At 34.6% G+C, this 72,089-nt stretch overlaps 2 protein-coding genes across 6 annotated transcripts; both read right to left on the bottom strand.

The window, feature by feature from the left end:
* Positions 1-29,114: 29,114 nt before the first annotated feature.
* On the bottom strand, positions 29,115-39,345 carry LOC141716999 (putative metal-nicotianamine transporter YSL6). 5 transcript variants are annotated; one of them, XM_074519129.1, is made up of 6 exons: positions 38,929-39,345; positions 38,641-38,737; positions 37,735-37,895; positions 37,415-37,542; positions 36,641-36,696; positions 29,115-29,427 (listed from the first exon to the last, which is right to left on the bottom strand). In XM_074519129.1, exons 2-4 carry the CDS (start codon positions 38,701-38,703, stop codon positions 37,524-37,526), a joined length of 243 nt encoding a protein of 80 aa, XP_074375230.1. In that variant the 5' UTR covers positions 38,704-38,737; positions 38,929-39,345; the 3' UTR covers positions 29,115-29,427; positions 36,641-36,696; positions 37,415-37,523. The 5 variants fall into 5 exon arrangements, with proteins under 5 accessions (XP_074375230.1, XP_074375232.1, XP_074375231.1 ...); XM_074519131.1 differs by having other exon boundaries at positions 29,115-29,420; XM_074519130.1 differs by lacking the exon at positions 29,115-29,427 and adding an exon at positions 35,890-36,244.
* A 7,655-nt stretch (positions 39,346-47,000) lies between these two features.
* On the bottom strand, positions 47,001-55,704 carry LOC141720526 (pleiotropic drug resistance protein 2-like). The gene is made up of 19 exons (XM_074522983.1): positions 55,320-55,704; positions 55,044-55,164; positions 54,332-54,420; positions 53,450-53,825; positions 53,255-53,345; positions 51,808-52,708; positions 51,546-51,706; positions 51,228-51,331; positions 50,918-51,083; positions 50,757-50,831; positions 50,077-50,225; positions 49,522-49,854; positions 49,085-49,375; positions 48,928-49,011; positions 48,683-48,816; positions 48,350-48,577; positions 47,916-48,087; positions 47,495-47,749; positions 47,001-47,400 (listed from the first exon to the last, which is right to left on the bottom strand). Exons 1-19 carry the CDS (start codon positions 55,673-55,675, stop codon positions 47,131-47,133), a joined length of 4,356 nt encoding a protein of 1,451 aa, XP_074379084.1. The 5' UTR covers positions 55,676-55,704; the 3' UTR covers positions 47,001-47,130.
* Between the last annotated feature and the right edge of the window lie 16,385 nt (positions 55,705-72,089).

Genomic DNA, 72,089 nt, shown 5'->3' with positions numbered 1-72,089 from the left:
TCTTTTTCCCTGCACACAACAAAATCAATCAAGTTGATTTTGGTACCCAAGTTTCCTTGGGTCGAGCCTTGTTAGTCTTTTTCCTAGACTTCATTCCTCCTGCATATTTTGACTTAGGTAACTTTGGGTCAACCTTGGTCTCAGATGTGGTTGGTTGAAGTGTAGGGTTAGTCACAGAATCATTTAGCACATTTGATTGAATTTGATAAGGCATAGATTGTGCAAACATATTATTCCACATAGGCATATTGTATGGCATTTGAGGCATACTAAATGCAGTAAAATAAGGATTATTAATATATGGCATGTTTGCAAAATGTGCATGGGGATTCTGATGAGACATAACAGGCATAGCATGCAGAGGTGGCATAGACATGTTAGGCATGGAGGGATATGAAGGCATGGGAGCATTCTTGACAGATTTGCAGTTATCCGATAGATGATTAACACTTTTACAATGCACACAGCTTTTTCTAGGAGCATACCTATCAGGTGTGTAATTGTTATGTTTATTAATCCCTACCTTCCCATTTCTTTTAGATTTTCTTTTAGTTTCCTTTTTATCCTCAACCAACTTAAGCCTATTTTTCAGCTGATCCAAAGTCATGTGTCCTATATTCACCTTACTGACATCTTTGGATGTGCTAGCTCCTTCTTTGACAAAGTTCTTGAAAGTTGAACCATCCTTCTTATTGAGATTTTTATTTTTGAAATTACTTGCCTGTTTTAATTGATGAGCCTTCAACGGATGCTCTTTTTCTTCCTTCAACGGATAACTTTCATCATCCATTGATTCCACATCCTTTGACAATCCATCAATTAATTCTAACTCCTTTTTGTTTTTCTTCCAGGCATCCTCACAGAATGATTCAATTCCCTGAACCTTGGCAATCTGAACACTAACATCCCTAGATGTTTTCCAGGCTGTGATTACCTCTTGCTCACTTTTTAACTGTTTAGAAATAATTTCTACTTTCTTAACAGCTTCTTCTAGTTCACTCTCAATAGTCAAGCATTTAAGTTTAATCTTTTCAAGCTCAATTACCTGATCCTCTAACACAGCATTCCTATCACTTAAAAACACATTATTCTCTTTGATCCTAGCGTTTTCTTTAGCTAGTGATTTAAGGGAAACACACAAATGATATAATTCATTGGACATATCATTTATGGCTTCATTACATTCATTTTTAGAAAGCTGAGAGAGATCAGTAGTAATTACCTGGTTGCTTGATGAACTAGTTTCATTTTTATCAGAATTAGCCATCAGGGCTAGGTTGACATATTCCATATCATCATCTTCATTGACTCCATCTGCTGCCCAATCATCTTGAGTGAGAAAAGCTCTTTCCTTTTGTTTAAGCAAATCAAAATACTTCTTTTTGTAATCAACTTGCTCAAATTTCTTCTTATCAGAGGTTGGCTTCCTACACTCACTTGCAAAGTGTCCACTAATGCCACAGTTATAACATTTGAATTTGGATTTGTCCACCATGTTTTTGTTTGGCTTAGTGAATTTTGTATTTTTCTTAAACTTCATCTTTGCAAACCTCCTGGACAGAAAAGCCAGATGTTCATCAGCATCATCAGAGTCATCCTGACTGGAATTGTCTTCATTCTCAGCTACTTACTCTTTACCCTTGCTTGATTCTGATTTGCTTGTGCCAATTTTGAGACTTGGCATTGTCTTCTCCTCATTCCTGGCTTCAATCTTCTCACTGTCAGCTACAAGTACAACTGTTCCTCCTTTTCTCTTTCCCTTTTCCAGCAGCTTATCCTGCTCCATTTCAAGTTCATAAGTCTTCAAGATTCCATATAATCTTTCAAGTGTGAAGTTCTTATAATCTTGAGAATTTCTTAGAGAGACAGTCATAGGCTTCCATTCCTTTGGTTGAGACCTCAGAAATTTTAGGTTGGAGTCCTTGACTTGGTACACTCTACCATACAGCTTCAATCCATTTAACAGTTTCTGAAATCTGTTGAAAGTATCATTTAATGATTCTCCTTCTTCAAAGTGAAAATATTCATACTGTTGAATAAGAAGCTGCATCTTGTTCTCTCTAACCTGCTCAGTACCTTCACAGATGATTTGTACAGTATCCCAAACTTCCTTTACAGTTTGGCTATTGATGATATTGTCAAACATATCTTGATCTAAGCCATTAAACAAAATGTTCATGGCTTTCTTGTCCTTGCGGATTTCTTCCATGTCTTCAATAGTCCATTCTGCTTTTGGCTTGGGAATGGACTGTCCAACAATAACTATTGCAGTAGCAGCTGTGGCCACTTTGTGAGGGATGTGAGGACCATTTTCAATACAGTTAATGTAGCTTTCATCTTGAGAAAGAAGATGTAAATGCATCTTCACTTTCCAGTGATGATAATTATCTTTTTCCAGGACTGGAATCTTTATACCAATATCCTTCCTACTCATGTTGATAGCAGGAGGATTCTTCTGTGCACTCATGATGTTAGCAGAATAGATCTTTAAACTCTTTGTATGTTAAGAGCTTGCTCTGATACCAATTGTTATTCCCAGTGGACTAACAATGAGATTTACAGAAGGGGGGTTGAATGTAAATCTCAAAACTTTTTCAAGTTTTGAGCAGTTTCTAAGGCTAAGTATTTTAGTGAGCAAATGTGTGTGAATGGCTTGAAGCTGATACAGACAGATATATATTCAAACACAAATGTAAAGAACACAAAGAACTTAAAAACTTTTCTGGTGGATTTGTTGTTCCACCAGAGATGTGTTATTTAGAAAATCTGTGATTCAAAGAATTAAATCACAGCTGCTTCCTAGTACAAACTAGATGATTTTCTCTCTGGATTTTTCTAAACAGCTCTTGAAAAATTCACATCTAATTACTAGCTGCTACTTGGTTTATATATCACCAAGTTTACAAGTGAAGACAAAACTGTAAAATACAATTAAAAAGGCTCTTCACATGTTTCTTCTTCATTTCTCTATCCAATGCAATTTAGGTTTAGCTGTTAATCTTTGAATACTCCCTTATTTGCACCAGAATGGAAATGCTGCATTTTCTTGATTCCTACTAGAGGCTGCCACATTCCAGTTTGTCTCTGTCAACCCATGTGCCTCTGTCAACTTATGAATTGTCACTATCAACTGCTAATGAACTAAGCATTCGTTGAAGCTTTCATCCGTTGATGCCTTATCCATTGAGGCTTTATCCGTTGAAGCTTTATCCGTTGATGCATTAGCAGTTGAAGCCTTATCCGTTGAAGCACTTATCCGTTGATGGATATTATCCGTTGAAGCTTTAGAGACATTCGTTGGAGCTTTGTTTCTTATCCGTTGAAGGTCTTCAATATCAGTTGATACTTCTTCACTTATACAAAATTACAAGGCATGAAATATTTACAATCAGCCCTCCTATTTGCATATCCACTAGTAGTCAACATGACTGATAATTTCCTACAACATCTAAGAATTATAACTTGAATCCAAAGAATGAAATGTGCTACAATACTAAACTTATTTCTAAGTAAAGCTACTCCTTCAACGGATAGCCAAGATGGTCTTATCCGTTGAGGCTACAAACACTAGATTTCTACTTAAGTGTTTTGTTTAACTTATCATCAAACTAATACACATATTCCTAACAGGTTTTTATATGCACCATTTGATCCAACATCTTATTTTCTTTTGTAAATCTTTGAATAACTTCTTCAAGATTTTCATTTTCTTTCTTTAAGGCAACAATCTTGTTGTTAAGGATTATTTCTTGATCCTTAACTTGAGCTATGAGTTTATAATTTTCTTCTTTAAACCTTAGAGCTTCATCTTTAAGCTCATTGGTTTTTAATCGCTCATTTTCTTTATCAAGATTGTCTTTATAAGATGTTTCTTTATCTTGAACATTTGATTCATTTAGAATCTTTAAGTTCAATAGATCAACGTGAAGTTTACAAATATTATCATTCAATTATATCTTCTCACGTTCCATCTCTTCGTCTTTGAGAATTAATGATATATTCTCCATTTCAAGATTGAGTATATTTTCTTGAAGTTTATTTACCTCTATCTTGATGAGATGGTTTTGACCTTTTAGAGATGTAATCTCTTTTTCATCTTGGACTCTTGAGTCCATCATCCGAGTATACTCTTTATTTTGAGTATGATGTATTTCTTCTATTTTCATTTTCTCGGACCATACTAAGTGAAGCCTTTGATCAACATCTTTGTATTTACTTTTATATTCTACCACAAGTCCAACTAAATGCTTATTCATGTCCATAAGTGATAAATTAGATTCATCCAATAATGATTTAATTGAGACATAGTTAGATGTTACCTCTTCATTTGTAGAGGAGACTTCCCTAGATGTAGTTTCTTCTCCGAGAGCCATCAAGTATAGATTCGCCACTTCTTCACTAGCTTCCGGAGCTTCTTCATCTTCACTTAGATCCCAACTATTTTCGGCCACGAGACTTCGTCCCTTTGAAAGTTTAGGATATTCTCTTTTATAATGACCGGGTTGTTTACACTCGAAACACACATCTTGTGTTTCCTCCGGAGATGGATCTTTAGGTTTTGGAGGAGTGTAAACTGGATGGTTTGTGGAGGCATTGGCATTGCTATAGGTATTTATATTTTGATTGCCTTTACCTTTATTGTAGCTCGTTGATGGATAATTACTCTTATAGTTGGAAGAATAATTTTGAGAGTAATTTGGTCTTCCGTTAGAGTTAAAAACTCTTTGTTGATTATTTGACTTTACACTACGCCATAGATCGGATTCTGCAACCCCAAGAAACCGTAACTGAAGGTAAAAAAGCATTTATAAAGGCCAAAAAAAGGCTATGGTGACTCTTTTTCGAGGTTGCAATTTTAGGCGTTGCAATAGAGTTTTTTGCAACCCCGATGACACCCTATTGCAACCTTGGTTATCCATTACAGAAACGTGCTATTGCAACACCAATAGGGGTGCAATAGGTCTTAAAAAGTGTTATAGTAGGGTTTGGGCTATCAGTACAATATTTGTGGGCCCCACAATGGGGCCCACATGTGGGGTATCGATGCAACCTTTTTGCAACGCTATTTAGTGTTTTTTGTAATGCTTTTTAGTGTTTTTAGCAACGTTTTTAGTGATATTAGCAACACTATAAAGACCTATTGCAACGTTTTTTACAAAAAAAAATGCTAGGAACTGTTTGTAAATTAGCACGCCCATAAATAAGACCATTGTCTTAAAACCAACACAATCCACAAACCATAAACATCAGTCCATAAACCATAACATCAGTTTCCCCATACTACCACTACCTTCACCATCCCCATACTACCATCCTTATACCACTAATTGTCTACCAACCATAAAACAAAAGCGGAAGTTTAAACAAATTGAAGTTACAATTCAAAATCTAAACATAGTAGTACTGAGAAAAACAAAGTAGAACGAGAATGCTGGTAGAATGCTTCTGACTAGGTAGAACCACCTCCAGTAATAGGAGTGACCATTATAACAGGTGTGCCATCATCAGGAGTGCCATCATCATGGTCACTTGAAATTATGGCAAATAGCTCTACAATATTGACATTGAGGCTAGGGTTTGCTTCACCTAGTTTTCTCAGCACCCAATTGAAGTTCTCCTGCATCTTGTTCAAGATGTCATCAAGGACACTATGTCAGTAAGCATTGTTAATGTACATGATAGATGCAACAAAATACAAGACATAGATAATCAGAAGCCTTTTCTACCACATCACTATCGACTGTCAGTCCAAGCTTTTGTATAAAAAAGAATTTCAATAATGTTTATATTTTGAGCAATGTTACTATAACGCCCCCATATCCGGGGTCAGAGGATTTGGTCGTCACTATGAAACCTCAATCCAAATTAACCTGTTAAATCAATAAATAAATGCCAGCAGAAGATATTTAACATAAATGACCCCAACTAATCCAAGATCTTTTAAGGTTACAGTTCTGGAAACAAGAATTCCAAATTCCATAAATAAATTTTCACTTTCATTTAAAACTCTTTTCGATAAATTCCAACTCAAAACTAAACCCACTAGAATAACTTCGAAATGAAGTATACTAGGCCCAAATAAAATATACAACTATAATATAAACAAATTTACACAATAAACTTACACTAGTTCGCAAACCCTGGACCAACCACCTTCTAAAAGCTTCTTCTTTGCTTCCTCGAATTACGCAGCTAAACGGCGTAAGTTAATCCTCACTGGAGGTTAAATTTGAAAACAGGCAAGTATGAGCGAAAGAAATGCTCAGCAAGTTCATTATAGCATATATATGATCGTTTTGATATAAAACCAACATCTGCATTAGAGCAGAACATATAAAATCATAATTGCTGAATCATAAAATTTTAGTTAAGGAACCCCCAGAATTGATTCCTTAATTGTATTTAAAACCATTTTGATATTTTTGAGCGAAATGCTTCAACAATACTTTGAATCTTGACGAGAATAAAACTCATAAAATAGTGTTTACAGAAATATCGTAAACCACAATAACATGAAACAATGATTATGGATTGAATCATAAACTTTACTCAAAACTGAACTTTTGAAATTAATACTTATTTTGTTGTCATATCAAATTAGATATCAATACGAACTTTGATGCTCACAACATACCATACTGAAGTCAACATCAATCATCTATACTAATACCATCTTTGATATTTAACAACAACGTAAGTATCAGCATAAATCAGAATCTGAATCAAAACAGCATTTTACCATTATTCCAAAACGAAAACAGTTGATAAATAATTTATTCTATGATTATCCAAAACAATAAAGAAATTTAAATATCAATTTAGATTGGAACCAATTATATTTCATGTTGTTTTCGATGATCATTCGCGAAACAACACCGGTATCCCGCAGCCATACCGTAAGTATAGGTACTACCCGTATCCCGTAACCATACGGTACCTATAGGGCGCCAGAAAAGGCATAACAAGCCTTAAAATATATTACAGCTGGACCGATATCTCGATCACCTACGCTGTAACCAGTAACCATTCCAATCTTAAAAACCTTTTTTTATTGAAGAAGGAGCCAAATCAATCGACATCCTAAATAATTTTATTCCCCCATTCACTTGGGCAGGAATACTCGCAACAAAATCATCTTTCTCAAAATCAAAAACATTTATAAATCCAGTAATTTGATAAGTAAAATCACTTAGCTATTCTGAACATAGAATAGCAGAAGAATACTTGCATAAACAAAATCATTTAATTCCGTGATATGTAAAACATTTATTTATTCCGAACTGAGAATAGGGAAAGCAATACTTGCATAAGAATATTTAAAATAAATATCACTTGAACGATAAGTGATGATAGGGATACTTGCCTTTGAGATTTAGCAATTCGTAACACTCGCAATGACGCATCTATTCTGACATTCTGTCTCGAAACATCACCGTCCTTTTTTCAACACTTCACTACTATGCCGCTCCTGCGATTGCTGGAAGCCAGATATCCTATACCATTCCACCCCATTCTTTATCCAATACCTTGTCCTGATCAACTCTAACGATCCGTATCTATAATTAAAAGATATAGCTTTAATTGTCTAAACGATAATAACTCGACGAACTGCGCGTCAAAACCCTAATGTCTACCCATACGATAGCCCACACGTAAAAGAAACAGTCAAACACAAAACTTTTGACCCACGTACGCACATAATTCACATAGCATGTAAGCACATAACTCATGTATCACATAATTCATATCACACACGCCTCGGTTCGTCAAAAGGTTCGACTCGATATGTTTAAAACTGAAATCGGGTCAAAAATATGATTTATCGATCAAAAATTGACTCAGAATAATTTAGAAATCAAACAGTCTTTCAATACAAAAGAAATTAGGTCTCAAAAGTACTTTTATTGAAATCGGAGTATTTTTCTGAGTCTAGAGGCGTTCGTTTCGTATTAAACGGACGAACGGTTTATTTTTCTCGAATAAAATAAGAATTAAATATAAATAAATCAATTAATAATAATATTAATTGATTTTTTTAAATACCAAAATATGATTTTTAAAAACTTGAAAAATAATTTTTAGGAATTATTTGAATTAATTATGAATAACTATACTTTATTTAACTATTTCTAAATAAAATTAATTGATTAAATGAATTAATCAATTAATTATATCCATAAATAATCAATTAAAATAAATTATAAATAATTAAATCAAATAGGATTTTTTGAAAATAATAAAAGAAAATAAAATTTTAGAATTTAAAAATAATTCAGTTAATTATTAAATAATTAACCAAATTAAATTTTGAAATTAAAAATGATTTTTAGGATTTAAAACTGAATTTTGATTTAAAAAAGATAAAAAAACACAGAAACAAGTTCTGGTTTTCGGTCATCTTCTTCCCTGGATTGAATGGCGGCATAGACGGTGACAGGTGGCCCGGACCTGAAGAACATGTCGCCGGATTCTGGGTTTCCCCAGAAAACGGCCGGCCTGTTCCTGTCCAGCGAGCCTCTATCCCGCCCCAAAACCGTCCAATCGAACCATTTCTTCACACCAAACTGCTCCTTATCACTCATGCGACTCTGAACCAACAAAATCAACCGCAGAACATCGACCAAACTCAGAACCCGATCAAATTTCGGCCTCGAACTCATATTTTTCGGCGAAACACAGAAAAACCACATTTCTTAACCAAATTCAACGTACTATACCAAATTAAAACTTGAACAATATACAATCTATCTACATGATCAAAATAATCAGATCCAATACCTATTAACCGGAAAAATGAAAATAAAAACCAATGAAAATCGAAAACTCGGTTCGCACAAACATATAATCAAACCATCAATATTTTGACATAATTCGATCCTAATTAACACTTAGAAGCTAGTTGAAGCATCATAAACATCAAACAAACATCCAGAATCAAAAACCCAATTCGTGTTCATAATTGAAAAAACAAAAAATTGCAATACCCCATATTATGCAGTGATGTTGGTTTCAAAATAAAGGGCTCTTCAAGGGCTTCTTTCGGTTATTCATACATCAAAAACGGATTACTGAGGCTCTTGGAATCATCAATCAATGATCAGGAACAAAATTTCACCCCCAATTTTTTACTTGAATTTTTGTTTTTAATGAAAAAAAAAAATAAAATACAAGAAAATGGGCTATTTATATTATTACAAAAATAGATACCCCAAAATCAAATAAGAGTGTTTTTATCCCTTAATTAAAATAATTAAGCCCCCAAAATTATAATTACGGGGAATAATTTTAAAAACAGTAAAGTATAAGATTCATCTCAAAATTTCCCCAAAATTTGCGAATAATTCAAAAATGCAGAAATATTGGGTATTTAAAATACGAATAATTTTATAAAAATAAAAACATGAATTTTGTGGGCTTTGACGTCCCGGTGGGGTCCCGGTCCGTTTATTTTTGAAAAACAGAAACGCTTCCGAAATAAACAGTGTTAGGTCACACACATTGTAGAAGGGGGTTGAATACAGTGTTTAGCACAATCAAATCGAATATAAGAACTCAAGTAACAGAAAACAGATTTTATTCAACACAATAAACTTTGTTACAATATGGAACTGTCCTCTCTCAGTGATGAACAAATTATTACGAGAGCTGCTAGAGTTACAAAGAATAATAACTTCGATAATCGTAACACTTATAGTGTAAACTCTATGCCTGTGTTTATATACTACACAGTTACAAGATGATCTTCTAATTGATATGGAATATAATTCTGCTTCCTAAAATATATCAACTAGTTATCTTTTCTTCCAAGTTTTCTATTCTTCATAGAATTCTTTCTTCATGCACAATTCTTTCTGTCTTAGTCTCGATCTTCTTTTCTTTCAATCAGTCGCTTGCCTTATCTGAAAGTCATCTTAAGTCCTGATATTATCTCCTGATAAATATCTTCTGAACCTTAAGTTCTGATAACTTAAGTTCTGATATCTTAAGTTCTGTCTTCAGTATAAGTGCCGGTTTCTAGTTAAGTATTGATCTGTCCTGTTATGTAAGATCTGAAAACTAAACACAAATCATATTACACATGACATTATTAAATATATCTAACAATCTCCCCCAACTTGTAAATTAGCATAATATACAAGTTCAACAGATATTTGATGATGTCAAAAACATTAACTACAAATGCATGAGAATTTGACTGGATAACTACAACTTACAGTCCTTTTAGCTTTACCAACTTTAACTTTTGATAACCGCTTCAGTCTGTATAAACTTCAGAATTTAAGTAGTTGTAGATCTTTGACTTGGCTTCAACTTTCAATTTCTTCTGATCTCTTTGATATCAGGAGTTGTCCTGAGATAGTTCTTCAACAAACATCTCTCTGCATATTCAAGTTCATTAACCATCCTCCTTTTAGCATTTATCAATTCAGCTGTATCTTCTCCAGTTTGAAAAATAGCTGTTCTGAGATCATTTATCTTAGCCTTTCTTATCTCCTGATCTAGTCTAATCAGATATGCCTTGTCAGACTCTAGATTGAATTCCACAGCCTTATAACCCAGAAAAGTAGTTATAATCCTAGCAGAGTTAGGCTTCATATCGACAATATCACCCTTGTGATCTCTGTACTTGGGATAGTATGAGACTTTACAGAATAAAGCTTCTTCTGTCTTTAAATATGAGACTTTAAATACCCTGCAGCACTGTCTGTTAATCTATCTTTCACTTGAAGTAGGAATAGAACATGTTCCAGTTCTTCAAAATACTTTAGTGGTATAATATTTTTCTTAATCTGTTATACCCTTCCATCTGTCATAAAATATAACAAGATATGTTCTTTCAAGAAGGTATGATAAACCATTTGTACAGATTCAAGTCGATTCAATCTTTCAGGAGTTGCTCCAACACCTGGTTCACTTAAGGAAGTTGGATCATTGGTAGTGTTATGTACTCTTCTTTCATCAGAACTACCCAACCCAGATTTATCTCTTGCTTCCTTTCTTGTAACAACTCTTGCTTTAAAACCCCTTGTTGCAGTCTTCAAAGGTTGAGCCTGTTTAGCTTTGGTGAATCCTGGTAGGAGTATCTTTGAAGGTTTAATATTAACAATGTCAGAGGTTTCCTTTTCCTTATCTTCTGATATCAAGCCAACTTGAGCTATGTCAGAGGTTGCTTGATTCACAGTTATATCAGAACTTACGAAATCTTGACTCTGAACAACATGAGCCATGTCAGAGGTTGTTTTAAAAATCTTCTTATGCATCAGAGTAAGATTAGCATCTGCTTCATCATCAATTATTTCTTCATCCATGACTGGCATATAAACCTTTACAGGTTCATCAACTTTTTCTTTTCCCTTGGACCTTGGATCAATTTCCATTTGTGATTTGGCCTTGGTTGCCTCAGTACTTGTTCTTTCCTTTATCACAATGCCCTTGGGTTTTGGAAATTTCTTTTCAACAACAGAAGCTTCAGATTTTGTCTTGACACCTTCTGCTTTGAGTCTAGCTTCTTCTTCCTTTAGACTCTCAAAGTCCATTCCTGGATTTTCTTTAAGAAATAACTTCTTTGAAATTTCTTCATCAAGTTCTAGATATCCACCGGAACTTATCATTTTACCAGTATCAGAACTTATTCTTCTCCCAGTATCAGAACTTGTTCCTTGACTTGTAATTCTAGATTTACTTGACAAAAGTCCTTTGCCTTGACCTTGACCTCTACCCTTATTAGAGTTTCCCTGGTCATCATTTCCATCATCCTTTCCTTTCAGTGTCTGAATAGATTTGTATTTGGACTTAATCACTTTCTCCCCCTTTTTGGCATCAGCATGTAATAGAAGAGAGACAAGCAATTCCACTGAGGATTGGATCTCATTGAATTGACTTTGGTGAGAAGCCTGATTCTGCATAATTTCTTCAATTTGAGCTAGTTGCTTCTCCTGAGTTTTCTCAATGTAGGCAATTCTGTCAAAGGCTGGCTTGAAAAATCTGTTCTTTTCAAGTTTCACATTTATATCTTGCTGGATTAGAGCTTCCTGAATCTTGTTCACCTTGTTATGAGTTATTGAGTGTTGACCTTGAAGGTGTCTTGTACTCAATGCAGTAACTCTCAGCTGTGCCTTGAAATCATCATTTATCAGCATTTCATCAGCTTTTGCAAGATGCTCAGCAAGAATCTTTTCAGAAGGAACAAAACTAACTGAGTTTCATTCTTTAGTCCACTCCTTTCCTCTAGGAGTTTCACTCCAGGGTACTGGTGCTTCCCCTGTAACAAACTTCTTGACTATCTCGGCTTTATGAACAGTTTGTTGAGGTGCATGTCCTGATGGACCAGCTACATCAGCATCAAAATTACCAGCAGCTTCACTAGTAGTTTCTTCATTAGCAGCATCAGAACTTGTAGATCCCGCAGTATCAGCATCCTCTGATAGAATAGCAGTATGTGAGGCTATAGAGGCTTCAACATTTTCCTCTAAATTCTGATATGCAGCCAGGTTCTGATCAACATTCAAAAGTGATGTTGTTGGTGGAGTGAGTTGAATTGGTGGAGCTTCCAAGTACCAAACCTCAGGTACAATCAGGTTATGAATATCAATTTCAGCACTTGGACCTGGTTCTTCAGTATGTACTGGATCAACTATAGGTGACATAGAAGGTGTAGGTATCTTAGCTTGAGCAGTTTCTGCTTATGAAGTTTCTGTTTGTGCAGAAGGAAGTAATTCAATAACAACTGGTTATGTTATGATCAGAGATTCTTGATCCCCTTCCTTAGCTGCTTCCACTACATCTGAATCTGACTCAACTATGTCCCTATGAGCTCTTTGTTTCTTTAATTTCCATAAAGGTGGAGACACTGTAGGAGCTTTATCATCAGAATTTAATTTTCTAAGCCTTTTGAGGGGCCTAGAACTCCCAGTTACAGTATCTTTCTGAGAAGAAACCTTCTCAGCTTCTACAATAACAGATTCTGATAAAGGAACCTATTCCTCAGCATCTGATTCATCTCGCAGAATAATTCTCCTTCTCTTCTGTTGAGTCTGAGGTACTTTCTTAGTCCTCTTGGGTTTGGAAGATGAAGGATGCACTGTAGGATCTGAAGGTTGAGAAGTTTGAGGTGTTTGTGTAGAGGTGGTAGGTGCTGATGGATGAGGTTCTGATGGTTGGACATCAGGATATAATTCAGTATATTTAACTGGATCATAGGTTATTAAGGCTTGTTTGACAGATAAAGGAACTAGGAGGGGTCTTAACACAACCTTCTTATTATCAGTAGATAATAAGTCATTAAAAGCTCTTTTAGCTAGTCTGAATGGTGAAATTAATTCACTAGCAGATTGCGGCTTATCATCACAACAAAAACTATAGATAAGCTGACGGAATCTAGAAAAATAAACAGTATTTCTATCTTCTGTCATTCTATCCCCAATAAAACCTAAGACAACACTTGCATAATCAAAATCAGTTTGATTAATGAGAGCATACCCGATTTGTTGGCTGAATATGGGGATTGCATCAAAATTAGAGCATTTGTTTGCAAAAGCCTTGGTTATGCAGTCAAAGAAGAAACTCCATTCCCTCCTTATGAAAGATCTCTTCAGCTGACCCAGCTTTGCCAATGTCCTCTCATACCCCAGACTGGCCATCATATTTTGAAGAACTGGCTCTTCAACAGTAGAATAAACACAGTTCTCAGGCAGCTGCAGTGCTTGTCGGACCGTAGCCAATGTCACAACATACTCATCCTCCCCTGATGAAAAAGTAATACTTGGGGACCCTTGAGCACCACCATCATCATATACTCCGCTTCTCCAGAACTCCAGTACTTGAGTATCAGAGACTGTTTCAGGTGCGGTCAGAGCGTACCCAATATCAGAACTAGCAAGAAAGTCCTGAATGAAGTGAAGTTCTGATGGGGCTTCGGACTTGCTAAGAATAGCGGAGAAGTTATTAGGAACAAACTTAGTTCCATCAAAAATTATACCTTTTTGTGCCATCTCTGTAAGAAATTCAGTGAATAAGAGAATGTTCGCAAAGTGTTTGTAAAAAATCCTGAGAGAAAAACAACTTCAGAAAATAAAAGAGAGAGAAAGAGAAAGAAAAAAAATATAGAATATAAAAGTAAGTAAAAGATTAGAAAATCTTTTATCTCTCATATATATAATTTCTCCACTCAACAGTCATATTTTTGAAGCATGTGATACACTTTACACCTGGCACCATTTGAACAGTCAGTAAACGGTTAGAATGAGAGTTAATGGGCACGTAAAATATGTTGGGAACCATGGACTTAGGGTGTTACTACGTTTTACGATAAAGATTACGAAAAGAGGATTACCTTGTTAATGGTTGATTCCATGCTCTTCTATTGTATTCCCAAATTCCCTTGAGCGAAGTGTGGCCTCCGTCTTCTCAAGTTATCCTCTCTTCTTGCTCCTTGGTGGCTACAATATGTTTTCACACAATTGCCAAGCAAGAAGAGAATAAGAATATATATAGGCTACAATAGGGACCATGGATAATTAGGTTGGGCCATCTAATTACATCTTGAGCCTAGCCCAATGTAATTAAATATTAATTCAATCCACTAAAGAATTAATATTTGCACTACCTTTTATAATACCGTAATTTAATTAATTCGGTTCCAATATTATTTGTTTATTAAATTCCCCATGTTTAAAATATCATATGTCCTATAATTAAATAAATTACTGATAATTTATTTAATTAATATATTTTATCCTTGATCATCCACTCAACCTTTATTTAATTATGCCAGAATAAATTCCACCTGCAGGGTTTCACATAATTAAATCTTTTTGAGCTTTCAAGGGGACATCATTAACCCGAATATTATCAGAACATGGATTCCTTCAATAAATAATATCCACCATGTATATAATTCCATCACCCAAAATATAATGATATAATTCAAAAGAATTATTTCATATATAAATCAAAGCATGTAAATAATATACACGTGTCAATTACTATTTCCGGATTAAGAACCTAAGCATTAATAATAACATAGAATCTTAGTTCTCCTTCTCAATCAGTATTAAGGGATCAATTCTAAATTTGATCATGTTCAATATACACAAAGTATACTAGCATTATTTATTAGTCAATATAAACTAATATAAATAATACTACAACCATACCAGTGGTTTGTCCAACACCACCTGTGCTGTGAACCTTATTATATTATATAACCGTATTTAACAATCTAATATTCTGTATCCCATTTGATACTAGATTGTTCACAATATATAATATTAGACAACATGTAAACATTCAAATGATTCTCAAATAAACTGACCAAAAATAAATGTACATACTTCAAATAAATATTTTCAGTATACACTAACAATCTCCCACTTATACTCAAAATATTCTATGTGTACATCAGTGTTTATTTAATCCACTATTACGTAAAAATCTATGTGTCCATCCATCTGACTCCTATCGCTTCCACATGCTTGTCAAAAACCTTGGCTGGCAAGCTCTTTGTGAAAGGATCTGCCCGGTTGTCTTCTGATGATATATGAGCCACAACTATATCCCCTCGCTTTACGATTCCTCGTATGAGATGATACTTACGTTCAATATATTTAGCTACTTTGTGGTCTCACGGTTCCTTTGAATTTGCCACAGCACCAGTGTTATCACAATACACCGTCAAGCTCCTAGGCAAATTAGGTACCACATCTAAGTCCAAAAGGAAGTTCCTGAACCATACAGCCTCCTTGGCAGCCTCAGAGGCCGCTACGTACTCGACCTCCATGGTGGAGTCTGCAATGCATTTCTGCTTTACACTCCTCCATATTACGGCTCCACCTCCCAAAGTAAAAACATATCCCGAGGTTGATTTCCTCTTATCCCTATCTGATTGGAAATCTGAATCAGTATATCCCAAAGGAAATAGATATGAGGCCTTGTAAATTAACATATACTCCTTAGTCCTTCTCAGGTACTTGAGTATAGTTTTTACTACACTCCAATGTTCCTGACCTGGGTTCGACTGATATCTACTAACCATGCCTACAGCAAAGCAGATGCCAGGCCTCGTACATAACATAGCATACATTAAGCTTCCACATGCCGAAGCATAAGGAACTGCTTTCATGCTCTCTATATCCTTAGGTGTCGAAGGAAACTGCTTCTTAGATAGAGCAACTCCATGCTTAAAAGGTAGAAAACCTTTCTTGGAGTTCTGCATGTTAAAACGAGCTAATACTTCATCAATGTAGGGCTCTTGAGATAAAGCCAACATCCTTTTCTTGCGATCCCTTATAACTTTGATCCCAAGGATGTATGCCGCTTCACCTAAGTCCTTCATGTCAAATTGTTTGAACAACCATACCTTTACTGATGACAACATCTCAACATTGTTTCCAATGAGTAAAATATCATCTACATATAGTACTAGAAAAACCATTGCATTACCTTCACTTCTCTTATACACGCACGATTCGCTTGGACTTTGCTCAAATCCATATGACTGGACTACCTGATCAAAACGAATATTCCAGTCTCTAGAAGCTTGTTTAAGTCCATAAATAGACCTCTTAAGCTTACATGCCAGATGCTCTTGGCCTTCCTTAATGAATCCTTTTGGTTGCTGCATATAGATGGTTTCTTCAAGACTTTCATTAAGAAAAGCTGTCTTGACATCCATTTGTCAAATCTCATAATCGAGATGAGCTGCTATAGATAAAAGAATACGGATTGACTTAAGCATGACTACCGGTGAAAAGGTTTCCTCATAATCGATACCTTCTTTCTGAGTATACCCTTTCGCAACAAGTCTTGTTTTCCAGGCTTTCACCTTTTTATCTAATCCCCTCTTTTTCTTGTAGATCCACTTACATCCAATAGGTTTTATACCTTTGGGTGGTTCCACGAGCTCCCAGACCTGATTAGAATACATTGATTCTATCTCAGATTCCATCGCCTTTTGCCAAAGATCTGCATCTTTGTCTTGTGCTGCCTCTTCGTATGTACGGGGATCATCATCATGTTCACCAGAGACCAAGTCTGAAGACTCTCCCAAAAACATGAATCTATCAGGGTGTTGAACAACCCTCCCACTACGACGAGGCACTGGTGCGGTATTAGTGATAGGTTGTACATTATGTTGTGGTTGTTCTACTTGTACTACAGGTTCATGGGTATTATTTGTCCCTCCCACTAGTTCCTCTAAAACGACACTACTCATGGGTTTGTGATTCATTATATATTCCTCCTCTAAAAATCTTGCATTGGTGCTAACAATGACATCCCGATTCTTCGGACTATAAAATAAATATCCTTTCATTCTCATGGGGTAGCCTACAAACAACCTTACTTCTGTACGAGATTCTAACTTAGTCGCTTTCTTGTTCAGCACATGTGCTGGACAACCCCATATTCGAATATGTCTTAGACTCGGTTTATCCCCGGTCCACAATTCTAAGGGGGTTTTAGGAACCGACTTAGAAGGTACTAAGTTCAGAAGATAAGCTGTTGTTTCTAAGGCATGTCCCCAAAACGACTTGGGTAAATCCGAATAACTCATCATCGATCTAACACTCTCTAAAAGAGTCCGGTTCCTTCTCTCTGCTACACCGTTCTGCTGGGGTGTGCCTGGTGCAGTTAACTGGGATTCTATCCCATTTTATGATAAATATTCCCTAAATTCTCCAAGCAAGTATTCACCACCATGATCTGATCGTAGTGACTTGATACTTTTATTAAGTCGCTTCTCCGTTTTAGCTTTGTACTCTTTGAACTTATCAAAGCACTCAGACTTACGGTGCAACAAATAAACATACCCATATCTAGAATAATCATCAATGAAAGTGACGAAATATTCATAACCACCTCTTGCTTGGATATTCATGGGTCCACATAAATCAGAGTGAACCAATTCTAACAGTTGTTTGGCTCTATTCCCTTTTGCCTTGAAAGGCCTATTAGTCATTTTACCTTCCAAGTAGGATTCACAAACTGGAAATGGCTCCACTGCCAATCAGCTTAAAGGCCCGTCTACTACCAGTCTTTGAATCCTCCTCAAGTTAATATGACCTAATCTCAAGTGCCAAAGATATGTTTGGTTCAAACTAGAAGGTTCCTTTCTTTTAGTAGAGTTAGAAGATGTGTTGTTCAATTCCCTAAATTGCAGTTGCAGTGCAGGTTGACTAGGATTAATTATATACAAATTGTCTTGCAATGTACCAGAACATATAATTCGTTTATTCATCATAATAGAAACATTACGATCCAAACAAACATTATAACCATCCAAAGCAAGTTTAGAAACCGAAATTAAATTCCTTCTAAAAGAAGGTACATAAAGACAATTGTTCAAAACCAAAATCCTATCAGAACCAAAAGATAAATGAATAACTCCTACTGCAACTACTGCTACTTTCGTAGCATCTCCCATGAACACGTATATCTCACCATCTCTAAGCATTCTGGATAGTTGGAACCCCTGCATAGAATTACAAACATGATCAGTGGCTCCTGTATCTACACACCAAGTGCTCGTAGATATAGCCGCTATAAATGTTTCTGTAACTAGAGAAGAGACATACCAGTATTGTTTATCTTCTTAGGAAGAGGACAATCCTGTTTGCAGTGACCTGACTATTTGCATCTGAAGCACTTTCCCTTAGGCTTTTTCACACCACCCTGAACTCCCACTGTCTTCACAGCTTTCTGTGTCTGAGCCTTTTTCTTCTTCTTAATACCTTTCGGCTTAGAGGAAGAACCTTTCTCAGCCACATTCACTTGAACACTCTGCCGAAATAATCCTTCAGTTGTCTGAAGTTCTGTCAGCAGTTCCGCGAGACTATACTGCCTCTTGTTCATGTTGTAATTCAAGCGGAACTGCTCAAAACTCTTGGACAAGCTCATAAGGATAATGTCAATCTGGGTTTCCCCATCAAGTTCAGCACCAAGGATCTCTATCTCATTCAGATGTGACATCATCTTGAGCACATGATCCCTTACAGGTGTGCCTTCAGCCATCTGAGTGTTCATTAAAGCCTTCATGGCTACTTGCCTAGCAGCCCTATTCTGATCTCCAAAAAGTTCCTTGAGATTAAAGAGCATATCTGAAGCAGTGGCCATAGACTGATGCTGATGCTGCAAAACACCCGACATTGCTGCCAGAATGTAACATCGCGACATCTCATCAGCCTTAATCCACCGTTTATAATACTCTTTCTCATCTTCAGGAGCATCAGTAGCAGGCTGTTCAGGCTTGGGTTCATAAGTGCAAAACTTGTACTCCTCAGCAGTCAACACAATGTCCAAATTTCGTTTCCATTCAATATAGTTAGGTCCGGTAAGTTTGTTATCCTTAAGTATGGTGAATAGTGGATTAAAGCCCATTTTATCCTGAGAATCATGCATAAAAACATCACATAAATAAGGGTGCATTAATTATTAAGATCTATTGATTCCTCTAACAATTACTAAAATTTAATGCACTAACATCTAAACACCATAAGCTTCTGGTACGCCACGATGTGTGACATGTATACCACCTAATTTTGTTTAAATGTTACTTCGGTCCTATTACTAAACAATATGCCACGTTGGGGTGGACTATATTATTTTTCATAGCTAAGTGTATACCATCATCAAATCTTAAATTATTTGAAATCTATGGAACTTGGTACGCCACGATGGGTGGCGTGTATACCTTCCAATATTCGTAATTTTGCCTTGAATAGAATACTTCAATTCAATATTCATCAATGGTTTGATTTCCAGGTAGTGGAGGAGTCACATCGGTCTCGCTTAAAACCCACAGCCTTACAAGTTCGATGAACTCGTTTTTGACAAAATCGCCCCAAATCAGAAATAAAGAAAATCCGTATTTTATTCCTTTTAAAATTAATTTAAGAAGCTTGTTCTAGTAATTTCTATAACATTCTAGACACCATAAATTACATGCCACGATGGGTGACGTATATATAATTTATATTCGTCTTTATGTTAAATTACCCACAACCAATAATGGAGACCATGGGATTTAATTTCATATTAATTCCCTCTCCCACTTAGAATTTTTATTAAAATTGAGGAATTTTAATATTAAATGGGGTCCTATGTCGTTATAATTATGTCTAATCATGCATTCAAAATACACACATAATTTTAGCAACATATAACATTTAATTAAAGCAATAAATAAAATTTATGTCCATGTCGTCCTAATTAAGTTAAACATGCAATTTTAAAGGAATTACACACATAATTAACGACACACATAATCAATAAATTAAAGCAATAATTTAAAATTTAATGGAAAAAATTAAAATAAATTTTCCACTATTATGGCCCTTGAAAATCCAGCTTTCAAAAAAAATCTGCCCCAAGCGCGCCCCGATGCCCCCAGCAGCCCCAGCTGCCGCAGCGGCCCCAGCAGCCCCTTGTAATCGCACAGCGGAACAAAAAACTACCGGAATTGATTTCCGATCGCACATAACTATTACAAAATACCCGGAAAAATTACAAAAAAAATAGATCTAATACAAAACTAATTTTGTAAAATCTATTCTAACACGATCAACCCTCGTGTAAATTACAACCTCGATTAAACCACGTGGAAATAAAAACAAAAATTAACCACGATTAAACCATGTGGGATCCAAACACATAATTAAATTATACATGGCCATAATAGTGGATTAACAACCTGCATCAAAAACAATACAAGCAAAACACTATATACACGCATATATAATTATGACATGGACATTATATCATAAAACGTAGAACCCATTACCAGGCTCTTGATACCAATTGTTGGGAACCACGGACTTAGGGTGTTACTACGTTTTACGATAAAGATTACGAAAAGAGGATTACCTTGTTAATGGTTGATTCCACGCTCTTCTATTGTATTCCCAAATTCTCTTGAGCGAAGTGTGGCCTCCGTCTTCTCAAGTTATCCTCTCTTCTTGCTCCTTGGTGGCTACAATATGTTTTCACATAATTGCCAAGCAAGAAGAGAATAAGAATATATATAGGCTACAATAGGGACCATGGATAATTAGGTTAGGCCTTCTACTTACATCTTGAGCCTAGCCCAATGTAATTAAATATTAATTCAATCCACTAAAGAATTAATATTTGCACTACCTTTCCTAATACCGTAATTTAATTAATTCAGTTCCAATATTATTTGCTTATTAAATTCCCCATATTTAAAATATCATATGTCCATTAATTAAATAAATTACTGATAATTTATTTAATTAATATCTTTTATCCTTGATCATCCACTCAACCTTTATTTAATTATGCCAGAATAAATTCCACCTGCAGGGTTTCACATAATTAAATCTTTTTGAGCTTTCAAGGGGACATCATTAACCCGAATATTATCAGGATATGGATTCCTTCAATAAATAATATCCACCATGTATATAATTCCATCACCCAAAATATAATGATATAATTCAAAAGAATTATTTCATATATAAATCAAAGCATGTAAATAATATACACGTGTCAAAAACTATTTCCGGATTAAAAACCTAAGCATTAATAATAACATAGAATCTTAGTTCTCCTTCTTAATCAGTATTAAGGGAACAATTCTAAATTTGATCATGTTCAATATACACAAAGTATACTAGCATTATTTATTAGTCAATATAAACTAATCTAAATAATACTACAGCCATACCAGTGGATTGTCCAACACCACTTGTGCTGTGAACCTTATTATATTATATAACCGTATTTAACAATCTAATATTCTGTATCCCATTTGATACTAGATTGTTCATAATATATAATATTAGACAACATGTAAACATTCAAATGATTCTCAAATAAACTGGCCAGAAATAAATGTACATACTTCAAATAAATATTTTCAGTATACACTAACAAAATAAGCAATAATTAATGTGCACATACAGTTTTTCAGGACATACACGTTAACTATTAACCCACAATGATTATGACTGTTTTATCTCACACTAACCAATATTTTTTAAAATATTATCGTTCAAGTAATGACCAAAAATAAACCAAGTAAATAAATACTATCACGACAGCATCAAAGCTTGATTTTTATCAGGATTTAAAAGTCATCAGAATATGGCTCCTTAACTCGAAAAGTGAATGTATATTCCTGTAATGCTTTATACAAATACTGATATGGTTTCATCAGAACTTAATTATCAGAACTTCCATCAGAACTTGTCCTCATAATTTATGCAATCTGACACATAAACTGTTCATCTAAAATAACATTGATCACCACAGTAATTTTCATTATTCATATGGAGTGTAAGTGTGTGCATTAAGCTAAATATCAGACATAGAGTAAAGCCTTATTCACTTCAGTACATCTTAGAAATAAGGCATAACTAAGAACTTTACTTAAAATATGTCATTATTCAGAAGTCTACTTTAGAATGAGTTCATGCATGAGTCCACCTCAACTATTTTGTGCTCATTTTATGCATCTTTTGAAATTCTATTTTACAGTGGCTTCCCAGTGTAAGTAAGTCATGACTGCTTATCATAATTTATGTTGTTATCAGAGTATTTCTCCAGTAATCATAGAGTGTGAAAAGTCACCAAGAAAATTTTATTTTGCTTTTCTAATGCATATTACTTAATACCAGCAATGCACTTGGGTCTTCCCTTCCACATTTTTTACTCTAGATCTCAAAGGAGTACCTGATTTTTATTTCTCTTCTTTTTTTTTCTTTTGATAAGTGAGGCTTATCAGCACTTAATACATTCACCAGATTTACTAACATCAGAACTTAACAAATAAGAAGCACTATTCTAGTTTTTGACTTAGTAATAAGATACACAAAGTAAATTTAACTAAGCTCGATATCAGAATTTGCTTGTGTTAATAGATTTCCACATAAATAATTACTTCAAACATGGGATCTTTAGTATATTAAAGATTATTAGGTCAGCATCTAGCACAGTTATCCTCATTGGATTGAATAGTCACAGAAATATTCATATCACTATCAGAGTTTAGAATTTCACATCAGACAACAATCAGCACTTAAGTAATTTTCAATTTAAGCACAGAATACACAAAAATAGTAATATCTGTAAATACTGATCATAAAGTCTGATGTATCATAACATAAACTAAGCAGATTTAGAGAAAGAACCTGAAACCATTCCAAGTTCATTTACCAATCTTGTAAAAGTAGCTTGACACATTGGTTTTGTGAAGATATCTGCTAGTTGTTGATCTGTAGGAACAAAATGCAATTCCACTATACCTTCATCCACATGTTCCCTTATGAAGTGGTACCTAATGCTGATGTGCTTTGTCATTGAGTGCTGAACTGGATTACATGTCATAACAATAGCACTTTGATTATCACAGTAAATAGGGATTTTAGAAAATTCTAACCCATAATCCAGTAATTGATTCTTCATCCAAAGAATCTATGCATAACAGCTTCCTGCAGCAATGTATTCTGCTTCTGCAGTTGATGTGGAAATTAACTTTTGTTTCTTGCTAAACCAAGAAACCAATATGCCTCCAAGTAATTGGCAGCTTCCACTTGTGCTTTTCCTGTCAATTTTGCATCCTGCAAAATCTGCATCTGAGTAACCTATTAGCTTAAAGTCTGATTCTCTAGGATACCACAACCCCAGATCAGTTGTACCCTTAAGATACTTGAAAATTCTTTTCACAGCTGTTAAGTGAGGTTCTCTTAGATCTGCTTGAAATCTTGCACAAAGACAGGTAGCATACATGATATCAGGTCTACTTGCAGTTAGATAGAGTAGAGAGCCAATCATACCTCTGTAATCAGTAATATCTACTGATTTACCAGTATCCTTATCCAACTTAGTTGCAGTGGCCATAGGAGTGGATGCACTTGAACAATCCTGCATTCCAAATTTCTTCAACAAATTTCTGGTGTACTTAGATTGACAAATAAAAGTTCTTTCTTCATTCTGCTTGACTTAAAGGCCCGGAAAATAGTTAAGTTCTCCCATCATACTCATTTGATATCTTGACTGCATCAGTTTGGCAAATTTCTTACAAAGTCTGTCATTTGTAGAACCAAAAATGATATCATCAACATATATTTGCACCAAAAGTAAGTCCTTTCCATGATTGAGATAGAACAGTGTTTTGTCAATAGTTTCTCTGTTAAATCCACTTTCCAGAAGAAACTGAGCTAATGTCTCATACCATGCTCTTGGAGCTTGCTTAAGGCCATAAAGTGCTTTATCAAGCCTGTAGACATGATTTGGAAATTTAGAATCTACAAAGCCTGGAGATTGTTCAACATATACTTCCTCTTCCAATTCTCCATTAAGAAAAGCACTTTTCACATCCATTTGAAAGACTTTAAACTTCTTGTAAGCAGCATAAGCCAAAAATATTCTTATGGCTTCCAATCTAGCAACTGGTGCAAATATTTCATCATAATCAATTCCCTCATGTTGAGAGTATCCTTTTGCAACCAGCCTTGCTTTGTTCCTTGTAATTATGCCATCACTGTCAGTTTTGTTTCTGAACACCCATTTTGTACCAACAACTGATCTGTTCCTTGGTCTTGGCACTAGGGTCCAGACTTTATTTCTTTCAAATTCATTTAACTCTTCTTGCATTGCTTGCACCCAATCAGCATCTTGAAGAGCTTCTTCCACTTTTTTGGTTCAGTCTGAGAAAGAAAAGAATGATAAAGACATTTATTTGATGTAGTTGTTCTAGTTCTGACATCTGCATTAGGATTTCCAATAATTAAGTCAGGTGTATGTGCTTTAGTCCACTTTCTTGGAGATGGAAGGTTTTCTCTAGAACTGGATGCTTCCCTATGATCCATGTTGTCTCCATCAACATTTTCTAATGCTCCCCCTGAAATTATGCTCTCTGAGTTGATTCCTTCATTATTTGAGTTTCCAGAAATATCAAAACATGAGTTTCCAGAATTATCAGAACTTGGCCCATCAGAACTTGAAGAGCATGTTGTAGGTTCTGATGCTTCTTGAGATGTGGTTGGATCTTTAGTATGCTCCCCCTGCACAGGTGCATTCTCCTTAGGCGTAGTCACCACAGTTTTAATAACATCAGAGTTTAATCCATCAGAGTTTGCAGTATCAGGATTTACAGAATCAGAATTTAAAACTTCATTTTCGTATCTCAGCTGATCATGATCATTGAAATCTTCAAGTCCAGTCATCTTCTTATCATCAAAAGAGACATTGATAGATTCCATGATAACCCTTGTTCTTAAATTGTAGACTCTGAAGGCTTTTGTAGAAAGTGGATATCCAACAAAAATTCCTTCATCAGCTTTTAGATCAAATTTGGATAGTTGTTCGGGATGAGTCTTAAGAACAAAACACTTGCATCCAAATACATGAAAATACTTCAGATTTGATTTCTTTTTCTTCACCATCTCATATGGTGTTTTTCCATGCTTGTTAATGAGTGTTGCATTCTAAGTAAAACAAGCAGTCTGCACAACTTCAGCCCAAAAATTGGTTGGCAACTTTGCTTCATCAAGCATAGTTCGTGCAGCTTCAATAAGAGTTCTATTCTTTCTTTCAACAACTCTATTTTGTTGTGGAGTTCTAGGAGCAGAAAATTCCTGCTTTATTCCATGGTCTTTGCAGAACTCTTCCATGATCAAATTCTTGAACTCAGTGTCATTATCACTTCTTATGATCTTCACAGAATCTTTGACCAATTTATCCAGTTGCTTGACATGATCAATCAAGATGGATGCAGTTTCACTTTTTGTGTGCAAGAAATACACCCATGTGTATCTGGTGAACTCATCCACTATGACCATAACATATTTCTTCTTTGCAATAGACATGACATTAATTGGACCAAATAGATCAACATGTAGTAGGTGATAAGGCTCAAGAATTGATGATTCGGTCTTGCTCTTGAATGAAGATTTTCTTTATTTTGCCTTCTGACATGAATCACAAAGGCCATCAGGAGCAAATACTGATTTTGGCAATCCTCTCACAAGATCTTTCTTGACTAGTTCATTTATATTGTTGAAATTTAAATGAGAGAGTTTCTTGTGCCAATCCCAGCTTTGTTCAATTGATGCTCTACTCAACAGACAGATTGTAGAACCATCAGTACTTGTTGAAAGCTTGGCTTCATAAATGTTACCATGCCTGTATCCTTTTAGAACAACTTTACATGTAGATTTGCTTACAACTTCACAATGTTCTTCAAAGAAATCAACATGATAACCTCTGTCACAGATTTGACTCACACTCAGCAGATTGTTTTTAAGTCCTGAGACCAGAGCTACATTTTCAATGATGACATTCCCAAGATTGATATTGCCATATCCCAGAGTTTTTCCAATGTTGCCATCTCCATAAGAAACACCTGGGCCAGCTTTCTCCACAAAGTCTGATAGCAGGGCTTTATTTCCAGTCATATGTCCTAAACATCCACTGTCCCGAACTAGGATGTTCTTCCTGTTGCCATGCAATCACAAAGACCACTAATGATTAGTTTTAAGGACCCAGACTTGCTTGGATCCTTTGGCCTTTTTAAGTTTGTTAACATTTGCAGCGGATTTAGCATCAGAGTTTATGTTAACAGTTTTATTATCAGAATTTGCAATATTAGACTTTGCATCAGAACTTACACTAGAAGGAATAATGCTAACTTTCTTTACAGAAGGTTTTATTTGATAATAATCATAGTACAAACTATGATATTCCTTACAAGTATAAATAGAATGCCATAAACTACCACAATGAAAATAAGGATTTTGTGGCTTATATCTAACAGACTGACTCTTAACTCCTGATTTTGAAGGTAAGGAGTTTATATTCTTATTCTTCCTGCAAAAAGAAGCCAGATGGTTAGAATTTTTACAGTTATGATATGTTTTTCTAGGAGCATTAGGAACAGGCTTATAATTGTTACTTTTGTTCACACCTTCCTTTCCATTCCTATTTTTCCTAGGTGGCTTTACCTTGTTTACATTCTTAACGTCTTTCAGCTTATGCTTAAGCTGCTTCTTTGTCATTAAGCCTATGTTAACTTCGGTTGGCTTATCCTGTTTAGGTTTGTCAGAAGTTATTTTCTCCTTAACTTCTGATTTATCAATATCAGACTTTGTAGTTACAAACTAAACAGGATTTATCTTTGGTTTTTGTTTAACAACTATAGGCTCAGTTTCTACAGTTCCCTTACTGTTCTTATCATCTCCATAACCCAAGCCCTCTTTCCAGTTTCCACTACTAAGAATATCCTGAGTTGCTTTACCAGAGTTAGTCCAAGTCCTGATAATCTCTCTTTCCTTTTCTAACTCAGTTTTTAGATATTCATTCATTTTTAACACATCATCCCTAACATAAAAGGCATCATCTCTATCTTTCTGAGTTTGATGGAACATGACTAACTCCTTTTCTAAATAATCATTCCTCTTTTTATAAGCAAGATTTTCAGAAGTTAATCTTTCACATGTTAAAGTTTGATCTTTATAACTAATGAACATGGTTTTAAGATAGTTTCTCAACTCAGTAATATCATCAATATGAAAGGCATAAGTAGTTTGAGGTACCTTTAAGTCAGCAGTATCAGAACTGCTATCAGCATTTGCCATCAAGGCATAATTTTCCTCATCCTCAGAATCTGAAGCATCTGACCAGCTTTTCTTCTTTGTGACAAGAGCCTTTCCTTTGTCACTTTTCCCTTTTCTGCAATCTGGAGATATGTGGCATTTCTCACCATAGTTGTAGCATTTAACATTTGAGTAATCTCCTCTGTCAGACTTTCCTCCTTTGCCTTCAGATTTTCTGAAACCTTTCTTTTCAGAACTTGCACCTTTCCTGGAAAACTTCTTTCCTCTCCTGAATTTTCTGTACGCAATATTTGTGATCCCTTTCACCATAAGAGCACACAACTTCATCATCTCCTCATCATGGTCCATCTCAGGTATACTTTCAGTTTCTGAGTCATCATCACTATCAGAACTTGATGACTCAATATCAGACTTTGTGATGAGAGCTTTTTCCTTGCCTTTTCTTGAGGCAGCTACTTTGGGACTTTCCTCCTCAGCCACAAAGGCAACTGTTCTTGACTTTCTTCCATTCCTCTTGCTTCTTTGTTTCATCTCAAGTTCATGAGTCTTGAGCATCCCATAAATTTCATCAAGAGTTGTTTCATCAAGATTATAGTTGTCTCTTATTATTGTGTCCTTCAAATCCCATCTTTCAAGAAGAGCTAACAGGAACTTAAGATTTGAATCTTCAATATCATACTCTTTGTCAACTAGTGACAGATCATTCAAGAGTTTGACAAATCTATCATATAAATCAGTCAATGACTCATCAGGCTTTGAGTCAAAGTGCTCATACTCTTGAGTGAGTATTGTCTTCATGTTCTTCTTGATTGAATCAGTTCCCTGACACCTTGTTTCCAAAGCATCCCATATCTCTTTTGCAGTCTTGCAGTTAATTACCCTGTTTGACATGACATTGTCTATGGCAATATACAGCAAGTGTCTTACCTTTGCATCCTTTACAATTGATGAGATATCTTCAGCAGTGTAATCACTTTTCTCCTTTGGTACAGACTTTGCTGGCTGACCTGCAACTTCCACAGAGAGTTTGGTTGGCATATGTGGTCCTTCATAAATCATGTCGAGATATTCTGGATCTGTAGCTTCAAGAAACATAGCCATCTTCACTTTCCATAAGGAATACTTAGAAGGTTTCAACATGGGAACTCTTATAGTCTCATATCGACTATGAGTTACAGTTTTTGGAGGATCTTCAGTTTTGGTGGGCTTGGTTGGAGTTTCTTCTTTAGACATGATTGATTTTGGATCTTAAACTGTTTGTGTGTTAACAGAAGGCTCTGATACCACTTGTTAGGTCACACACACTGTAGAAGGGGGTTGAATACAGTGTTTAGCACAATCAAATTGAATATAAGAGCTCAAATAACAGAAAATAGATTTTATTCAACACAATAAACTCTGTTACAATATGGAACTGTCCTCTCTCAGTGATGAACAAATTATCACGATAGCTGCTAGAGTTGCAAAGAATAATAACTTCATAACACTTATAGTGTAAACTCTATGCATGTGTATATATACTACACAGTTACAAGATAATCTTCTAATTGATATGGAATATAATTCTGCTTCCTAAAATATATCAACTAGTTATCTTTTCTTCCAAGTTTTCTATTCTTCATAGAATTCCTTCTTCATGCACAATTCTTTCTGTCTTAGTCTCGATCTTCTTTCCTTTCAATCAGTCGCCTGCCTTATCTAAAAGTCATCTTAAGTCCTGATATTATCTCCTGATAAATATCTTCTGAACCTTAAGTTCTGATAACTTAAGTTCTGATATCTTAAGTTCTGTCTTCAGTATAAGTGCTGATTTCCAGTTAAGTATTGATTTGTCCTGTTATGTAAGATCTGAAAACTAAACACAAATCATATTACACATGACATTATCAAATAAATCTAACAAACAGAAAATCCCGAAAACACATAAAATACATTCAATACACATACAACGAGATAAAACGAATAACACAATTAAATACATGCCTAAATTACGGATCGATTTATATAAATGCATTTTAAACACGTAACAAGTATCATATTGAATCTTATCGGATCCGAAAATACATTACGTAGCCACTAAGTAACTATAAAATGATACAATTTATTATCAGATTTGGATAATTATCAAAACTGGGCTTCTTATAAAACACTTTATACGAAAATAATGCAAAAATATCACGTCTCTCGAGAATACGGGTTTTAGTGATATACCGAAATGATTATCGTATCGAAAATTGTACGCCGGGATGCGTACGGGTCAAACTGTAATCCGGATTGCAAAAGTTAAAACACGGAAAATGTCCGGAATTACTAGATTAGGTTAGGAAGGAGTTTTCGGAAGAGTTTCGGGTTGTAAAAATGTAAAAACGGTTGAAGTTGGACGATTCCCGGCTTTATAAAATGATTTTATAATTACTCAGAAAATAATTTGTAAATCCATAAATCATTATAAAATCATATAACAGTCCAAAATTACCCGAAAAATATCACAATTATCTATATTTTATTCTGCACATATAAAAATTCAAATACTCAAATAATATCACATATAAACACCCAAACACCAATTCCAATTATCCTCTAATTCACTAAAATTCACATAAACAATTCCAAATAATTATAAAAATAATATCTGAAAATATGGGATATTATAATCTACCCCCCTTATAAGGATTCCGTCCTCGGAATCAGCAGAAGAAAGCACTACGGGTCTTCTAGCCAACTTTCCATTCCCAAATAATCTCAATTTTCCAAAATCTCGAATAAATCTTGTATTTCTTATATAATAAAACTTTTACAGGAGCTTCGTTGTGCACCACTGTTCCATCTACATCTTTTGACCAATTCCTCAATAGAATTTCTTTTACTACTTGCGAGAAAAAGAATAGAGAGAAAGATAGAGAGAAAGAAAAAGAAAAAGAGATAGATAGAAAGAGAAGTAAAAAAACAAGTTGACTTGGTATATGCCACTGATATTATAATCGCATTGCAGTCCAGTGTTGCTCTTGGTAACCCCATCACATAACCCTGCTTTCACTTGACCAGGATAACTCAGCTTAACTTGATTAGCATACCTTCGAATGTTGGAAATGATAAAAAAACATGGAATTTCAAAAAGAAAAGAATTTGATACCATAACGAGACCAAAATTTGAATTTGAGAAAAAGTATTGTTGAAATAAAAGAATAATTGAGAGATCAATGTGATCAAATGAACTTGGTATTCCGTGCCCAAATTAAGACACTACTAAAGGTTGTTAACCTTCATGTATTCAAAATACACACAAGTGATGGTGTCCCGTCCAACTCCTATGACACAGAAAGGTATACCTTGTGTCCCCTATAGTTAGGGTTGTTCATCTCACTCAGAATAAAAGAATATTTAAGGAATCCAAAATCAAATGAATAAAATTGAAAAGATTTCAAAGCTGTTATTTCTGGAGAAAAATGAAATTCAGAAAACAAGATTCTGGAACAAAATGATTAAACGAGTTTTAGGGAATATATCCTCTAACCGATACCTCTTTTGAGAGAGGTCAAAAGAAATTATGGAAAGAGAAGGTATTGCCAAAGTCTTAATACTTATCTTCTATTTGAACTTTTAAGTTGACTCGCCATATGATTCTAGACGCCTCTTCATGTTCCAAGAAATATCGATAATCTTCATTTTCGTCAAATCATAGTAGCCTCAGAAGATTCCACCATAGAAGTTTGCAGCTTCCCGGAGTCCCATCCAGCTGAATACAACCATCTCGAACGAATGTGCCTATCTTGACTTACTCGTTGGTACTATATCCAATATTCCAACTGGAACTCGATATGAGCTCAAACATCCTCACATAGCTATACACACTCCTACACACTCTCGTTTCTAGTTTACTATAACCTCAGCTGTGATACCAACCTGTAACGCCCCCAAACCCGGGGTCAGAGGATTTGGTCGTCACTATGAAACCTCAATCCAAATTAACCTGTTAAATCAATAAATAAATGCCAGCGAAAGATATTTAACATAAATGACCCCAACTAATCCAAGATCTTTTAAGGTTACATTTCTAGAAACAAGAATTCCAAATTCCATAAATAAATTTTCACTTTCTTTTAAAACTCTTTTCAATAAATTCCAACTCAAAACTAAAACCACTAGTATAACTTCGAAATGAAGTATACTAGGCCCAAATAAAATATACAACTATAATATAATATAATATAAATAAATTTACACAATAAACTTACACTAGTTCGCAAATCCTGGACCAACCACCTTCCAAAAGCTTCTTTTTTGCTTCATCGAGTTACGCAGCTAAACAGCGCAAGTTAATCCTAACTGGAGGTTAAATTTGAAAACAGGCAATTATGAGCGAAAGAAATGCTCAGCAAGTTCATTATAGCATATATATGGTCATTTTGATATAAAATCGACATCTGCATTAGAGCAGAACATTTAAAATCATAATTGCTGAATCATAAAATTTTAGTTGAGGAACCCCATAATTGATTCCTTAATTGTATTCAAAACCATTTTGATATTTTTGAGCGAAATGCTTCAGCAATAATTTGAATATTGACGAGAATAAAACTCGTAAAACAGTGTTTACGGAAATATCGTAAACCACAATAACATGAAACAATGATTATGGATTGAATCATAAACTTTACTCAAAACCGAACTTTTGAAATTAATACTTATTTTTTTGTCATATCAAATTAGATATCAATACGATCTTTGATGCTCACAACATCCCATACTGAAGTCAACATCAATCATCTATACTAATACCATCTTTGATATTTAACAACAATGTAAGTATCAGCATAAATCAGAATCTGAATCAAAACTGCATTTTACTATTACTCCAAAATGAAAACAGTTGATAAATCATTTATTCTATGATTATCCAAAACAATAAAGAAATTTAGATTTCAATTTAGATTGGAACCAATTATATTTCATGATGTTTCCGATGATCATTCGCGAAAAAACACCGGTATCCCACAGCCATACCGTAAGTATAGGTACTACCCGTATCCCGTAATAATACGGTACCTATAGGGCGCCGAAAAAGGCATAACAAGCCTTGAAAGATATTACAGCTGGACCGATATCTCGATCACCTATGATGTACCAGTAACCATTCCAATCTTAAAAACCCTTTTTTATTGAAAAAGGAGCCGAATCAATCGACATCCTAATTAATTTTATTCCCCCATTCACTTGGGCAGGAATACTCGCAACAAAATCATCTTTCTCAAAATCCAAAATATTTATAAATACAGTAATTTGATAAGTAAAATCACCTAGCTATTCTGAACATAGAATAACAGAAGAATACTTGCATAAACAAAATCATTTAATTTCGCGATATGTAAAACATTTATTTATTCCGAACTGAGAATAGGGAAAGCAATACTTGCATAAGAATATTTAAAATAAATATCACTTGAACGATAAGTGATGATAGGGATACTTGCCTTTGAGATTTAGCAGTTAGTCACACTAGCAATGACGCATCTATTCTGATATTCTCTCTCAAAATATCACCGTCCTTCTTTTCAACACTTCACTACTATGCTGCTCCTGTGATTGCTAGTAGCTAGATATCTTATACCATTCCACCCCATTCTTTATCCAATACCTTGTCATGATCAATTCTAACGATCCGCATCTATAATTAAAAGATATAGCTTTAATCGTCTAAACGATAATAACTCGACGAACTGCGCGTCAAAACCCTAATGTCTACCCATACGATAGCCCCCACGTAAAAGAAACATTCAAACACAAAACTTTTGACCCACGTACGCAAATAATTCACATAGCACATAAGCACATAACTCATGTATCACATAATTCATATCACACACGCCTCGGTTCGTCAAAAGGTTCGACTCAATATGTTTAAAACTGAAACCGGGTCAAAAATATGATTTATCGATCAAAAATTGACTCAGAATGATTTAAAAATCAAACAGTCTTTCAATACAAAAGAAATTAGGTCTCAAGAGTACATTTATTGAAATCGGAGTATTTTTCTGAGTCTAGAGGCGTTCGTTTCGTATTCAACGGACGAACGGTTTATTTTCTAGAAATAAAATAAGAATAAAATATAAATAAATCAATTAATAATAATATTAATTGATTTTTTTGAATACCAAAATATGATTTTTAAAAACTTGAAAAATAATCTTTAGGAATTATTTGAATTAATTATGAATAATTATACTTTATTTAACTATTTATAAATAAAATTAATTGATTAAATATATTAATCAATTAATTATATCCATAAATAATCAATTAAAATAAATTATAAATAATTAAATCAAATAGAATTTTCTTGAAAATAATAAAATAAAATAAAATTTTGGAATTTAAAAACAATTCAGTTAATTATTAAATTATTAACCAAATTAAATTTTGAAATTAAAAATGATTTTAGGATTTAAAACTGAATTTTGATTTTAAAAAAATCAAAAAACACAGAAACAAGTTCTGGTTTTCAGTCATCTTCTTCCCTGGATTGAATGGCGGCATAGACGGTGGCAGGTGGCCGGGACTTGAAGAACAGGTCGCCGGATTCTGGGTTTCCCCAGAAAATGGTCGGCCTGTTCCGGTCCGGCGAGCCTCTATCCCGCCCCAAAACCGTCCAATCGAACCATTTTTTCACACCAAACTACTCCTTATCACTCATGCGACTCAGAACCAACAAAATCAACCGCAGAACATCGACCAAACTCGGAACCCAATCAAATTCCGGCCTCGAACTCATATTTTCCGGCAAAACACGGAAAAACCACAATTCTTAACCAAATTCAATGTACTATATACCAAATTAAAGCTTGAAAAATATACAATCTATCTACATGATCAAAATAATCAGATCCAATACCTATTAACCAAAAAAATCAAAATAAAAACCGATGAAAATCGAAAACTCGGTTTGCACAAACATATAATCAAACCATCAATATTTTGACATAATTCGATCCTAATTAACACTTAGAAGCTAGTTGAAGCATCACAAACATAAAACAAACATCCAGAATCAAGAACACAATCCGTGTTCATAATTGAAAAAAATAAAATTTGCAATACCCCATATTATGCAATGATGTTGGTATTAAATAAAGGGCTCTTCAAGGGCTTCGTTTCGGTTATTCATACATCAAAAACGGATTACTGAGGCTCCTGGAATCATCAATCAAAGATCAGGAACAAAACTTCACCCCCACTTTTGTTCTTGAATTTTTGTTTTTAATGAAAAAAAAATACAAGAAAATGGGCTATTTATATTATTACAAAAATAGACACCCTAAAATCAAATAAGAGTGTTTTTATCCCTTAATTAAAATAATTAAGCCCCCAAAATTATAATTACGGGGAATAATTTGAAAAACAGTAAAGTATAAGATTCGTCTCAAAATTTCCTCAAAATTTGTGAATAATTCAAAAATGCAGAAATACTGGGTATTTAAAATACGAATAATTTGATAAAAATAAAAACATGAATTTTGTTGGCTTTGACGTCCCGGTGGGGTTCCAGTCCGTATATTTTTGAAAAACATAAATGCTTCCGAAATAAAGAGAAAATCCCGAAAACACATAAAATACATTCAATACACATACAACGAGATAAAATGAATAACACAAATAAATACACGCCTAAATTACGGATCGATTTATATAATTGCATTTTAAACATGTAACAAGTATCATGTTGAATCTTATCGGATCCAAAAATACATTACTTAGCTGCTAAGTAACTATAAAACGATATAATTTATTATTAGATTTGGATAATTATCAAAACCGGGCTTCTTATAAAATACTTTATACGAAAATAATGCAAAAATATCCCGTCTCTCGAGAATACGGGTTTTAGTGATATACCGAAATGATTATCGTATCGAAAATTGTACGCCGGGATGCGTACGGGTCAAAATGTAATCCGGATTAAAAAGTTAAAACGCGGAAAATGTCAGGAATTGCCAGATTAGGTTAGGAAGGAGTTTTCGGAAGAGTTTCGGGTCGTAAAAACGTAAAAAAGGTTGAAGTTGGACGAATCACGGCTTTATAAAATGATTTTATAATTACTCAAAAAATAATTTATAAATCCATAAATCATTATAAAATCATATAACAGTCCAAAATTACCCGAAAAATATCACAATTATCTATATTTTATTCTGCACATATAAAAATTCAAATACTCAAATAATATCACATATAAACACCCAAACACCAATTCCAATTATCCTCTAATTCACTAAAATTCACATAAACAATTCCAAATAATTATAAAAATAATATCTGAAAATATGAGAAATTGCAGTTACTGCCTTGTTGAGGATTGTAGATAACTACATAAACTACATGAGTAACTAATAATACCTCTTTAAAAGTTACAATGTACATTCTGAACTTGATGAATATCTTCACAGTTTCAGTTTAGTAGCTACAAATCAAAATTGTGATTGCGAATTGATCATAACTCAAGTAACAAGACATCAACCATCCATTAGATATTGAATGGCTTTGGTTACAGAAAGCATATGCTTTCCCTTTTGATTAAATTGGCCTCAACTATCTTACAACTCAACAAGTAGAGAAGTCAATATCTTCGAGATCAGTTTCTCTTTCTCTCATGAAAATGTTTAGCAGCACTGAGCCATCTATTGACAGTGGTATATTCAGAATATGTATTGTGGCATCCACCAACTTTGAGATATGGCTAGCATTTATAGTCAAAAGACCCAGCACAATTTCATCTGATATGTTGTACTCCCATAATTTGATATCAAAAGCTACTAGTTCATATTAAATGGCCCAACAAAATTTCTTCCATTATCACAACACCTAGTTCTTTGTTCTAGTATACCCACAATGTAAATTTGCTAAACCACAAAACTCTCTCACTATAAGCTCTCAAGGGGCAGCATCTTTAAAAAAACTAGAGAGATGGAATTTCAACTTCTCTTCCAGACACAAATTTTGCAAACACGAAAGCAATCTATTTAAAATTGTGTTCATAAGGATAATAAACTAATACCACGTAGGTCAGACATTACCTTTCAGGAGCAGTAGAAAAAAGATCTTCAACTTCACCTGTTCGAAGGGACCCATCCTGAGAAAAATTCAGACAACCCTTGATTAACTAATGAAAACTTTAGTTTGCCTAAAGGACACAGTTTGCAAGTGATAACTGATAAACCCCGTTAGGTCATCTTTTTCTTCTTTGCATGTCACAAAATCTAAATTGGACTGTTTGATTGATAATTTTTTACTCAAACAGACCTGCAAATTAAATTTCAACAAGTAATATGGCGAGAGGATTTATCACTTATTCTAGTTTGCATTTTGACTTGATAAATCAGTACTACCTCCTGCTTGTGAGTACATTTTGTCATTTTTTTGTAGTAACTTTGAAGTTACACACAATTAATTGCACTATCTAAACAGACATTAACTTCTATCAAGTAAAATTTCTTTTACTTTAAGTAACTAAGTAATTCAAAGCAACATTTTTAAGGTAACTAATAACCCCACTAGGCCACGAGGCAACATCATCTGAAAAATTCTAAATTCTTTCACAAGAAACTGTGGTTGCTGGTCTGAGAAAACTAAATGCAGCTTATGCAATACATATTCACATATATTATAGTATCAACTGACTGTATCATACTTAAAGAAATCAAATCAAGAATTCAAGATACGTAGAGTATTACCAGCAACCTTATCATAATATCCAGCAGGTTATTGAGGTTATTGACGTTCACGCTTCACAAAGATAAGCAGTGCATAAATTGGAAGTGCTGACAGTTAGCAGAGAAGCAAGAACTTACACCATCGATGTCCAACGTTGAAAAGGTCTCTTTCATAAAGTCAACAACTTCATTTGTAAGTTCTACGGTCTACGGAAACCTAGAGCTCCGAATAGATTCTACTTGAAACCTAGAGCTCCGAATTTTTTCTGAGAAACAAGAACAGCATAAAGTTTACACAAGTAAAATTACATCTTCGCATTATAAAAATGTGAATTCTATAACAAAACACGGGTAGAAGAGATATGAACGCAGTAATACTAGATAAAAACTAACATTTGCATATTAACAAAACACGGGTAGTAAAGATATGAATGCAGTAATACTAGATAAAAACCAACCTCCTACAGCTCGAGCCACTGCATGGAACGCAACTGCTTCGTGTTTGCTCTGAAAATGTTGTAAATTGGTGCTCAGCACCAGAATGCGTGTGGAAGCTATTTATCAACGTTGTTGTGGCAGTTCCACTAGGATATGTGAGCTTATAATCCATGACCATAACCTGACAACCAAAGACAGCAAAATTAGTCAAGCAGTCATTATGCAGCAATGAGCAGACAAGACATAGTAATAGTATCACATGTGAGTCCCTCCTAGCACCCAAATAACACTACTGACCAATCATAAAGAGCCTCTAATAGCCCCCGATTAATACTACTGCCCCATCAAAACTCTGGAATGTAGTTTACAGCCTAAACTAACTTTAAAATATATTGTAGTCCTCTATATTATTACCCTTATAGCTAGTGACATGATAAACCCAAAGAATTTAAAAAGTCTGTACTAGATCTTCACGGCTCAATCCTTCGTCTCATTAATATCCTTAATTTTCTTACTAGCAGTCTTTAAAATGATTCATATATACTGTAGAATGATTCATTTAAATAATTTATAACATTTTAAGGTTACTTTCATGTCATTAGTAGGGAACTTGGGATCGGTGTGGCTGAAGTAGCTCATAGTTGCACCTGCACAAACTACAATTGTAAATTATACCAAAATTGTATTTATTTTATGAAGTCTTGCCATGATTTCTTGCAACCAAGAAGGACCTTTGACCGGTAAAGATAAGATTTTGCATCCCAAAGAAAGAAGCTCACAAACTGACAATGGATATAATTTCATTTTCTCTAGTAATATAAAGTAAGTACGAGTAGTAACATAGATAATTTGATTATTCAAAATTTTATGTAGGTGAAAGTCAGTAATCAAGTATAAAATTTAAAAGTATAAGCTTAGACCCATACCTTTCGAAGAGGGGTGAGGCTGAAAATGCCGAGAAAACTGACAACATAAATGAAGATCATCATCCATAACAAGCCTAGGTCATTGCCGTCTTCCTTTCTGTTACCAAGGTAGTCCACACCAATTAGTTTATATGTTTTGTCATCCATTGAAAGTAAATATGACCAAAAACCACTTATTAAGACCCACACTAATATATAAAAATTAAATTGATACCGAACAACATGGCTAAAATAAAACCAAAAAGAAAACATTTATGTTATCGGGTGGACAAAGAACTGATCTTATACCCTTATAACTGATGACGAACTATAAGATAATAGAATCCGAAACCTGGAAGTGCAGGCATAGCGCAAGAGGAAACAAGCTTAAGAGACTTCTCGACCTCAACGAGACAAACAGAGGCGGGTTATACCTTAAAATCGAAACAAATCAAGGTTAACCCGTTGATTCTGAGCCAAAACCAAACTTGAACCCTAAAGTCTTGAAAAACACTCTTCGATTGAAACCCCGAATAGAAACCCATATTAGTGAAAGCCTAACCCCAAAATTTTGAACCTATTTTTTAGAGAGTGGAAATTGAAACCTTATTTAGCCCCAAACGAAATCCTAAGTAACCCCAAATAAAATCCCCAAATTTTGAAGCCCGGCATCTTCTAATGAAAACCCTAATTTTGAGACAAAACAGAGAGAGGTGGTTCGTTGAGTGTGCGAGGGTGTGTGTTTAATTGTGAGTATTCAAGCCCCTTTCCGGTTTTTGTCTAAAATTTCAAAACATTACCGCTTCCCAATTTTCAACCCCCGCCTCAACATTTTTTATTTTAATTAATTTTTTTCTGTTCTTAAATAATGTTTTTAACATTTAATTATGAATAATAAATAAATTCAACTATATATTATAAATCAATTCACTAATGACTTGATAAGTTTTTAAACTTTCAATTACACTAATATTATTATTTTTGAAAAATAAATAAAATATGTATTTCAAATATAACTACACTAATTAATATTGTTTTTAATATTTTTTTATGAAAAATGAAGAAATTCAAAAATATAAAAATATTGTAAATAAATCCACTAGTAACTTGTTAAGTTTTATAAAGCGTTAAATTTATCATTATAATATTTTAAATCATTGCACTAATATTAATAACTTCTAAAAATAAATAAAGTATATATTCAATTATTATTTTATTTCTATGTAAAAAATTACTAATTAGTTAAATTCAAAAAAATCATCTTTAATTATATATTTCATTTTGGTAACACATTTTGACTCTACCGCAATATCAAAAAAGAGGGGTTGCAGTAGATATTGGTTTTGAAGGCTATTATTACACTTTTCTTTGCAACCCCACTGTGAAGTGTTGCAGAATCCAATCTATGGCATAGTGTTAGGAAGCATTTTCCGTATATTTGAGTTTAGCTTTGAAGCACACGATAAAGTTGTCTCGTGAGTAGAGCAACTTCACTCTCATCGATATTTTGGAGTTCCTGGTTTAACTCCTCGTCATTTTCATCTTCATCAATTAATATGGCCTTTAGAGCCATATTTTTCTTTTTATCCTCCACCTTTGGAGCAACCTTTTCCGGAACATTATCTTCTTCGTAAGCACGAAGATTTCCGAATAGGTTATCAATCTTATACTCATTTAAGTTGTGCATCTCTTTTATAGTAGTGACTTTAACCATCCAACTAGGAGGTAGAGATTTGAGCACTCTTTTATTCTTTTCATTTTGAGTATAATTCTTTCCAAGTTGAGATAACTCATCGATAATACGAGTAAATCTTGTTTCCATATCGATGATATTTTCTCCTTCTTGGAGTTTAAAGTTCTCGTATTCTTGGATCAATGTATCCATCCGAGAGTCTTTTATATCAGTGGTTCCTTCATAGGTTACCACTAATTTGTTCCACATTTCTTGTGCCGACTTGCAATTATTTACTCTTTTATATTCTTTTTCTACAAGTGCACTTGTGAGAACCATTTCCGCCTTTGCGGCTATATTCATTGTGGCTTCTTCCTCTAAGTTGTATTCACTAACCTTCTTTTCGACGATGATATCATCGATAGTTTTGGTAGGAATGCGAACACCGTCTTCGATAGCCATCCAAACTTTGACTCCTTGAGATCTAGCATATATGCGAAACCTCGTTTTCCATGTTGCAAAGTTGGTGCCGTCAAATAGAGGAGGTCGTGAGCTAGACAGACCTTCACCACATCCAACGGGATTAATATACGCCATTCTGGATCACTTTTTGTTGTGTCTGTAAATCTGCAAATCACTTAACAAACACGTTAAAAAGCACTGCTCTGATACCAATTGTAAGGTCCCGTAAGAGGGCTATTTTAAGCTAGAAGGGGGGTTGAATAGCTTAATTACCAATTTAAAAATTTTTGTGGCGTTTTAAAAATATTTTATCCCTTTTTAAAACTTTACCGAGTGGTTATGCAGTTTATATGTGCAGAAAATAAAGTGCAAGAAAAGAAAATACCACACGGTGATTTTATCCTGGTTCGCGATGGCGCAACCTCTAATAGATTCGCTCACCCCTACTCCAGTCCCCGAGCTCCTATCCCGGACTCAGGATTTTCCCTTATAATAAACTCGCTCCTTTAGTAGGCGGAGAAGCCTTTACACCCTTTACAAGTATTTATCTTGGTGCGTAACACAAGGGTCACCACCTCAAAATAAATGTAATACCTACACAACTTATGTTAGACAATAACTCCCCGCTATTTCTTCAAAGCTGTTGTAGAGCCTTTGTGTGGACTTGGCTTCCTTAGCTTTTGTCGGTCTTGGATCTTAGTGATCTGGTCTTGGGTCTTTCCTCTTCTTCACGATGCGAAGACTACTAACTCCCCGTTAGTACGTCTAGGACTTGGGTCTTAGAAAGAGAATCACATCACGTCACTTCACCTCACTACAAAACTAATAAGACAATCCACGAAACAAAACAAATAGAAAAAGATTTGTTTTTAACTAGTATGTTACTGTACTAGCCCACAAGTAGTATAATATTAAAATAAGAATATTAAAACTAATTAGTTATACTTGACTTAGAATAATACAATATGGTCAAGTATATTTATAATTACTCCTTTATAGATTTAATAGAGTTGTGGAATAATATGAGAAGTCCCTTTTTATAAGCAATTATGGCCTATGACTTCTTTAGTATTCTTCTTCTTTCGATTAAGTATTTATGGATCGAAGAATACTTTAATTACAACCTCGGAGTTGTAATTTTACCTTTGAGTATATCAACTTAAGGTTTTAAGGTATACTTGTATATTGACGATTATAAGGTCAAAGTATACTCTCTTAACTTCAAGCACGTTTATAAGATTTATGAGTCTTAGCCAAGATCCAATTACATAAGTGCAAGTAATTGGCTTAAGATTTTGTTTTCGAAGTTTGGACGAATAATTACGAGTATTTTATAGATATCATAGTATAACCCCACGGAACACTGAAAGATGTTAGAAGGGGCATATACGATATGACTCGTAATTATTTATATACACGATATGTGTTAGCCAAGATCCAATTAAATAGCGTAAATTAATTGGCTAACTCGTGGATTTGATTCGTCCTTAATTTTAACGGATGATTACGAAGTAGTTTATATGGAACAAGCTATGATCCCCCGGAACACTAAAGATGTTAGAAGGGATTACACTTTTACTTCGTAATATTTTATATGTACGTTATTAGTTAGACAAGATCCAATTAAAGAGCGTTAAGTAATTGTCTAACTCGTACGATCCGTTTTAAGTTTTGACAAATTACGAAGTGTTTATAAGAGACAAGTAATAATCCCCCGGAAAGCACTAAAGATGCTAGAAAAGATTACGCTTAAACTTCGTAATTATTTTATGAGCACGAATGATTGTTAGCCAAGATCCAATTAAAGTGCAAGAAATAATTGGCTAACTCGTACTTGTGTCAAATATAATCTCCCCTTGGAGATAAAGTACTTTTCTTTTTAGATCTTCTCGTTGGAATGATTTATGTGAAGATCAAGTACTTATTCGAATTCTGAGTTCAAATCTAAGTTCTCCCTGAGAACTTCCTTTATAAGAGAGCTTTTATTAGAGATTAAGATGAAGTAGAGAAATTAAGTACAAAGCTTAAATACAAAGAACTCAAATAAGAAGCTAAAACTTTCCACTTTTGAAAAACGGTCGAAAAAATTCGACGGAGGTTCGGCCGGATTTTGGCTCTTTGGTCGAACTTGGGCAGCCCTTCGGGAGGCTGGAAAGTGGTAGTGGATGAGCTCACTTGGTGGGATAAATCTAAGTTGGGTGAATCTAAGCTTGGGTTTCAAAAATCTTGTATATATGTAAGTATATAGAAGAGAGAGAAGGTTTTTCAGAAGAAGTGTGTGTATTAAATTTGAAAGAGATGAAGAGAAGCACTTCTTGAAAAAATCCCAGCAATTTTGTGGCTCTTTAGCTTGAAGAAATTGAGTTGGGGTGGGGGTTTATTTATAGGAAAAGTTGGGTGGATTGAATGGTTGAGATTTGAGAAGGAATGAATGGTGGATGGAGTGTATCACATGGATTGATGACATGGCAAGTAGGTTGTGTTTCTTTGCAAGTGGGAAGGAAGCACAAGATAGTACTCATTCAAATCTCAGCTGATATATATATATATATATATATATATATATATTTTCCTTTTCTTTTAATCATTCTTTAAATACTTTAATTAAGGATTAAGCACCATTAACTATGACCACCCAAAAACTCTTAAATAAATATCATAAAAAATATGATAATTACCTAAATATTATAAAATGATGTCCTGAAAGTTTTGGTCAACTTTAGTCAATGGTAACTAGGACAAACGTGGTCAACTGTGGGACCAACTGCCTCGATTTTTGTGCCCGGACAAAAATTCTCTGAATGCTACGAAATTTTTACCATACTTAGAAAATACCATTTAAATGATCCATACCAAATTTTAAGTCATTCTAGAATGTGGAAGTATTTGATCTAAAAATGAAACTGTTCTGTCAGCCTTTCTTCCGAATAAAAATATCGTTGGTCTTGAAATAAAGGAGATGGATCTTTTGACCAAAGTTTTGACTTGTATAAATACTTAAAATATATTTCCTAATATATAAAATATATTTTGATGATAGGAAATGTGTTTGAGTATTTTTGAATAATTTTCTCCGAGAAATGTTGATTTTACGAAACGGGAGAAAATTACTGTAAGTATTCATAAATGAGTTGCGGAACTGAATATTAATATTCCAACCTTGAATATTAATAATGTTTGAATAAAAACTCTTTAAATGTAAGTAGAGATATATTTTGGATTGAAGAGTTAAATATTTTTGATATAGCACGAGACCTCTAAAGAATATTTCCAATATATTCTTTATTCTAGCTTGCTGCCATATTCCTGTTGCAACACAGATCTAAGAAATATCATATCTTGATATTTTTTCTTTGATCATATTGCCTTTAGAGATACATTCCATAAAGATATAGTTTTGATATTTTGCAAAAATGGAATATCTCTTTTATTTGTTTAAAAGACATGATTTTGCTAGTTTGACTTTTTGACTCTGATTTGGATCAATTAAATTCATGTCCTAATAGAGAGGATCTACATGTTCTTAATTTTATGTTTAATCGTACAAATACCAAAATAAATAATATATCGAAGATATCCTTTCACTTTCTTAGAGGAGCTCTCATCCATGTATAGGGTTTGACTATATTCTCCTCTAGTGTATCAAACAGACTGCTACTGAACTTTTTCGAGTGACCGACCAAACCACAAATGAAACAAAATATTGGGACATTTTTGTATTTAACGTAATCCATGCCCAGTCTCTTCCAGATCTTCTAACTTTCATTCTTCTTTTCAACGATTTAGATTGGTCGATTGTAACTCTTATTCTTGTATATTCACGCCACACTCCAATAATTTTTTTTGAACATGATTCAATATATTCCCCAACATAATCGCCTACTTCCTTGAGAATTCTCTTAGATATAAGCCCTACCTGCAAGTCATAGATTTTAACCCACAAATTCTCTTGGTATGTCTCCTTCATGCATTCGTTCTATGATCAACACTTTCCTATTAAAAGTTCACGGACTGTCACTTATGATATTCATCTCATGATAAAATTAAAAGATGTAGAGATTGATGTCAATCTTCCTTAATGGATATTCTTTTCCCAGGTCTCCATAGAAATGTCAACGTATGCTTCATGACTGTAAAGTCCACTACTCCATTTATGAATCGACCCACCAAGTACATATGAATATCCATCCCCTGTAAAGTGTCATGATCTTGTATCACGTCTGATTCGTTGATTGTAATACCTCCTTCCTCCTCATCTTCCAGGGTAACATTATTCACTACTTGAATAAGGTTATTTGTTGACGCCATCAATAATAATACTATTTCTTGATACAAAAACTATAATAAATGATAGGGAATAGACAAAAAGAATCCCAAAGAATTCTAAACATAAAAAATACACATACTACGTCACATACACAAGACATCCCCATGTCACATAGACAAGACTCAAATTTTATTTGTTAAATCATAACTTGATTTTATATCATTCTCATTATTTTCGTTCTCGGTATATTTCATTCTCATTCTCTGTGAACCTTATTTAAATAATAGTAGTAGTTCTTCAGTTGTATACAGCGAATCGTTTGAGATCTCGGTATAAACCATGATTTAACTTGATATCATCTAAAGCCGGCTTTAGCAAAAATTACTAGACAACCTTATAAATAACGAATAAGCGGTAAAATGTAACTTTATATTTCTAGGGGTACTTCATCAAATAATTGTTACTACGGGGCAAAATGTGCCCCGATACAAATAATTGAACTGAAATTCATAGAACCGAAATTTAAATAATATAATTTGATAATTATCCAAAAATTAAATTAAACCGATCTAAAAATGACTCAAATAAAAAATTTAACTGAAAATGATCCGAAATAATAAATCTGGTTATAAATTGAAACATATTAAAATCGAATAATATATCATCATAATCGAATATGACCAAGATAAGCAAAATTTATGATCCGAAAATATCACAAAATCTATATTAAAAAGTACTACATTTAATTAAAAAAATATTTTTGAAATCTCACAAATCGAAAAAATGAATAAGTTATGATCCGAAAATATCTTAATCGAATTTTTTACGATCATAAATCGAATTTTGTCCGCTTTTAATCTGAATTAGACCTGAATAAAATTATATCTGATCTGATGATCTCAAATTATGTAATGATCCGAAACTAATCCGATCAAAAACTGATCTAAATTATGAGGTTTACTACAGAGTTATGCATAGTGAAACTTTGTAAACAACAACTTTAATTTATCGAACAAAAAATCACAGGTGATGATTAAAAATATCACATTTTTTTAAATCGGTGACCTAAATATTAAATTTGAGATATGTGGTAAACAATACCATCGAGATACACTTTCTCAAATTGGGTATTTGAATACGCTATCTCAGTTTGAGTATTTAACTTATTTTTTTAATTTTTTAGAGCTGAAATACGCTTTCTGAGACCAAGGGTGTGTTTGGTATTGCTGTGGCAGATAGCAACAACAGCTTTTCGCTGAAAAGCAGTTAAAAAACTGTTTGGTAAAATTTAAAAGCTGCTTTTCGGAAAAGTGTTTTTGGCCTAAAAGCTGCTGTTGAAGAAAGCAAGTTCCCTTATACTTTTAGAAAAAGCTGTTTTTCAGCTGTTGCGGGAAGTAGATGCTGATTTTACCATCAAACCTTACCAAAAACATCATTATTTTTAATTTTTTGCATCAAAACATATACGTATCAAAAAAATTACCAAACAGTCATCTGATTTTTATAACGACACTTTTTCGAGCGGCACTTGTCCTAACAGCACAGCAATTTTTAACAGGATTCTCAAACAAAGCCTAAGTATATGATATACGCTTTTTCCCGAATATCCATTCTCAAACCCGGTATTTCAACCTATTTTTTTTTAAAAAAAATTAAAATATATATTTTTACATAAAAAAAATAAGAAAATAATTTTTTTTGAGATACCCGGTCTGAGAATAAGTCTCCCATCGATAAAATTGGTCAAAGTATTGAAAAGAAATAATATTCATGTCATTAATCCAAAAAATATTATTTTTGTCATTTTTTCAACCAACCTTAAACTCAGTAACCAATGAGGTGAAAATTAAAACCTTTAATGTTATTTTCTACATTCGAACACTTTATCATCAGTAACCACAAACACCGTCTTACCGCGGTCTTGTCTCCGCATCCTGCAAAATAATCGTACGCATTACACAAATCCGACGACTATACCTCTTCTATCTCACAAATTTATAGATAAATATTGTCGTTTGGATATAATAATTCCCCTCCTTTGTCATGGGAGAGAAACAAAAAACTTGTTCCATCACAATCTGTTACGGTTGGGGACCAACACGAAAGATGGTCATCTTCTTTGGTAGTTGAGGAACTTAATGCCATAAGCAAACACAAAAAGAAAGAGCAGAACCCAACCAATATGTGCTATGATAACTACGGGAAGAAAATTATTGTCGTAACCCAAGTTTTCTTTAATATAAGCCTTTACTGTCACATTAGTAGCTCCAGGCACTTCAAGAGCTGAGTCCTTATCACCCACTTGTGACACTACGAGCCCGTAGATTGTCCAAGCCACCGGTGATGCCCAATAGTACCATCTCCACCATATCGGTATTTGCTGCATTTATGCGTTCAGAATCATCTTTCAGTTATTTTCATCTATAATATAATAAAACGCATTTAAAAGCTTGGAAAAATTTGAATGACAGTACCGGTCCAGGAATGAGGAAACCGGAGAACAGATTCCAAAAGGATACAAAGAAGGACATGACTATTGCAGCAATTTGGACGCCAGGAGTTAAGGCAACAACCATCATCCCATACAGGGTAAAGTAAAGAAAGCACATGAACATGAAGTAGTAGAACAAGAAGAATTTTGTTGCTGTCCACTCAAATCCAATCATCGAGTACAGAATAAGTGTGTAAATGCCTGTTTGAATTCCAACATAGATTGTTTCTATAGCCACCTGCAAAGCAGTGCTGTTTATGGTAACAAAACTTTCTATGTAATTTGTGGACAGTGCACAGAATTAATACGTACCACATTTAGTTAGCCACATCTTATATAGTTCAAATAAGTCAGTTAACTTGAATTATAAGTAGGTTAACTTGAATTAAAAGAACATTTAATACCTGAGCAAAAGCATAGGGAAATGCTGAATACATCCCAGCTGCCCTTTCACGATAAAAAACAGTTCGTTCAATCGCAACAACAGCCTGCACTGAAGAGGCATTGGTGGCTCCAAGGAAAAGAACTGCTGCATACATGGCCCCCAAAAGATTCAGTAGATCTTGCTGTTTTCCCCTGTCAATATAAAAAATTATAATAATAACAAAAAAAGTGTTACATCTAGGTAAATACAGAACCAGAATAATGCCTTTCATTTTTAAACAGAGTGAGCACAACTAGTATTGCTACTTTGTTATGATTTCCTCTCCCAATTGGAATGATTAGAGGTTCAACATGGTTAAAATAAATGTCACATTCTTTTCTACCATATTCACAACAACTAACATGATAATCGTGCAGTAAGATGTACAAGTAAGTAGCTAAACCAACAACTTACATCTTGCTACCCATATCCCAGAAAATAACACCAAACATAAGACCGATAAATACTGTCAAGAATAACCGAATAGTGTTATATTGTGGGCTCCTCCAGTAAGACCAATGCTGTTTCCAGAAACAAGCTCTGCACTGGGTAATGAATGGTTGGGAGTACTTGGTTGGGAAAAATAGATCGTGGGAGCCAGGTGGTGGATTGCTGAGTTCTTCGATAAGTTTTTGATTTATTCTGAAAGAGAATATGTAGGAAGAATAAGAATCACAAAAATAAAAATATATGCAAAAAATGTGGTAAAACATGTACTGTAGTAATAAAATTACATGTTTTTCTCACCGGTATAATGACGAGTTTGCATAGATTTCAGCAAAATCAATATCCAGTTGGGCCTCAACTGAATCAGCTGTTACTTCCAACATCCATGTAGCAGGATTGTATCCTTTCTCAATTTTCGGAACCCCATGGATGGCCTACAAAAGTTTGCAGATGTTGTAAGTTAAAGAATTTTAGAAATTGATAATACGTTTGCCTGCAGAAAATATTAAAAACAGAACAATCATTAAGATACAATTATTACTCACTTCAAAGTATTCTACAAGTGACTGAGATTGCACACCTAGAGCCCCTGCATAAATTAATTGCCCTCCTTTTTTCATCAAAAGCAACTGCAACAAATAAAATGTTCAATATCTGGAAAAATCTGAAGACTCGGTATAAAGTTTGTTTTCCCAATCAAACCTCATCAAAAGATTCAAATATATCTATGCCTGGTTGGTGAATTGTGCAAACTACAGTTCTCCCAGTGTCCACGGTATTTCTCACAGTACGCATGACAATGGCAGCAGCTCTAGCATCAAGTCCTGATGTGGGTTCGTCCATGAAAATGATAGATGGATTAGCAACCAACTCTACAGCTATTGTTAGCCTCTTCCTTTGTTCTGTTGAAAGGCCACCTACACCTGGAAGGCCGACCAAGGCATGCCTGATTGGATCAAGCTCAACCAAGTCCATTATCTCTTTAACAAATGCCTGTCATAGATAGGCAAAAATCAAGGGAAATGGAAAGAGTAAGAGATATCATTATGTATATCCGAACAAAGTTTGATTTTATGGATACATAACAGCTTATCGGAAAGAATACTGGAGTAAATTATGTCACAACTTTTATTACGTACCTTTCTTGTTTCTGGTGTCACATCTGAAGAAAGACGGAGCCAAGCAGAGTATAGAAGTGATTCATAAACAGTGACATTTGGTGAATGAATATCATTTTGTTCACAATAACCGCAAACTCGAGTAAATGTTTCTTGGTTCTTTGGGTAACCAGAAACGTAGATACTTCCTTCGACGTATCCTCCAGTTTTTCTTCCTGCTAGCACATCCATCAAGGTTGTCTTTCCTGCGCCGCTAACACCTACAAGTGCTGTCAGTACCCCAGGTCTAAAGGAACCACTAATGTCTTGCAGCAGTTGGAGGCGTTCTTCTTTAACCCCTTGAGTCTTCATTTCCTGGTGGAAGAATTTACGTACTTTATACTAAAGATTCGATAAAATAAGGATAAATATATTTAGCAGTATTCACACGTTTTGGGATTGTTTGGTTTGGGTTCTCATAATCAGAAAATTAGCATTACAACTACACGATCAAGAAAACTGAATCCCCAAATGAACAAGTGAAAATGTAATTATTTTAAAAATGAAAATGTGAAACTTTTCAGGAAAAGGTCTTACAGCAGGCATATCCACATAGTAGTTGACATGGCTGAAAGCAAGTGAAAGTTGTGTGTAGGGCAAAATCATTCCTCTTTTTGATTTCTTTTCCAAGAAATTAACCATTGATCTTTGACACTGTGAAGTATTTACCATGTCGAGGTAGGTACCTGTAATTGCTTGAGACATTAAACAGTGTTTTTTATAGTATCATGAAATTGTATGAAAACTCTAGATAACCCATAAACATTTCAAATTCTCAACCCCGAGAAACATTGAAGAAGATAACTGTGAAAAGGAAAAATATATAGAGCTTGCTTTCAAGCAGCCTGCCAGCAATGCCATCATTGTTGGGAACTAGTGTTCATTAAAAGCATAAAGATAACCATTTTTTATCCGATTATAAACAATCTAGTACCTTTTCGCAAGTCATGCATGAAAAAATTTAAACTTGTATTCCAGCCTAAATTGTAATCAACAATATCGCACATACTAGTAATGTGGTAGATAATCTAGACCAGTATGTTCAATAAACCTTTAAGAATTACCGGGACTTGAAGTTCCTCATATATCTTTATGCAACAACTATATGTTGACAACAGACTACAACAATAGATTATAAGCCTAATATGAGGTGAAGAAATTAATTAAGTTTCTTTTATTAATTGCTTGACTGAAAATGCATAGGTAAAGCCTCAGACCTTCAGGTTTCTCCGTTGAGGACATTTTATTGCCATGTTCAACCTCGACTGCAGCTTTTGAATCACCCGCAAATGCTGAATCTCAGTAAATAGGAAGCTTGTTAATTTTAGATTCCAATTGAAAGTGCAACTAAACAGCTACAACCAGTAAATTTCCTTACGGTTCAAGAAAGCAAGTGCTGCAATAAATAAAACATTGAAGAGAAGGGAAAATCCAAATAGTGCTCCAATGCAAATCCAAAACCAATATTCCTCTGTAAAGAAACCTCTGGACTTAAGAAGTACTTTTCCCACAGTTGGCTCGTCGATTCGTGGATCTATATTTGGCTGCATCAAATTAATTATGCAATAAACTGAGTATTTACTGGAAAAATGCTTTTAAGGTAAATTTACATAAACAAATGGGCTTTTTTTATAGGAAAATGAATAAAGGGACAAAAACCAAGATTCAGGAGCCAAATCAGAACTTACAGCACTCCATCTTTTGTCAAGAAACTCATTTATTACAATGGCGTTCTGACCATACATCATCGGCGAAGCATAATATCCCCATGCCATCCAAGGTTTGATGTCATCTGCAGCCACATTAAGGAGCATACAAATTATGGGTAAAGAATGAAAAGATAAAAGGTGCAAGATAAGAACATGGAGTTACAAATACTTATCAGATATTCCGTAACATACAATCAAATAGAACATGGAAATGTTTTGACTTATTGCAACGTCAGCAATTTTCTGCAGTTAAAGAAAAGTGGAAGGCTTAATAGGAAGTAAAATTGTGCAACTTACTTTTGGAAACCACGAATCCTCCAAGTACAAAAACCAAAAGCAAGGTGAAGGAACCTAATGTGTTTGCAACAATTTGTGTTCTTCCCAGTACAGCAATGAACCGAAAGAGGGAGAGACCCATCTGATGTATACCAAAAAAAGCTAAAAACTGCTTGAAGAATCTGAACATGATTGTTAAGAGACGATATGTCACTAAAATAATTTACTAACCTTATTGAAAGTTATAGACTATTTGTATTATGTATATGTAAGTGTTTCATACCTGCTGGCACCAGGAGCAAATCCAATGGTGTAGTATGTGAGAATTATCCATATTGCCGACTCCATAAGAGACACGGGGATCCTGAGGATCCAAATAGGTAAAGCAAAAGCCCAAGCTGGATAAAACAAGAAATCCCTTTGCTTGAAGAAGACGGGCATTCTCATTACAGTCATTGCAAGCTCTGCCATTCCATTAAACATCACATTGATGAGACTGAAAAAAAGGGCTCCAAAATATTTTCCACCATCTTCCAGTGTTCCTGAAGGCATCTCTGTCCTTAAAAACACGGTCATGGTTATTAAAGCCATGATTGTGATCTGTGTGATTTTGAATATGTGTATAAAAGAATTACGCTTCATCAACAACCACTCCCTTGCGAAGCACGCCTTAAACAAGTCCATATTGGAGATCCCATATCTTTTTGTTGCCAGTGCAGCTGGGTGGTTCTTGGACTTAATATAAGGCACAGTAAGATCTGATGCAAGTTGTTCACCTATGTGAAAACTATAGAAGGCCTCCGCGAACTCAGAGCATGATACATATGTAAAAGGTTGATTCTTTCTAAACCAATATTGTTCTTGATCCTTTCTAGAAGTCACTTCTTGAAGAAAGTCTGCAACCCCTTTTCTCTCTGGACACCTGAAGCCCATAAATTCAAAGAATTCAAGAACATTTTCACGTGGACCTTGGTAAACAATTCGACCTTCTGAGAGCAATATGACATCATCAAAAAGATTGTAAGTCTCCGGGGCAGGCTGTAGAAGAGACATAACCATGGTAACATCCATTATGTGAACCATCTGCCTCAAGAATTTGACAATCTGATACGTGGTAGAACTGTCTAATCCCGTGGATATTTCATCCATAAAAAAGGCTTTCGCTGGCCCAACCAACATTTCTCCTGCATTAGGTATATTAAATTGACGTGATTTTATTCCCAATATGTACTATTAAGTAAAAAGTTCACCAAAACAAGCCTAAACTGGTGGAAACATACTATACTATAATTTATCTAGGACTTTGGTCACAACGTGAACTAGATTAGTGAACCATATGTGCAGTATAACCAACATCACCGATTAGTTTTTGTCAGAAGAGTAACTAAAAGTACTTACTGCACTAAAAGTATTGCAAATGTATCAGCAAGTACCTACACAACTACATTATACATAGATATGAACATTTAATTAGAAAAACTAAAAGTACTGATATATTGACCTGAACAAGAATATAACATCATGTTCAAACTTCTTTACACTGGCAGACAAAATGAAGAATTGAAAATTTGTCTGGAAATTTTGTGCTAGATTTTTTGCGACTGAAGAGCACTATCAAGCAAAGATATTAAATTAGGACGGCAAGTAAATTTGCTCCGAACTATCCAAAGTACTCGACAACAAGACGTGAAATTGTTCAAATTAGCTTACAAGCATTTTAAAAGACATACCAGCAGTGGCACGTTTTTTTTGACCTCCGGAAATTCCCCTTCTCATGTCATCGCCAACCATGATATCCGCACAAATATCTAAACCAAGGATCTAACATTAAGATAAAAGATAGAATTAAAACTAATTTCAGAATTCATAAACACTGTACTGATATAAGAAGCATCTGGTGTACTTATAATATAGAGTCAACAGACCTTTAGAACATAATCTGTAACAAAACTGGTATTTTGCCCCGCAACTGCTGTGGCCTTCATATATGCATCTATCTCAGGATCAGGTTTAATATTTGCTTGTTTTTCTCTCCTTGAGAGTTCTGAAAGTAGTTCATATCTTGTTCCAACACCCAAACATCGTCCTGAAAAATCTAGTGTCTCTCTTACAGTCATCTCTCCATGATGAAGATCATCCTTCCCGATGTATGCACATGTCCTCTGAGGCACAAAGTCATTAAGTTCATGGCCGCAGTAGGTAACTTTTCCTGATACATGTAGATCAGAGTCAAGCTTCCCTGCAAGTGCCAGCAAAAGCGTTGTTTTACCAGCTCCAGGTGGGCCTAAGAGCAAGCTCATCCTGAGTTTACCATATAGTATACTGTTAGAAATTGAAAACAGCAACGAACACAAGAGCGTGTATCTTCTCATGTTACATTTTACTTGGAAGCCAAATAGTGTTAAATAGTAAGTTTCTGTGCTGTTATTTTTTCATCTAGAAAATTGCAACATGCAAGGTCCGAGTTGGGGAATTAATTATAGCAATTCAGAACTCATTGTATGAATAGAAGTACTCATTAGGTCTACAGTAAACAAACTAACAAATTTAAATATGTAAAACTGCATAAGGTCTTTAGCAGTGGTGATCATCAACCTGAAGTCTAATTAAATTTTATTAATTAATCTAATATATTTAATTTGTCATTTTATCCGTCTCCAAGGGTGGCTAGATAAGCTGCCCAGACGGCCAGACGGCTGGCTCTCCACATGTACAAATCTTGAGTGCAGACACAACAATGCCAACAACAAAACCTTTCCACAACAATGCTGAAGTTCGGCAATTGTTAAACAAAAACAATAAAGTACCTCGACGGCTTCACTTTTCCGCTGACATCTTGAAGAATATTAATTTTTTGTTTCTTAGTTGCGGCAAGTCCAATCAGTCCAAGAATGCTCTGGTGTCAATGGAGGAACAGAACAAATTATTACAAAATATCTATACCATGAAGCACATGCAGAAACCAGTAAAACCATATCAATCAAGTAGCAGTTGCAAATGAAACCAATTCCAGACAGACCTCAAACCTTTTTTTACTACCTCATCAGTCACCCTCCACCACTGACAATTGACAGCCCATTTAAAAAAAATAAGAAAAAGAAGTTTAAGAACGTAATAAACCCACCCAGGAAAGGTGATGGTAATGCAGCTGAACTACAATTAACTCGAAAAGGCAACGGTGTTTGTGAGGCTGCAAATAAAAGGCTGAAACTGATATAGTTGTACCCAAGTTTAATAGCCTAAGCAGTAATATAACCTCCAAATCCAGCAAATTAAGCAGATATTTTGTCAATTCTGCACAGTAAAAGTATCTATTCTAAAATTAATAGAGACAATAATTTTAGCGAAGATCAAGAAAATTATTGATTTTTTCCGTAAACTTATGGATTCTTATAATCTGCAAAAACCACATTGAAGCTAGATATAGTGTAAAGGAAGAAGAAGAATACCCTCCTCAAACAAATAAAGACACCTGAAACCATGTGTACTCATAAAAAAAAGTTGTGTAACTCAGAATACCTCAATTGTATTCAGAGTAGAATTAAGCAAAGAAGGAAGGGCTCTGCTCCCTGTATGCACCTCTCCCTCCACCGATACATGATCAAACTGCACCTCGATTTTCGGTATTTCAATTCCAACTCTAAAGTATAAACATGCAAAAATATACTCTGTTATTTTTCTCCGTTAATCACAAAAATTTAAATACTCATCGGAAAAATAGAAAAACTTGAACATTCATACTACACACATAGATGCGCAACTATTATCAAAATCAAATATAAATTAACGAATTACCTATCAATCCTCTGCCTTGATCTCCTAAGAAACTTTTCATTATCCTCTTCAACAAATTTAAGTATACTATTCATCAACTGTTTTCTTGCACTATATCCAATTCTAGTTACATCTATTTCCTTTGAAACAACTTTTCCATTATCAAGAACTTGCTTCATGACCCCTTTTCTCAGCCTTTCAAACGTAGGAAGTCTCTCAATAGCTGCCCACCGCAGCTCTTCTTCATCGTCCATTCGACGACTACTCTGGCTAAAAACATCAGACTGAGCTTGCCACATTTCTCGAAAACTACCCGAAAATGTACGACGACTACTTGCTGATATAATGTTATCGTCGCATGCTAGAGCTGCAGCCATTGGAAAAAATATGTTATCTGAAATGTGTAGTTTCACTATTTGTACAAGTACTTGCTTATTTACAGCCCTGACGGTATTAACATGGCAACATGTGACTAATTCTGGTTTCCGATTTTACCCTTAGGCTATATTTTCAGCATCAATTGTCACCGATTACGGAACCTCTTTGTATTTATCTTTTATTCGAAAGTCGGATGAATCGATTGGTAGAGTTTTTTTTTTTGAAATCCATCGATTGGTAGAGATGTTCAAAAAATTAGAAGTACGAAATTCGATTCAATCTGATTTAAAAAAAAACCTTAAAATGTTTGATCCGGAAAAAAATCTAATCGGGTTCGATATGGATCCGTGAGCCTTAAAAGAACTTCCTTTTTCCTTGATAATCAGCCCGGTCCGGAACCCAAAAAGTTCGGATAAAAGCCCGAATTTAAAAAATTCCGAATAAAAACCCGGGCATTTTGAAAAACCCGATCAAAACCGAATTTTTTATATAAAATTTGAAAATATATAATACTTTTTATAATTTTTAAAAATTATATTATAATATTAGAAATAATTAAGGTATAGATATGATTGTTTGCTGATTTATTTCGTTAAAATTTTCTGTTTTCTTCACCAAATTAAAAGGTATTAAAAATAATTATTAAATTAATTATAATTGTAACATAATTTTATGATTATAAATTGTAAATATTGTCCTATTTAAATTTATTATTTTAGATTATAAATGATTGTTTGTTCAAATTTCTGTCACCATTCGTTTTTTTATCACAATAATTAAAGAAAGTATATTCAATTCATTTAACTGGTCTTTAATAAATTAATAATTAAAGTATACATTTAAAAAAATATCGATTTTAAAAATTTATGTCGATTCTAGTGGAAATGAATCTTCTTTTTATATTTAATTTAAAGTTTAGAAAATTGATAATAATCCATGAATTTGTAAAGATCATTGTTGATTTTAATTAAACGTATGTTAGCATCGACGTAAATCAATACAGAGTCTTACTATTTAAATATATATTTTTGACAAATCTTTCAATTATTTTTAAAATATTTTAAATTTTAACCAAATTTCGACAGATATAAAGTAAACTAGCAAATTTATCAAAATAAACCATTTTATCAAATAAGTAATTCATGTTCTTTTGAATATCATCATAAATTAATGGGTTTTCAAAAATTTAAATTAAATATTATCGAATTTTATGTAGAATCTAATCTGGATACACCTATATTATAAAATGACTTTTTACGATATTTATTGAATACATTAATATTTTAAATATTTTTATAAATTTAAATTAATTTTTTTCAAATAGAAAACAATTATTTTAGATTCTAAGTTAAATACACCAATAAGAACCTTTTTAGTTGTACTTAAATAAAATCTAGATAAATGGAAGCAAGGAAGCAAACATGCCAGGTTTGTTTTATCCCTTTTAATATAAATAGGATCAAAAAATTTTATGTTTGGGATTCATCTATTTAAAATATTTAAAAATGCGGAACATTATCCTAAAATATTTATTATATACGCATAACAGACATGTATATTTTTTAAATTATACAGGACAAGCATGTTAAACATTCGTGTTGCATCTTATATTTTAAACGAATACGCATTTCAAAAATGCGTATCTATTATATGATAAAATAAATTCACTTTCAGTGATTTTTGTAAATTTTAAAAAAACCGAATGAGTATCTCCTAGATGTGTATTTCCGGGAGACATTTTGGAGAAATATCCTGCTTATAAGTATTCTTGACAATTAAATATTAGTTACATTTTAAAAGTTGTTATTTTGAAACAACCTCTTTAATCGGAAGGTGTAATAGCATGGTTTATTTTGTCCCATTTTAATTGAGGGGAGGTGTGGTACCACCGTATTATCACGAAATAGGTACATGAAGATGGAAATACGAAATTATTCGATGTTATCCCACACTAAGAAAGAAAGTCCGAATGACCCCATATTTCAAATTATACAGCCTAATTGTTAGTTCCAAAATATCGTAGAAGGGGGGTTGAATACGAGTCCTACAATCTTTTCGATTCGTTTACAAGTTCTTCGTTATATTGCGGAATCAAAATATACACAAAACAAATCGAGGAATATATTATTTTATTAATATAATTCTTGAGGTTGCTACAATCTAATCAATGAATTAATTATCTACAATAAATTCAGCAGCACAACACTATGTTTACAAGCTTAATAAATGAGGTTCTTTAATGGAGCTCCCGCAAACACTTTTTGTTGAACTGAAGAAGTTAACCAAATGAATACTGATTCATTTTGCTGCTTTATAGTCTTCAAATTTATTTGGACAGGTGGCTAAATTTGAACAACTTGTTTCATCTGAATTTGCTGCATAATAATTCTGAAAACCTCCGAGTACTAACTGGCGACAAAGAAAATGTTAACCTGTGACCAAGAACTTATCTCGTGACAAGGCCTCAACCTGCGACTAGATTTCTCAACATGTGACTTAGGAATCAACCTGCGACTGAGAACTTAAAATGGCTAAGTTTTCAACCTGCGACTAACTCCAACCTGCGACCAATAAGGCAACATGTGACTTAACATATTAACTTGCGACCAATCAAGCCAACCTGCGACTAATTAAATCAACCTGCGACTGGCAATGACAACCTGCAACTTATATGTTAACCTGCGACTAGTATTTGCCTTAAAGAAATTTATTTGTCTCCAATAGTTGTATCATTTCTATTTTTCCTGTGTTGCTGAATTAAATCTCTTCTGTATTGTTGATATTTAGTGCACTGGTCTGGTTCACAAACAACTAACATGAGTTGATATAATTCAGTTCCTTTTACATTGTAAAGCTGATACATCTTGGAAGGTTATTTCTAGCTTCAATCACTGAACCCCTGATTTTTAATACTTCAAATCAAACCATGTAACTGATAGTGGAAGTCCTTTGATGTCTTATTCTTCATGGAGGCTTGAACATGTTAATAAACTTCTTCCCATGACCGGGGTGTCGACTTAGAGAGTCATTTGCATCTTTTGATTCTTTCTATGTATCATGTCTTCATCTTTAGGGTTCCTATGCTTCACAGTATATTGTTTATCTGCATCTATTTTCATGTTGAGTTATAATTCCTCGATTACATGTTACATTACATTATACTTTACAATCTCCCCATATTTGATTTTTAGAGTTTGAAAAGCAAATCCCTAAGGATAACTCAACCGACAATAAGAAAAAGTACAATCCTTAAAACAGATAAAGATATTAAATATATTCTGGATTACATATTCAATTCCAGATTTCTTAAACTACAAATTACAAAAAAGTGTTCCTCTAGCCTGAACATATTATCTATGTCTTCTTTGTCTTTGTATTCTTGGACTTCTTGCCTTGACTGTCTTCTCCTTCTTGAGTAGATTTAGTCTCAACAGACTTTCTCTTATGAGCTTTCTTTTTAGGATCTGTTGATTTTGTTGATTCTGGGAGAGATGATCCTTTGCTTCTATTCAGAAGAACATCCAGTCTAGCTTGGACCAAATCACGAGCTTATATTTCTAGTGCATTAATGGGAGGTGGATTATTCAGCTCATTAAGCATCATCTGAAGATATTTGACTTTGGAGCACTTAGGAACAAGATCAAACAACATAGTAGATCTTTTAGACATTACGAAGATTGTTATCCTTTTAGGATGTCCTCGTACTCTCTTGGTGTCGTTGATTGATTCTTCTTCCACCATGTCATCAAGTATCTTTATGATTGGGATCAAAGCAATCTTGTCCTTCTTACATGTGGAGAGCTTGACGTCCATTAAGGCTTAATGTATTAATTCTGACCCCATTTGTTCTGAAATCATTGATCTTGATATGTGCTTTATTAATCCTAAAGACTAGTTCCCCTTCATTGTTAGTGTTGATGATAGGTTCACTATCTTTTAGAATATTAATTTTTGGCTCTCCATTGATGAACACCATCTCATGATAAGCTCTTTTAACTTTCTTTATGTCCTTCTCTGTATTCCTGATCATTTTGTCATTGAGCCTATAAGCATATAGAACTTCAGCAACTTTAAGGTCTGTATCTGATCTTTTGACTCCTGGTGCTTCCAGATTTGCTCTTTTCCTCCTGAGTTGACTTTCCAGGAAAGTGAGTTTTAGAAATCGAATGGATCTTATCCGTTGATCAGACATGGTGATGTTTTGTAATCTGCCATCTGTAACTACTTTGATCACAAACGGAGTAAGGAATGCTTGGGGAGATACATCCATCATCATTTTCCAAAGCTTATCTCTGAAGTATTCATTCTCATTCGATCTCAACCACGGGATTTTTGATGCTAAGACAAACAGTTCCACTATATTCAGACTTTCCAGTATACTAGTAAAGATCTTTATTTGAAGTCCATCTATGTGGTTGACAGTAATCTTCCATCCATTCGCTAGAATATTCACAGTGGTGCCAGTGATTATTCTATTGAATTGAGAGTAGAACTCATGAATATTTGAATAGTCCTTTCTGTACTTCTCTACAATGTTCAGAAGATTCCTATTTCCAGGGTCTATTTTGGGACAGTTATCTGGTTTGTCCATTTTCCTTTTGATCTCTTGCTTCTCTGTATTCCCTTCTTTGTATTGTTCTATGTACTCTAGCTCTTGATCTATCAATATCTTCTTGAATTTCTTGATAGGATCGATTGAGCTTTTCAGAAAATCTATAGTACAAGCAGTCATCCGAGAAAGCATCTTCATCTTCAAATTCTTCGTCCTCAGTTATGACATTTCTCTTTTCAGTAACCACTACTTCAACTCTTGGTTCAAAACCCTCAGGAACATCACTTTCATCTATTTCTCCTTCCTCCAGTTCATACTCTGAGAATAGGGGCTTTGGAGCATATATCTCCAACAGAAGATCCCTTTGAGTCGTAATGACTTTGCTTAGGAGACCTTGTTTTAAAGTTGATTGCTCCCCCTCAGTTGAAGAACTCTTCTCAGCAGCATGTCTCGCTCTTAACAACACTCTTTCATCAATCCTCTCTTCCTCTTCTTCCTGAACCTCATCTCCAAATTCATCATAACCATAGTCAGCTATTTGAAAAGCATCCTGAATTAACTCCACAACTGCAGCTACTTTTTCTTGCTCCATCCTTTTCTCCCCCTTAGTTGTGTTATCCTTCAGAGCTGGGGTTGATTGAGCAGGCAAGATCAAGATAGGAATCTCTTGAGAAGATGGTTCTGAAGCAGACAATTGCTTGCTGACTGAGGTCTTTGGCTCAGTACTGGCAAGAACTATTTCAGTGGAGACAGGGATTGGCGCTTGCTTGCTAACGGAGATCTTTGGCTCAGTATTGGCAATTGCCTTTCCCTTCCCAGAATGAGAGAGAGATTTCTCCATGAATTCCCGTAAACTATCAAATGATGCTTGTTGAAGTTCAAGTTATTCGGAAAGATGAGCAATTTGATGATCCCTAACAGACAGTTCATCCTTGATATATTGATCCTTGAGAGCCAGTTGTTCTTTGAGATAGCTGTCTTTAAATGCTAACTGCTCTTCAAGGTAAGATTTTGTGACATACTGTGACAGATCTATAGGTGTTGTTTGAGAGGTAGGTGTCTTACGGGTTTCTCGCATTATATCATTCAACACTCTTTCACTCAGTTTAGGGATTGGTGTTTCACTCATATTTACGGATACACTACGCTCATAGCTCCGAGATCGAGATGTACCTGTAGAACACACTGAAGCCATCCTTGAGGAGGTCAGTAGTGGTGCAATGGGAATTTGCAAGTCCCGATCCTTGTTCAAGACAAGTTTCCTATCATCATGAGATGACTGATCCAGAGTTAGAATCTCTGGGAGGATCACTGAGGCCGTCATATGTGGCATCTATTCCTCAGTTTCCTCTAGTGTCGGTGAAGATACTTTCCCCTTAGGCTCACCAGTTGAATCTGGTTCATTTTCAATGGGTTGCCGATCCGCACCTATGTCGGATCCCCTATCCGCAGATGCATCCAGGTTTATTAGTCCTGGGGAGGTAAGTGTTGTGCTAGATGTGGCAGCAATTACAGCACTCTGTCCTAACACCTGCAAAGACAGTTGATCCATTGAAGGACCTTGAACATGATATTCTAACCGTAAAATGGTTGAAGGCCCTGTTTCCGTCAATACTTCCTCACCAAAAAGAACTCTTCTAATTAACTCATTTAAAGCTTCAAGAGCTTGAATATTGGAGAGTGTGTTTGACTCATTACAGGATGTCGTGGCCGACGGGCAAATTTCAATAGACCCACCTTGTTGAGAAGATGGATCCAGTAACTATTTATATGCCTTTGCAGCCATTGTATCCTTTTGGGAAGATACATGGGAAGTTATAGTTTTCTCAGTGGGGATACTGCTTTTCTTCATTGGAGACAGAGTTGTGGGTTTACTCATAGTACCTTCCTTATTTGTTGCATCATGTGCAGTTTCTACCTCTATATCCATATGATCCTTATACTCCAGGGTTTTGGCTAAGAGAGTTTGAGATGTGTGTATTGGCTCTAGAGGGTGGTTATGAATTTGCGGGAAAATAAATTCACTGCCTCCTGATAGTAATTACTCTTGAGCAAGTTGTGTGTGAAATTCAGCAAGATTGAGTGAATCTTTATCTATTAGATCATCAAAAGTAGTGCTCACAGAAGATTCATTCATACCTGTGAAGTCTGGCATGTAAACATTAGTCTCTAATTGATATGACTCAGCTTCGGCTTGTTGTTCAGCAGCTTCAGGTTGAGAAACCTTTTCTGGCTGTTCAACAACTACAGGTTCTTGATCAACTTTCATTGGTTGAGCATCAGGAGCAGTCTGAAGATTCACTTCTTGTTCCGCTTCTACTCCTTCAGTATCCTCATTCACAGTAATAGGGGCTTTATCCTCAAGGACTTGAGCTTTTTTAGACTCAGAGGAAGATGCTTCAGCAATGGAGTCAAAGAATTCTTGCATAAAATCCGTCACAAAGATGTCGTTGTTGTTAGGATAAGGATTCTTACTTATCAGGGTAGACATCAGTTTGGAGGTCAATTCTGCAGATGGTTCCATGTCTTCACTATGAACTGCTTCTTTCTGAGCTTTTGTGAGCTTGCCATTTAGAACAATTTGGAAAAATATGACATAGAAAACGTGTGATTGATGTTGAGCCTGATTTTCCAGAATTTCTCTCATGATCATACTCCCAAAGTTGATCCGTAGACTACTAGCAATAGCTATACCAACAACCTTCATGAATTGAGTGATTCCATGAAATCCACCAGTCTTGGGAGACAGATAGAAGGATAGAATATTGAAGAATAAGTTCCAAGGTTTTGTCAGATGGCTCTTGTTGAAGTGTTTGGGAAATGTGTTATTTGGCATATTATTGTGGATGTCTCTGAAGAAAGTGATTAGTTCCCCTTCATCTGGTGCCGGATCAAAACTATTTGGAGAAAGTTGCAAATGTTCATTAAGGTCATCCTCAGTGATTTGTATTGTTTCATCACCAATGAGAAATGAAAATCCTACCCTGTTGTCATCTGATATGTTTTGAGTTGTACTGTGTATATGTCTGAGGAGCTCAACATTCAGTGGAACATTAGTAATCAAGGCATAATGCACAATCGAATGCTCGTTTAGAAAACATATCAATTTTTCAAAATAACCTAACTGAGTTGGATCACGTTTTATAATCGAGATAAAATTTGTTTTTAAAATCTGAATATTATCTCCCATATTTTTGGAAAAAACAATGAGAATAAAATATCGATTACAAAATAAATTAATTATGCACGAAAATTAATGCAATTAACTAATATTGAACACACAAAATATTGAATAATAAACAATTACTAAAGATCCCTAGAGAACCAAATAACTAAATTAAGTGATTCAATAAACACAACCAAACACAGCCTTAGGTCTAGGCAACCACAATCTCAGATCTCTCCTTTTAACCGGTGAAAACACATGATTTTACAGTCAATAGAAAGGTCTAAGCCTGGACAACAATAATATGTAATCAAACTGAATTTTGATAGAGTTTTGGTATGTTTTTAATCAATTAAAAAGTTTGGCCTCTCTCTTTATTGTTCATACTACTGTGTCTGTATAAGTGAAGAATAAGTGACGACGGGAAATGTCATATATATATATACACAGCTCTAAAAAACAACACAAAACAAACATAAAAAAATATATGTGTCAACCTGCAACTAATGATTTGTACGTCGCAGGTAGGACACCCTAACTAAACTTTGCATCAACCTGCGACTAAGCAATTTGTACGTCGCAGGTTTCCTATTTGTAATGCTGCAATCATCAACCTGCGACTAGTTATTTGTAAGTCGCAGGTTGGATACAAGAATTTGTTCCAAGTATTAACATGGGACTAAAAAATTGAATGTCGCAGGTTGACCCCCAAAAAATAATCCAAGTCACAACCTGCGACTAACAAAATGAATGTCGCAGGTTGGTAGTTAAACTATTTTTAGATGCCATATTTACTTATTTTTAGATTTTATTAAAATTCTTCTTTTCAGAAAATCATTTAATAAAATTAAAACAAATAATGTGCTGCTATTTAAAAATATCAATAAAATGAATTTTTTAAATATTAAATAATCTAAAATCCATTTTATTGACAATTCATAATTTTTATTCATAATCATACAATTATTATCATATATTTGATAAAACTGTACTTACATGATTTAAATTATGCTACCAATAAATCACAACTTTGATTTATTACTATTGAATCTTTTATCATTGAATGGATAAATTCTCAATTAGTCAGATCAAAATTATGCTGCAATATTTTACTCATAAATTAATCAATAATGATTAAATTATTTTCAAATAATTTATCAATATGAGTGTGTTTAAATATTTATCAATTAGATACAATGTTATTCCCTAACAATATAACAAGAATTACAGAAGGGAGGGGTTGAATGTAATTCTGACTACTTTTCAAGATTTTAAAATAGTTCTAACTTAATACATATAACAGTGTTTGATTTGTAGTGGTGCAGAATAAAAGAGTAGTAGGAATCAAAACACTAAGTAATAAAAACACAAGTTTTTAAAACTTTCTGGTGGATTTGAAAGTATCCACCATATATATATATATATATATATGTATCAAAATGAGAACTCTGTGAAGCTTTGAATAGCTCATATCTGCTTTACAAGTTGAACAAACAAACTTCAGAGAAATGCTTACAGAATACAGCTTGATATGTTTCTCTGAAAATGTATTTGCTTGGTTTTAAAATTCTACTTGCTACACTTGGTTTTTATATCACCAAGTTTACATGACAGTAAGACAAGATAATAAAACGAAACATATCTAGTCTAACTCCATCCTACTTCACTACTCTATTCCAGCATCTTTGAATATCTTCACATTTGCATGGAAATGGTAATGCTTCTTTATTCTCAAAATCCTGCTTAACAGGCTGCCACATTCCTTTTGCAAACAATTAACGCATGTGACTGTGTTCTCACTATCAACAGCTATTTTGAATTTGATCATCCGTCGGGACTATGCATCTGTCAGGAGTCTTGATGATCATCCGTCGGGAGCTTTGTTGATCATCCGTCGGGAGTCTTGTAGATCATCTGTTGGAATTCTATCTGCCACTTGACTCTATTTCACTTATACAGAATTACAAGACATCTCATATTTATAATTGGTCAACCTATTCTGCATATCAATCTAGTAGTCAACATGACTTAGATAACCCTATACAATCTACTAGACTAAAATATGTTGTTTGCAGAAATGTGCTATAGTACTTATTTGTTACATAAGCTACACTCTCGATGGATGTCAAATTATCATCCGTCGGGACTATAAAGTTCATCCGTCGGGACTATATTAGATCATCCGTCGGGAGCTACAAAATTTCACTAAGTTAAATCTACTAAGGTGTTTTATTTAACTTATCATCAAGTTCACAACATATTCCTAACAATCTCCCCCAATTTATGTCTACTAGAATTGTAGCCATAAATTAAGAGAAACTTGATGATAGCAAAATAACCTAAAAATACAGATTAAAAAGTAGTAGATAAAACTGATAAGTGCTACAATATTCATTGAAAATTGAACAAAGCAAAGTGTACAAAGAGTTCTCACAATCATTTTCAAGGTGCTCCTCTAGTCTGAGCAGATGATTTTATTTCCTTGATTGTTTGGATTTCTTCCCAAGCTTTCTGTTATTTTCTTCTATTTAATTCTGGAGTTGTCTGTGGAATTCAAGTTCATCAGCTTCAGATAGATCCAGCATTTCTTGCATTTCCAATAGAGTCTCATTGCTAGAGATACTTAATTGGTCATCGAGTCTGAAGAATCTTCTAACTCCCTTATCATTCATAAATTCCATCAGCCAATAAGGCCTCAAATGCACTCTTTTTCCTGTAAAGGGAATTGATAGACTCTTTGGGAGTGTATATTTGGTTCTATTGCTCCTTAGATCTTCTATTTTCTTTAGGACTATTCTCCTTGCAGTCACATTAAATCTGAACTTCTTCTTGAAGGATGAATAGACCTTTATCACTACATATTGGCTTTCTTGAAGAATCCTGTGAAGTGGCCATGTGATTTCTTTCCCTCCCTTATACTTGAAATACCAGCATTTCAGGAAGATGTCTGTGAGCATCAATCCCTCTTATTTCTTCCAATTCATCCAAGTAGAGGTTTATCTCAGAAAATTCCTTGATGTCACAGATGTATAAGAGATCCTCCTCGTTGACTGTGGGTTTAAATTTGGCTAGGGTCTTAGATCTAAAAGTCACAAGCTTCACTTTCTTGGTTGCTCTAATCTTTGTCTTTTTTGGTTTATTGAAGATAGGTAAGTTGAATTCAGGAATTGGCAGACATTCCCAGTCTATTGGCCCATCCTTGGGAATAATGGGCTCACCATGAAAGTTCTTTGTTGGATCCACCTTGAATTCCTCATGCACCACTGAGGGCATGGATGTTTGAGTTGATGTTGTAGACTTTTTGGGAATGTAGTCCTCCATTTCCTCACCACTAAAGTCCAATTTTCTTTTGGAGTGAAGCTTGTATCTAAACTTTCTTTTCTGTGGAGGTTCATTTTGCATTTGTTGATCTTGAGCTTCAGTAATCACAGGTGGTTTTTCAGAAATCTCAGTTGTAGATTTGACAGCTTGAAGTTTGGCCAAGATAGCAGCTTGCTCCTTCTTTTGTTTGAGCTTCTTAGTATCTAAAGCAACCTGCTTCTTTTCTTGCTTGATCCTTTTTTTTTTCTTCCTTCTTAGCTTCTACAAACAGAGGGTGTCCAATCACCACACAGATCTATTTTCCATTTCTGTAGATATTAGCAATTCTCTTCTTTTGAACTGAAGCAGATAGATCTTTACAAAATGCAATTGACCTTGCCAACAGCTTCTTTTCATCTGACCTAGGTGTCTCAAATATAAGAGCCACAGGATTTTTGTCTGAGAACTTTGAATAGTTCCTTTTTCGCTTCAAAATTAGATTGGCTTTTGGAGATTTGATGCATGATGTTTGGCCTTTTTCCAAGCTACCTAGACTTATTGCATTCATAGAGATTTGTTTGACTTGTGAGTGGTGATGAAAGATCTTGTTTGGTTTCCTGTAGTTGACCAAATTTCTTCTAAATATCTGCATCAATCTTCTTCCATTTTTCATCTAGCTCCTTCTCAGCTGTTGCTACATCAATCTTTGTCAGTTTGTCATTTGATTCCAGTTTTGCTGCTGCTAGATTGATAAGATCAATGCTATCCATAACTGGTGGCTTAGTGAAAGCAATTGCTGGCACAATTACTTTGCTGACTTGAATGTTGAGCTGTTTCTCCTCCTCACTTGATGAACCTTTCTCCCCCTTTTTGTTAGCATCAAGTTGTTGAGAAGAAGGGAGTTGTGCCGCCACCAACTGTTGGAGTAGAGCAGTTTGAGCTTCTTGATTTGCAAGTATGTTGGCCACTGACTTCTCCACATTAGATAACCTAGAGTCCGTGGCCTCAACTTTTCTATTTAAATCAGCTTCTTTCCTCAATTTCTGAGCTATCTCAGTCATGGTGGTTCCAGGAAGTCTAGCATACAACTTTGCTATAAAATCTTGTTTGACATCATAAATTTCTTGCTTTATTTCATCCACACTTTGATTGTGTTGGAGAGCTTGAATCTTGTACAGTTGCAGAGCTTCAAGATGTGCTTTAAGTAACCTTTTAGTGCTGGCACTTGTGGATGCCTGAATGGATGATTGGGTGTCATGAATAAGCTTGAATAATGTGGATTGGAGATGTGAATATGAACACTCTTTGGTTAGCATCCAGGAAGGAATGCCTGCATCTCCCCCTATACTCATGCTGTCATCCTCATCATCCCCACCATCATCCCCAAAAGAGTCTTCAGCCAGTTCAAACTAACTGCCAGTTGTAGATGGTATAGCAGTGATTGCATCCTTTGCCCTTTGTAGAGAAACAGTTGTATGCACTAGGTTCAACATCTTCTCAGCATCCTCATTGCCCTGTTCAGCTAGAGTTTGATAAGCTGAAACAGGATGAGTAAATGTCTCAGCATCCAGGGAGATAAAATCTATGACAGCTTGATATTCTTGCTGAAATAGTCTCTTCCTTTCTGCATCACTGACATTCATTGACTCACTAGAAATGGTGTCCACTCTTATAACTCATATACCTGTATTTCTCTCATGATCTCTCTTTTGTTGCATCAAGGGCTCCCCTTGGCTCACCACCCTCACACCCTCACCTTCACCTTCTAAGGTGGGACTCCTCTCACTCTCTTTTGCCAGGCTGGAAGAAATATCCTGCATGAGTTCACTCTTTTCCTCTCCTTTTGCCTGGGAGCAACCCAGCCTCTCACTTATTTCAATCCCTTCCCTCAGTCCTAAGAGTGATTGGACAACTACTAACTCATCTACACTTGTTAAAATTGTTGACTTTTCAGTGTGTGTAGAAAGTACCAATGGATGAGGAACATCCATCGGGATAGTAGTTAGGCTAGCCGACGGATGACTGTTGTTAGGCACGTCCGTCGGGATACAATCACTAGCCGACGGATGAACAATATCCACCGGAATAGAATAAATGAATGACTTTGGAGTGGAGACTATTGTAGACTCTGTGCAGATTGATGAAAATTTAGGCACAGATGTCTCAATAAATCCTGAAAGAATTGGCAAGTGAGCCAACAAATCATCTAAAAGATGATGCTCACTTACACTAGATTTTGGCTTCCCCAACAAAGTTAAAGAAGGGGAATCAGGAATTGATGTGGTAATCATATCCACATCCAGAGAATTTATGGGAGAGTTTGGTGTTTGAGGTGCTTCTATCACTAAAGATTTTGGCTGTGACTCCACATTTATTGGAGCCACATCAAGCTGAATTTGAGATGGTGCAATGACTGAGTCTTTTGCTCCAGTTTGCACTGTGTGTGTTCCCTGTGCCTCCCCATGGGTTTTGGATCTCTTCTTTCTGGCAAGGTTTGAGATGAGCTTGTGTCCCTTACCCTCTTGGCTTGTGCTCCTGGTTGGGAGCTTGTTTCAATAACATCCTTTTGGGAGAATGAAACTAGAATTGTGCTAATTTCCTTATTAACTACCACAGTTTGTTGGGAAACTGTGGTGTGGCTATCCTTGGGTACACTTTCCTCACCAACCTTATCCTTAGGGTTTCTTTGATTTTCACCCTGTTCCTCACCCAACTCACTACCCTGTATACTCCCTTCTTTAGGTTTGGTAGATTTTGCAACTGGTTTCTTTTGAGAGAAACCAGAGGGGGCTTTATTTGCTTTGGATTTTAAAGTTGTTATTTTGGTAGGTTGGGTAGGCATCTGTTTGGTCATTGACACAGATGCCATAGCTACACTTAAAGGCAAAGAAATTTGTGAGGTTGGAAGAGTAGAGACAGTGGTGCTTACCTCACTTACCTGAGGGCCCTCCATGATTGGAAAGTAGAAGAGGGAAACCTCTTTGTGGTGACTTACTCTGTTGAGATCTACAATGATTCTCCTTTCTTGAACCCAACAATTCAGTTTGTTGGTTGGGTTCTCAATAACAATATTCTCAATAAGATGGTTAGCAAGCATCATAAAGAATCTAGCACTATAAACACTTTTACCTCTCTTATTAACTTCCCCTAACTTATAACCTAACTCAAACATGATCATGTCACTGAAATTAAAGTACTTATCAGTAACTAGCATATAAAGCATGTTAAGCATGGCAGTATTAACAGAATCAAAATTACTCACTTTACCAGAAAACACTTTTGTAACTACTTCACACAAGTAACTCCACTCTTTTCTAAGACCTAGCCTCCTAATCTCACTTCGCTTAGAGGTAGGGAGAGCATAGCCAATAGAATTAAGCATAGTAACTAAATTAGCATCTGTGTGTGGAACAATAGTAGTGTTTTCAGGAATTTTAAAGCATGATTGAATTGTATCACTATTAATGCAGAACTGCTTACCTTTAAGAGTGAAAGTTATGGTCTTGTCAGTAGACTGGTACATAGTTGTTGTCCATATCTCCTCCACAACTTCACACTAGATTGTGGGTGATTCCAGCATAGCAGAACTGAGTTTGCATTCCTTCAAAAAGTCCATCATTTTGTGAAAATCTTCAGATTGAGGAATCTCCTTGTTCACAAGAGCTACGGAGTTGTTCTTTTCATAGATGAATCCAGATTGAGACATGATTTTGACTACTGGTGCCATTGTTAAAGTAAGGAAATTTGCAGAGAGAGTATTTGCTTTGAGGAAGAAGAGAGTTAGAGCAATTGATTTGAGAATGATAAAAGAAAAGAATAAGAATGAATTTTGCTTTTATACTATCTCAGAAATAAACTGTCAAAAGTAATAAAGTGAAACAAAGTAACCAATCAAAATGGCTCAAAATAGCCGTTTAAAAATGAATAAACTATCAAAATTCTATCAATTATCCGTCGTGATATACTTATAGACTGTAAGTATATCCGATGGATAATGTTCAGATTTCCAACGGCTAAGATTGAGACAATTCAACGGATGAGAATAAATCAATTATCTGCCGGGTAAAAAATAATCCAGAAAAGTAATCAATTTTTATTGAGATATTCTATTCTGACGGATAATGAGCATCCGCCGGGATGTAAATTTTGACTTAGCCAAAATTTCATATAAAACAGAAAAATCAATTAAGTTTCTGGCTGCATTATAACTTGCAAAAATATTTGAAATGGTTTAAGAATAATTAAGAATACCTAACTGACTTACCAACCTAGAAAAGGTGGATTCATTAAGTTGCTTGGTAAAGATATCTGCAAGCTGGGTTTCACTTGAAACAAAATGAAGTTCCACAGTACCCTTCATCACATGTTCCCTAATGAAGTGGTACTTGATGTCTATGTGCTTTGTTCTTGAATGTTGTAATGGGTTTTCAGTGATGGAAATTGCACTTGTGTTATCACAGAAAATAGAAATTTTGTCCACTTGTAGACGTCCACTTGTAGACCATAGTCCAATAATTGGTTTTCATCCACAAAATATGTGCACAACAACTACCAGCAGCAATATATTCAGCTTCAGCTGTAGAAGTAGAAACTGAATTTTGCTTTTTACTGAACCAGGACACAAGCTTATTTTCTAGAAATTGACAGGTTCTTGTTGTACTTTTTCTATCTATTTTACAACCTGCATAATCCGCATCTGAATAACCAGTTAGATCAAAACCAGAATCTCTAGGGTACCAAATGCCAAGTTTTGGTGTTCCGTTGGGATATCTGAAAATTCTCTTAATAGCTAATAAGTGAGATTCTCTAGGATTAGCCTGAAATCTAGCACAAAGACAAGTAGCAAATATTATATCTGGTCTACTGGCTATTAAGTACAAAAGTGAGCCAACCATGTCCCTATAGTTTGAAATATCCACAGACTTTTCAGTAGTGTTTAATTAAAGTTTAGTTGCAGTGGCCATGTGAGTTTTTGCAAATGTGCAATCCATTAGATCAAACTTCTTTAAGAGATCATAATTATATTTGGTTTGACTAATGAATATTCCACTACTAACTTGCTTAACTTGTAAACCAAGAAAGTAAGTTAGCTCTCCCATCATGCTCATTTCATACTTACTTTGCATCAATTTGGCAAACTTTTTGCAAAGTTTTTCATCTGTAGAGCCAAATATAATATCATCTACATAAATTTGAACAAGTATGCTAGAGCCATTAATATTTCTAAAGAATAAAGTTTTATCAACAGTACCTCTTGTGAAGTGATTTTCCAAAAGAAACTTTAATAAAGTGTCATACCAGGCTCTAGGTGCTTGCTTCAATCCATAAAGTGCTTTCAAAAGATAGTAGACATATTCTGGAAAATTTGGATCTTCAAAACCAGGGGCTGACTGAC

Source organism: Apium graveolens, chromosome 4 (assembly GCF_009905375.1).
Source record: "Apium graveolens cultivar Ventura chromosome 4, ASM990537v1, whole genome shotgun sequence".
In the NCBI taxonomy this organism is placed as follows: Eukaryota; Viridiplantae; Streptophyta; class Magnoliopsida; order Apiales; family Apiaceae; genus Apium; species Apium graveolens.
This window is presented reverse-complemented; position numbering and strand designations above follow the sequence as displayed.

What these genes read in the sequence shown, in the direction of transcription:
- LOC141716999 (XM_074519129.1), bottom strand. Translation starts at nt 38,703, where the DNA reads ATGATGATCTTCATTTATGTTGTCAGTTTTCTCGGCATTTTCAGCCTC. An exon ending in GCCTCACCCCTCTTCGAAAG is followed by an intron (nt 37,896 to 38,640) that starts GTATGGGTCTAA and finishes TTTGGTTGTCAG; the next exon opens with GTTATGGTCATGGATTATAA.
- LOC141720526 (XM_074522983.1), bottom strand. Translation starts at nt 55,675, where the DNA reads ATGGCTGCAGCTCTAGCATGCGACGATAACATTATATCAGCAAGTAGT. An exon ending in TGACACCAGAAACAAGAAAG is followed by an intron (nt 49,376 to 49,521) that starts GTACGTAATAAA and finishes TATCTATGACAG; the next exon opens with GCATTTGTTAAAGAGATAAT. An exon ending in TGGGATATGGGTAGCAAGAT is followed by an intron (nt 48,088 to 48,349) that starts GTAAGTTGTTGG and finishes TTATATTGACAG; the next exon opens with GGGAAAACAGCAAGATCTAC.